Source organism: Capsicum annuum, chromosome 11 (genome assembly GCF_002878395.1).
Source record: "Capsicum annuum cultivar UCD-10X-F1 chromosome 11, UCD10Xv1.1, whole genome shotgun sequence".
Classification (NCBI taxonomy): domain Eukaryota; kingdom Viridiplantae; phylum Streptophyta; class Magnoliopsida; order Solanales; family Solanaceae; genus Capsicum; species Capsicum annuum.
In genome coordinates, this window is record NC_061121.1 from 101,962,285 (window position 1) to 102,034,373 (window position 72,089).

The following is a 72,089-nucleotide window of genomic DNA, read 5'->3' on the forward strand; positions in this document are numbered from 1 at the left end:
CCATAACTCGTAGTATTCGCCTTAAATGAATGTTTCCATCCTAGCTTTCCACCAAATGAAGTGAGAACCATCAAAGAGTAGAGGTCTAATAGTGAATTGACATTTACTGTGACCAGTAGGTGATGCGAAATTCATCATATTGATCTTTGTCTTAGTTGCTAGCCCTTTTTAAGACAACCTCACACTTATACCACTTGTTAAGAATTCGTGCCCTACTGATTATCTTATTTTCACCTAACTGTTGCATATTGATGAAACGGGTTGCCTGACGTGTTCCACGGAAGGAGTAAAACAGAAAGTAAAGAACACAGTAGATTTTTACATGGAAAACACCCAGCTCAAAAGGTGTAAAAAAACATGACCTACACCTCTACAGGATTTAACCCCAACTTCAGTAAATAACTTTGAGCCACAACAACGACTGATTACAAAACTAATAATAACCAATAAATAGGAATTATAAACTCTAATCTCTATAACTCAACAACTAGGAATTATAAACTCCAATTCCTAACAACACACACACCTCCCAAGGTATGCATTCCCAAAGTCTCTGAGTTTTCCCAACTCAAAGACTAGCTCCTAGTTCAGTTTATAACATACTAAAACTAATTTTACATCAATAGTTCAAACATAATGAACAACTCTAAAAATCAACGCTAAAACTCTTAGCTAGATTCTGTACTGAGGACCAGGTTCTTCAATGTGTTTCTTCCGTGATTGAGTAGCACTTCGTAAAGTCAATCTATCGATTGTGCTTTTCTTCTTTTTAAGTGCGTGAATTATTTTGACTATTGCATCTTTTATTTAAGCACAGCTCTCTAAAGAGTCATTCTTTATTTCAAACTCCTCCTCTAATCAAAACTCTCATTTCATAGAGTTTTACTTCAAGTGAGACTCCTTCTTCAATTCCAACTCTTGTCTCCTTGGTGTTGTAGTCAAATTCTAATTCTTTAAATCAGCACATATTAATTTATCAGAATCTTTCTCCTCCCACATATAGGACTCTTCAAGATATACTTAGAAGTGAAACCCCTTCTTTACATAGGACTCCTTTTTATACTCAACTTGCTTTCCCTTATCATCAAGTGTTTGAATCAAATTCAACTTGTTCTATTTCCCATGTGATTAGTAAGTGGAAGTTTTCAGTTGCATTGAATTAACTCATATCAACTTGTTTCATTCATATTGTCATTCATTAAAATTTCAAGGTTTCAACACATTTTATCAAACACATGGAGAGCATGCTTAGGTTATACAATAATCAAAACATATAGTTATTATGGCTACATCAATCAACTTGAAAATTGAAGGGTTTATCATGACGATCATGTAATTCAACACATATAATGATTTATTTCATAAAAGCATGTAATTTAATCATGGACCAAAACCCAATAATAACATGAACATGAATTCAATTCAAGTATAGAAGTTCATAATTCAACAATCTTGTATTTTGATAACAGATTCGTGAACTCTATGGATGAAAGGAACCCATAGATGAACACCTAACATACCTTAATTTATGAGTTTCTTAAAGTTCTTGGTGAATTCCTTTGAGATTGCTTTTGGTTTCTTGAAGTTAGCGTTTGTAGTTTTGAGCGAGAATGCTTTTAATTTGGGGATAAATTGACTGACTAATGACTTAAAACATTTTTAGGGATTAAATCCCGTATTCGGGCATGTTAAAATCATGGGGAAAGACTGTTTAAACCCTAGACAAAACATTTAATTTTCGTCAAAATTTTTTGAAATAGGCACTTGGCGCGATGCGGCGCTATCACGGCATGTCTCCAAAAATTGCCAACTGGGAAAATGCATGGTGGAGCGATGCGATGGAATCGCGTTGGTACACTGGAAATGGATGATTATGAAAAAAGGTATAGCGCGACGCGCCAGTATCATAGTACTTTCCTGGAAACTGACAATTGTCATTTTGACATACTCTGCGATGCGCTACTGGCCTGAATGATGGTGTTTAATGACTAAAACTTAAAATAGCTATAACTTCTTAGCCGGTAATCGGATTTAGGCAAAGTTTATATCATTAGAAAGCTAATTCAATTTCCTATGCAATGGTAGGCTCAAAACTAAAAAATACTGAGCGTTTCAAAAATTTTATATTGGATAACTCATAAACTAAGAGTTAAGTTAAGCTTGAGAAATAAGAGGTATTATACTATCTCCCCCTTGAGAACATTTTTCCTTAAATAGGACACCGATAAACTAAGTTTACACACTAAACATGCATATCTGATGCATGACTACATGACTGAACTACTGACAACCTGAGCTCTTACACTGAACATGCATATTTGATGCATGGAATTTATGACTAACACTACTGACAAGCTAGATTTTCATACTGAACATGCATATCTGATGCATGAGTATATGACTGAACTGATTCATGAATGCATGACTGAATATGTAACCATAATGGATACTAAGGTATAATTATAGCAGAACATGGAACTGAGTAAAGCTAAGGAAGATTGTTACCTTAAGTTAGATCTGAGGTTGCGCAAAAGAGGTGAGGATACTGGGTTCGCATATCTGCTTCTACTTCCCAAGTATCTCCCTCTATGGACTGATTTTGCCGAAGAACTTTGACTAAGGGGACTTCTTTGTTCCCCAGTCTTCAAATCTGATGATCGAGGATCTAGACTGGACCTCTTTGAAAGAGAGATCATTCTAAATAATTACATGTTATAAAGGAACTATGACTGCTAGGTCACTAAAGCATTTCTTTAGCAAGGAGACGTGGAATATTGGATGCACTGAGGCTAGAACTGAAGACAACTCAAGCTCATAAGTTACCTTATCAAAACGGCTGAGAATTTTGTAAGGATCGACATATCAGGGACTCATCTTTCCCTTTTTGCCGAACGTCTTTACCCCCTTCATGGAAGAGATTTTAAAGAACACAAAATCATCGATCTAAAACTCAAGATCCTTTCTCCACACATCTGCGTATGATTTCTGTCGGCACTAGGTAGCCCTATGTCTTTCTCTATTTAACTAAACCTTCTCTAAGGCATCGAATACTAGGTCAGGCCCTACTACTGTGGCCTCACCTACCTCGAACTAACAAGTTAGAGATCGACATCTCCTACCACAGTAAACTTCAAATGGAGCTATCTGAACACTTGAATGATAGTTGTTACTGTATGCGAACTCGATCAAAGGCAAGTGGTCATCCCAACTACCCTTAAAATCAACAACGCATGCTCTCAGTATATCTTTTAGAGTCTGAAAGGTCTTTTTTACTTGACCATCTGTCTAAGGGTGGAAGGTCGTATTGAGATAAACTTAGGTACCAAGATTCTTTTGGAATGCTTTCCAGAAATAAGAGGTAAATTGAGTACCTCTATCTGAAATAATGGATATTGGAACTCCGTGTAACCTGACCAACTCTCTGATATAGAGTTTGGCAAAGTCCTTGGCTGAATAGAAAGTATGAACTGGCAAGAAATGAGCTGATTTGGTCATCTTGTCTACGATAAACCAAATAGAATTATGTTGATGACGAGTACGAGGCAAACCCATCACAAAGATCATGTTCTCTTTTTCCCATTTCCATGTGGGAATACTCAACTCCTACATGAACCCACTAGGATTTTGGTGCTCAATATTAACTTACTGACATGTAGAGCATTTAGCTACAAATTCTGTAATATCCCTCTTTATCTCTCTCCCCCTATAGATCTCCCGTATATCGTGGTATATCTTAGTGGCCCCTGGATGAATTGAGTAACACACACCATGTGCTTCTGGAAGAATTTGTTACCTCAAGTCATCTACACCTGGCACACATAAATAACCCTGGCAACGCAACACACCATCTCTCCCTTGGGAGAAAACCTCTACTTTCTTATCTCTGATTGACTCTTTTAACTTAACAAGATTGGGATCTCTATCCTGCTTTTTTTTCATCTCAAAAACTAGAGAATATTTAGAACTATTCTGAACTCGCACACAACCTTATGCTGAATGAACTAAGTGGATACCTAGTCGGGCAAGCTGATGAACTTCCTGAACTAACTTCTTCTTACTGACCTCAACATGAGCAACACTACCTATAGACAGTCTACTAAGAGCATCAGCCACTACATTGGCTTTGCCCAGATGATAAAGAACACTCATGTCATAATCTTTTGATAATTCTAACCACCTTTCATGATGCAAATTCAAATATTTCTAAGAGAACACATACTGAAGGCTTTTGTGGTATGTGCAGTAATGCCTCAAAATCTTTAAGGAAAATACTACAGCTGCTAACTCAAGATCATAAGTTAGATAATTCTTCTCATAGGGCTTAAGTTGTCTAGAGGCGTAGGCTATGACCTTACCTCTCTGCATGAGGACACAACCCAAACTTACTCTGGATGCATCACAGTACACAACAAACCCTTCTGAACCATCTGGTAGAGTCAAAATTAGGGTTGAGGAAAGTCGAGTCTTTAACCCCTGAATAATTTTCTTGTAAGAATCAGAACATTGAAACTGGACTTTCTTCTAAGTCAATCTGGACATGGGGAATACAATAGATGAAAACCCATCAACAAACTGACGGTAATAGCCAGCTAAACCCAAGAAACTCCTGATATCTAATAGAGAGATGGGTCTAGGCTAGTTTCTTACCGCTTTGGTCTTTTGAGGATCAACTTTAATGCCATCACCGAAAATATTACGACCAAGAAATGATATTGACCTTAGACAAAATTTGCATTTATTGAATTTCGCAAACAACTGACGAGTTCTAAGTGTATTAAGTATGATTCTAAAGTGATCTACGTTATTATTCTTACTATGGGAATAAACAAGAATGTCATCGATGAAGACTATAACAAACATGTCTAAGTACTGCTTTAACATGCGGTTCATTAAGTTCATGAAAGCTGTTGGGGCATTAGTAAGACCAAAGGACATGACTAGAAACTCTAAGTCACCATACCGGGTTCTAAAAGTTGTTTTCAAAATGTCACACTCTCTGACTCTGAGCTGATGATAGCCTGATCTGAGGTATATCTTAGAAAGTAACTAGCACCCTGAAGTTGCTCAAACAAGTCATCGATTTTGGGAAGTAGATACTTATTCTTGATTATGACTTTGTTCAACTGATGATAGTCAATACACATTTTGAGAGACCCATCTTTCTTATGCATGAATAGAACTGGTGTGCCCTACGGGGAGATGCTGGGTCTGATGGATCCCTTATTAAGGAGATCTTTCAACTATTCTTTTAACTCTCTGAGTTCTACTGGAACCATTCTATATGGCGAAATAGATATGGGCTGAGTATCTGGAAGAAGGTCTATTCTAAAGTTAATTTCCCTAACGGGAGGAACTCCAGGAAGATCTTTGAGAAACATATCTAAGAATTCATTTACTACTGGAACTGACCTAAGACTGGGTGTTTCTGAGTTAGAGTCTTTGACTGGCTTAAGATGGTAAATACATCCCTTGGATATTATCTTTCTCGCTCTAAGGTATAAAATCAACTGACCCTTAAGCACTGTGGTATTACCCCTCCATTCAAGGACTGGTTCATTTGGAAACTGAAAATGAACTATTCTATTTCTACAATCAACTGAGGCATAGCATGAATGGAGAAAATTTATGCCGAGAATGACATCAAAATCTACCATCTCTAGTTCTACAAGGTCTGCTGAAGTAATTGTTTGAGATATCATTATTGGACAGTTCCTGTTTACCCATCGGGCTATGATAGATTTTCCCATTGGGGTAGAAACTGAGAAAGGCTCTGTTAGGTTTTCTGGTCTGACTACAAAGTTAACAGCTATATAAGGAGTTATGAAAGATAAAGAAGCTCTTGGATCTACCAAGGCATAAACATGTAAATGGAAGATCTATAACATATTAGTGACCACATCAGGAGAATTTTCCTGATCTTGTCTGGACTAAAGCGCATAAAGCCTATTTGGATGTTGCCTACTGGTGGCACTAGAAGTGGCACCCTTCTAATTCAGGCGACCTGACTGAGCTGAAAAATGAGTTTGCTGACCCTAAGAACCTGACTAAGGATAATCTCTAGCTTTGTAGCCTGGCTTGCCACACCCGAAACAAACATCACTGCCAGCTTTACAAGTACCCTTGTGGTTTCTGCCACATGTCTGACAAAGAGGATTTGTTCGAGCACTACTGACACTATCCTAAGATTTAGAGCCTGGAGCCCTATCGTTGTTACTATTTCTGGACTTAGGTACTAGAACACTAGCTGAGGATAGAGCTGGAATGAAAGATTTTGGAAAAAACTGGGAACGGTTACCGCCCTCTGACTTAGGCTAATTGAAATTGAAGCTACCTATTTTAGCTCTCTTGTTCTGCCGCTTTATCTCTAATATTAGCCTCTTCTATCTGCTAAGCATGGTCCATGATCCTAGATATATCCATCTCCTTAATCAACATTGTTATCCTGCACTTCTTAACCATACTATCTGACACTATCTGAGCATACCTGGCTAACTAAGTAAACTTGAGGGAATACTTTTTCATACTTATATTGCCCTGCCTGAGATTGATAAACTCTAACACCTTGGCTTCTCTCAGTTCTAAGGGGAAGAATCTCTCTAGGAAAGTAGTAGCAAACTCTTTCCACTCCATAGGCTCTGCATCAGTGCCCCTGTCTACCTTCCACTGATTAAACCACATATGAGCTATATATTATAGCTGATAAGCTGCTAACTCAGCACTCTCACTGGAAGTCACTCCCATAATATCTTTGTCTTTCTGAACCTGATCGAAGAACTCCTGTGGATCCTATTCAGGCTTACATCCTGAGATTAGGGGAGGATTTATTTAGGTGAAGTCTTGAATCCTGGATGCAGTAGTATTGGCCATTGGTTTGGCCAGAACAACAGATGGCCGTTCATACTGAGCTGTTATGGAGTTGGATAGAGTAGTGAATGTAGCTCTGAATTCTGCAAGGGAGACATGCTCGTCCAGAGGATCTTCCTGAACGGGCTGAGGTACTGACTGATTTTTGATTTTCCTTTAAAAGAAAAGAAGAAACAGATTAGACTAAGAGTTTAACCTGAGCTCATACTCACTCGCACGATATGAATACTGAAAGAAGGGAAACTATTTCCTAAACCAACTCATACCCTCCTATCCATAAGTGTGGTGCCCTACATACCCATGCACAAGACTCTACTTGTTGCATCTTCCAGACTTCCTGGGATACTGTTGAACCTTAGGCTCTAATACTAAGTTTTTAATACCTCGAGTCTGTACCCTAAACGCTACACGATACTTACGACCTCAACGGATCATAAGCTAACCCATGACTGATATCTGTTGTGAACACTGAAACATGATACTGTAGAAAATGCAAAATAATAGGCTGAAATACCATAAAGTTCAAATCATCTAAAATACAATCTGTAAAACTAAACACTGTCCGAAAGTGCAGTTGATGGGATAATCCCCCAACTAACTCTATCTATTGAAATACTGAATCTACTGAAATAATAAAATAAAATAATATCCTTTAATAATGAGGACTCACTGCTAATCTACTGTTGCTGGCTAAATCTGAGTCTATCTATGCGCGATCGGGAATCTGAGCATCCGAACCTATGATATGAGCCATCATAGAATAAAGAATGAGTATGCATCAGTATGTAGAATGTACGGGTATGCTAGATGAGGTAAGGCTGAATGCAAAGGTTCATATGTAAGAACAATAACAGACTGCATGATATAGAGTAACTGAACATAAAAGTACATGGATAACTGATCTTTCTGTAAAAACTGGGTATGCACTAATGTACATATAAATAAATATTGTGACTAAGCTTGTCTAAAGCTATGTCCTGAGTTCTGATACTGAGTAACTGAGATCTGAAGTTACTGATACTTGAATTACTGATACTGATTGACTATCTTACAGTCATGATTCTGTAGAACTAAATTGAGTTCTATTCTGAAGACTGAGATTGAGACTGAGACTGTCGGAGATAATCATCTAATCGACATGCCCCAATTAAGATAACAGAGTTGGAGTCCAACCTGTGACCCCAGTTGAAAGGGTGTCAGTACCATGCCATGGGTAAAGATACTGAAGAGTTACCCTCATTTGACAGGTACTCTAATGAGAATGGTGGAACCCTCATCTAGTAGGTTAAAACACCTTATAACCCTTAACTGGCAGGTTTAATGTCTCAACCTACACTGGCTACGTAGTTCTAGAAAGCAAGGATTGCTTCTAGAGATCACACCCTCTACTGGCAGGTGAGCCCCCATCCTTGGGTTCACTCGGTGCTAAATCCTACTCCCAATGGAAAGACACAGAATTGGGTATACTGAACTGGACTGGACTGATACTGAGCTTACTGAGTTTTCCTAAGTTCAGTAACTGATAGAGTTCTACTGAGTTCTACAACTGCCTGAGAGTACTACTGATCGTGACATGACTGAGATTCTATAACTGATGTTGGCTCTATAACACAGCTAAATTATCGAGTATTAAATACCCCCAGGACTTGATAGCATAAAAAAAATAAAGCATAATATGCTCTTGAAAATCATAACAATGTATACTTGTCCATAGTTCACTCGTAGAGGCATTTAATCAAACACTTGTAATGTATTTACTTATACATGAATGGGAAATGCATGCTATCATCTTATAATGGTACTATTTCATTCACATAGGCATTTTATCAAATACATATGGACCATGCTTAGGTTATACAATAATCAAAACATATAGTTATTATGGCTACATCAATCAACTTGAAAATTGAAGGGGTTATCATAAAAATCATATAATTCAACACATACAATGATTAATTTCATAAAAGCATGTAATTTAATTATAAACCAAAACCCAATAATAAAATAAACATGAATTCAATTCAATTCAAGCATGGAAGTTTATAATTCAACAATCTTGTATTTTGAAAATGGATTCATGGACTCTATGGGTGAAAGGAATCATAGATGAACACCTAACATACCTTAATTTGTGAGTTTCTGGAAGTTCTTGGTGAATCTCTTTGAGATTGCTCTTGGTTTATTGAAGTTAGGGTTTGTAGTATTGAGAGAGAATGCTTTTAATTTGGGGATAAATTGAGTGAATAATGACTTAAAACATTTTTAGGGATAAAATTCCGTATCTGGGCATGTTAAAATCATGGAAAAGTTTGTTTTATCCCTAGATGAAACATTTAGTTTCCGTCAAAATTTTTCGAAATAGGCACCTGGCGCGACGTTGCGCTATCACATCGTGTCTCTGGGAATTGCCAACTGGGAAAATGCATGGTGGCGCGATGTGGTAGAATCGTATTGGTATACAAAAAATGGACAATTGTGAAAATAAGTTGTGGCACGATGCGCCGGTATCGCGGTACTTCACTGGAAACTGACAATTACTATTTTGACATACTCCGTGATGCGCTACTGGCCTGAATGATGGTGTTTAATGACTAAAACTTAAAATAGCCATAAATTCTTACCCGGATATCGGAATTAGGCGAATTTTGTATCGTTGAAAAACTAATTCAATTTCCTACATAATAGAAGGCTCTAAACTAAAAAATACTGAGCGTTCAAAAAATTTATATTAGATAACTCATAAACTGAGAGTTAAGTTAAGCTTGAGAAATATGGGGTATTACAATATCTTCCCCTTGGGAACATTCATCCTCAAATGAGACTGATTAAGCTGAGACACTGATAGACTGAGCTTTCACACTGAACATGCATATCTGATGCATGACTACATAACTGAACTTCTGACAAACTAAACTCTTACACTGAACATGCATATTGATGCATGGAATTTATGACTGACGCTACTAACAAGCTGAATTTTTATACTGAACATACATATCTGATGCATGAGTACATGACTGAAAATATTCATGAATGTATGACTAGATATATAATGGTAATGGATACCAAGTTATAATTATAGCTGAACATGGAATGGAGTAAAGCTAAGGAAGACTGTTACATTAAGTGGATCTGAGGTTGCACAGAAGAGGTGAAGATATTTGGTCCGCATATCTACTTCTGTTTCCCAAGTAGCTCTCTCTATGGAATGATTCCTCCAAAGAACTTTGACTTAGAGGACTTCTTTGTTCCTCAATCTGCGAATCTGATGATCGGGGACTTGGAAAGAAATCTCTTCGAAAGAGAGATCATTCTCAATATTTATATGTTCTAAAGAAACTATGACTGCTGGGTCACCAATGTATTTCTTTAGCAAGGAGACGTGGAATACTAGATCCACTGAGGCTAGATCTGAAGGCAACTCAAGCTCGTAAGCTTCTTTTTCAAAACGACTGAGAATTCTATAAGGAACGACATATTGGGGACTGAACTTTTCCTTCTTGCCGAACCCCTTTACCCACTTCATAGGAGAGATTTTTAAGAAAATAAAATCACCGATCTCAAATTTGAGATCCTTCTCTACACATCTGCATATGGTTCTGTCTGCTGTGGGCAGCCTTAAGTCTTTCTCTGATTAACTGAACCTTCTCTAAGGCATCAAATACTAGGTCAGGCCCTACTACGGCAGCCTTACCTACCTCGAACTAACCAATTGGAGATCTATATGTTCTACCATAGAGACTTTCAAACGGAGCCATCTGAATACTGTAATGATAGTTTTTATTGTATGCAAACTTGATCAAAGGTAAGTGGTCATCCCAACTACCCTTAAAATCAAAAATGCATGCTCTGAGCATATCTTCTAGAGTCTGAATGGTCTTTTCTTCTTGACCATCTGTCTGAGGGTGGAAGGCCATACTAAGATGAATTTGCATACAAAGACCCTTCTGGAATGGTTTCAAAAAATAAGAGGTAGATTAGGTACCTCTATCTGAGATAATGGATACTGGAACTCCGTGCAACCTGACCAACTCTCTAATATAGAGTTTGGCATAGTCCTCGACTGAATAAGAAGTATGAACTGGCAAGAAATGAGCTGATTTGGTCATCCTATCTATGATAACCTAAATTAAATTATGTTGATGACGAGTACGAGGCAAACCCGTCACAAAGTCCATGTTCACTTCTTCTCATTTCCATGTGGGAATAATCAACTCCTGCATAGACCCAATAGGCTCTAGTTCTCAATCTTAACTTGCTGACATGTAGAGTATTTAACTACAAATTCTGCAATATCTCTCTTTATCCCACTTCACCAATAAATCACCCACAGATCGCACTACTTCTTTGTGGCCCCTGGATGAATAGAGTAACGCATACCATGCGCTTCTACAAGAATTATTTGCCTCAAGTCATATACACCTATCATACATAAATGACCCTGGAAATGCAACACACTCTCTCCACCTTGGGAGAAAATCTCTACTTTTTGATCTCTGATTGACTCTTTTAACTTAACCAGATTGGAATCTTTATCCCGCTTTTCCTTCACCTCAAAAACTAAAGAGGATTTGGAACTGTTCTGAACCCACACACTGCTTGCTGCTGAATCGACTAAGCGGACACCTAGTCAGGCAAGCTGATGAAATTCCTGAACTAGGTAAATAGCTAAATTATCAGGTATTCAATACCCCCAGGACTCGATAGCATAAAAAAATATAGCATAATACACTCTTTAAAATCATAACAATGTATACTTGTCCATAGTTCACTCATAGAGGCATTTAATCAAACACTTCTAATGTATTTACTTATACATGAATGGGGAATACATGCTATCATGTTATAATGACACTATTTCATTCACATAGGCATTTTAGCAAACATATGGGGAGCATGCTTAGGTTATACAATAATCAAAACATATAGTTATCATGGCTACATCAATCAACTTGAAAATTGAAGGCTTTATCATGAAGATCATGTAATTCAACACATACAATGATTTATTTCATAAAAGTATGTAATTTAATCATAGACCAAAACCTAATAATAACATGAACATGAATTTAATTCAATTCAAGAATGGAAGTTCATAATTCAACAACTTGTATTTTGAAAACGAATTTGTGAGCTCTATGGATGAAAGGAACCCATAGATGAACACCTAACAAACCTTAATTTGTGAGTTTCTTAAAGTTCTTGGTGAATCCCTTTGAGATTGCTCTTGGTTTCTTGAAGCTAGGGTTTGTAGTTTTGAGATAGAATGTTTTTAATTTGGAGATAAATTGAGTGAATAATGACTTAAAATATTTTTAGGGATTAAATCCCGTAACTGGGCATGTTAAAATCAAGGAAAAAGATTGTTTTATCCCTAAACAAAACATTTAATTTTCGTTGAAATTTTTTGAAATAGGCACCTAGCAAGATGCGGTACTATCGCGTTGTGTCTCTGAAAATTGCCAACTAGGAAAATACATGGTGGCACAATGCAGTGGAATTGCGTTGGTACACTAGAAATGGACAATTGTGAAAATAAGTTTTGGCGTGATGCGCCGGTATCGCGATGCTTCACTAGAAACTGACAATTATAATTTTGACATACTCCGCGACGTGCAACTAGCCTGAATGATGGTGTTTAACAACTGCAACATAAAATAGCCATAAATTCTTACCCGATTATCAAATTTAGGCGAATTTTATATCATTGGAAAGCTAATTCAATTTCCTACTCAATGGTAGTCTCTAAACTGAAAAATACTGAGTATTTTAAAATTTTTATATTGGATAACTCATAAACTGAGAACTAAGTTAAGCTTGAGAAATATGGGGTGTTACAGTATCTCTCCCTTGAAAACATTCATCCTCAAATGAGACTGATTGAGCTGAGACACTGATAGATTGAGTTTACTCACTAAACATGCATATCAGATGCATGACTACATGACTGAACTACTGATAAACTGAGCTCTTACACTAAATATGCATATCTGATGCATGGAATTTATGATTGATGCTACTGATAAGCTGGGTTTTCATACTGAACATGTATGTCTAATGCATGAGTACATGACTGAACTGATTCATGAATACATGACTGAATATGTAACGGAGATGGATACCAAGTTATAATTATTGCTGAACATGAAATGGAGTAAAGCTAAGAAAGACTATTACCTTAAGTTGGATCTGAGGTTGCGGAGAAGAGGTGAGGATACTTGGTTCGCATATCTGCTTCTGCTTCCAAGTAGCTCCCTCTATGGACTGATTACGCCAAAGAACTTTGACTAAGGGGACTTCTTTGTTCCTCGGTCTACGAATCTGATGATCGGGGATCTGGACTAGAACCTTTTCGAAAGAGAGATCATTCTAAATATCTACATGTTCTAAAGGAACAATGACTGCTGGGTCACCAATGTATTTCTTTAGCAAGGAGACAAGGAATACTGGATCCACTGGGGCTAGATCTGAAGGCAACTCAAGCTTATAAGCTACCTTTCCAAAACGACTGAGAATTCTGAAGGACCGACATATCAGGGACTGAGCTTTCCCTTCTTGTTGAACCTCTTTACCTCCTTCATGGGAGGGATTTTCAAGAACACAAAATCATCGATCTCAAACTCAAGATCCTTTCTCGACATATCTGCATATAATTTCTGTCGACTATAGGAAACCCTAAGTCTTTCTCTGATTAATTAAACCTTCTCTAAGGCATCGAATACTAGGTCAGGACCTACTACTACAGCCTCACCTACCTCGAACCAACCAATTGGAGATCTATATCACCTACAATAGAGAGCTTCAAATGGAGCCATCTGAATACTGGAATGATAGTTGTTATTGTATGCAAACTCGATTAAAGGCAAGTGGTCATCCCAACTACCCTTAAAATTGACAGCGCATGCTCTCAGCATATCTTCTAGAGTCTGAATGGTCTTTTCTACTTGATCATCTGTCTGAGGGTGGAAGGCCATACTAAGATGAACTTGGGTACCAAGACCCTTTTGGAATGCTTTCCAAAAATAAGAGGTAAATTGGGTACCTCTATCTGAGAAAATAGATACTGGAACTTCGTGTAACCTGACTAACTCTCTGATATAGATTTTGGCATAGTCCTCGGCTGGATAGAAAGTATGAACTGGTAAGAAAGGAGTTGATTTGGTCATCCTATCTACGATACCCAAATAGAATTATGTTGATTACGAGTATGAGGCAAACCCGTCATAAAGTACATGTTTACTTCTTCCTATTTCCATGTGGGAATACTGAACTGCTATATGGACTTACTAGGCTTTTAGTGCTCAATCTTAACTTGCTAACATGTAGAGCATTTAGCTATGATTTCTTCAATATCCCTCTTCATCCCACTCAACTAATATATCACCCACAACAATACATCTTAGTCCCTGGATGAATAGAGTAACGCACACCATGCGCTTCTATAGAAATTTATTGCCTCAAGTCATCTACACCTGGCACATATAAACGACCCTGACAACACAACACACCATATCTTCCTTGGGATAAAACCTCTACTTTCAAATCTCTGACTGACTCTTTTAACTTGACAAGACTAGGATCTTTATCCTGTTTTTCCTTCACCTCAGAAACTAGAGAGGATTCGAAACTATTCCGAACCCACACACAACCTTCTGCTGAATTAACTAAGTGAACACCTAGTCAGGCAAACTGATCAACTTCCTAAAATAACTTCTTCTTACTGACATCAACATGAGCAACACTACCCATAGACAAACTACTGAGAGCATCAGCCACTTCATTGGCTTTGCCCGGATGATAATGAACACTCATGTCATAATCTTTCAATAATTCTAACCACCTTCCATGACGCAAATTTAAATTTTTTTGAGAGAACACATACTGAAGGCTTTTTTGGTCTGTGAATACATCAACATGCACCCCATACAAGTAATGCCTCAAAATCTTTAAGGCAAACACTACAGCTGCTAACTCAAGATCATGAGTTGGATAATTATTCTCATAGGGCTTAAGTTGTCTAGAGGTGTAGGCTATGACCTTATCTCTCTGTATGAGGACACAACCCAAACCTACTCTGGATGTATCACAGTATACAAAAAACCCTTCTAAACCATCTAGTAGAGTCAAAACTGGAGTTGAGGTGAGTCGATTCTTCAACCCTTGAAAACTCTTCTCGTAAGAATTGGACCATTGAAACTGGACTATTTTCTGAGTCAATCTAGACATGGGGGATACAATAGATGAAAACCCATCAACAAACCGATGGTAATATCCAGGTAAACCTAAGACACTCTTGATATCTAATAGAAAGATGGGTCTAGGCTACTTTCTCACCACTTTTGTCTTTTGAGGATCAACTCTAATGCCATCACTAGAAATAATATGACCAAGGAATCCTACTGGACTTAGCCAAAATTCATACATATTGAATTTGGTGAACAACTAATGAGTTCTGAGTGTCTTAAGTACGATTCTCAGGTGATCTGCATGATCACTCTCGCTATGAGAATAAACAAGAATGTCATCAATGAAGACTATAATAAATATATCTAAGTACTGCTTGAACACATGGTTCATTAAGTCCATCAAAGTTGTTAGGGCATTAGTAAGACCAAAGGACATGACTAGAAACTCAAAGTGACCATACCGGGTCCTGAAAGCTATTTTCGGAATGTCACATTCTCTGACTCCGACTGATGATAGCTTGATCAGAGGTCTATCTTTGAAAAATAACTAGCACCCTAAAGTTGGTCAAACAAGTCATCAATTCTGGGAAGTGGATATTTATTCTTGATTGTGACTTTGTTCAACTGATGGTAGTCAATACACATTCTGAAAGAACTATCTTTCTAACGCATGAATAGAAGAATTGGTGTGCCCCACGAGGAGATGCTGGGTCAAATAAAACCCTTATCTAGGAGATCTTTCAACTATTCTTTTAACTCTCTGAGTTTTGTTGGAGCCATTCTGAATGGCAGAATAAACATAGATTGAGTATCTGAAAGAAGGTCTATTCCGAAGTCAATTTTCGTAATGGGAAGAAATCAAGGAAGATCTTCAAGAAACAAATCTAAGAATTCATTTACTACTGCAGCTAACTCAAGACTAGGAGTTTTTGAGTTAAGAGTCTTTGACTCGCACAAGATGGTAGATAGATCCCTTGGATATCATCTTTCTCGCTCTAAAGTATCAAATCAATTGACCCTTAAGCACTGTGGTACTACCACTCTATTCAAGGACTGGTTCATTTGGAACCTGAAAATAAACTATTTTGTTTCTACAATCAACTGAGGCATAGCATGAATGGAGCAAATCAATGCCGAGAATGACATCAAAATCTGCCATCTCTAGTTGTACAAGGTCTGGTGAAGTAACTATCTGAGATATCATAATCGGACAGTTCCTATTTATCCATCGGGCTATGATAGACTTTTCCACTGGGGTAGAAACTGAGAAAGGATCTGCTAGAATCTTTGGACTGGCTACGAAGTTAACTGATATATAAGGAGGTATAAAAGATAAAGAATCTCCTGGATCTAGAAAGGCATAAACATGTAAATAGAAGATCAGTAACATACCAGTGAACACATTAGGAGAATTTTTCTAATCTTGTCTAGGCTGAAGTGTATAAAGTTTGTTTACGCATTGCCCAGTTTTGGCACTGGAAGCGGCACCCTACTGATACGGGCAACCTGACTGAGCTGAAGAACGAGTATGCTGACCTTGACAACCTGACTGAGGATAATCTCTGACTCTATGGCCTGGCTTGCCATGCCCAAAACAAACATCACTGTCAACTCTGCAGACACCCTTATGGTTTCTGCCGCATGTCTAACAAAGAAGATTTGTTTGAGCACTGCTGACACTACCCTAAGATTTAGAGCCTAGAGCCCTATCTATGTTACCATTTTTGGACTTAGGTATTGGAGCATTGGCTGAGGATGGAGCTGGAACTGAAGATTTTAGATGAAACTGGGAATAGTTACCGCCCTTTGACTTAGGTTGATTGAAATTGAAGCAACCTATTCTAGCTCTCTTATTCTATTTCTCTCTCTGATATTAGCCTCTTATATCTACTGAGCATGGACCATGAGCCTAGATATATCCATCTTCTTAATTAACATAGCTGTCTTACACTCCTTAACCATACTATCTGACACCCCAGATGAACTTGCTTATTCTGGACCTACTATCTGCTACTACATGGAGAGCATACCTGGATAACTAAGTAAATATGAGGAAATACTCTATCACACTCATACTGCCTTGCCTGAGATTAATGAACTCTAACACCTTGGCTTCTCTCAGCTTTAAGGAAAAAAATGTCTCTAGGAAAGCAACAGCAAACTCTTCCCACTCTATGGGCTCTGCATCAGTGCCTCTGTCTACCTTTTATGGCTTAAACCACGTATGAGCTACATCTTGTAGTTGATAGGTGACTAACTCAGCACTCTCACTAAAAGTCACTCCTATAGTATCTGTGACTATCTGAACCTAATCTAGGAACTCTTGTAGATCCACTTATAGCTTAGATCCTGAGAATAGGGGAGGACTCATTCAGGTGAAGTTTTGAATCCTGGCTGCAGCAGTATTGGCCACCGGGTTGGCCGAAACAGCAGCTGGCCATTCATTTTGAGCTACTACAGAGTTGGTTAGAGTAGTGAATGCAGCTCTGCATTTTGCATGAGAGACATGCTCATCCAGGGGATCTGCCTGAACGGGCTGAGGTGCTAGCTGATTTTTTTATTCTCCTTTCATTAGTCCTTTTGAGAGGCATGTTCTAGAAAAGAAAAGGAGGAAACAGATTAGACTGAGAGTTTAACTTGAGCTTATGCTCACTCGTACGACATAAATACTAAAAGAAGGGAAACTATTTCCTAAACTATCTCATAGCCTCCTATCTATAAGTGTGGTGTGCTACACTCCCATGCACAAGACTCTGCTTGATGCGGCTTTTAGACTTTTTATTACACTATTGAACTTTAGGCTCTGATACCAAGTTTGTAACACCCCGAGTCTATACCCCAAACAATACACGGTGCTTACAATCTCGAAGGACCACAAGCTAACCCATAACTTATATCTGTTGTGAGCACTGAAACATGATACTATAATAAATGCGGAATAATAGGCTGAAATACCATAAGGTTCAAAACATCTGAACTACTGATAAATTATATCATTTGAAATAATAATCTGTAAACCAAAACAATGTCTGAAAGTAGAGTTGATGGGAGAATCCCCCAACTAACTCCATCTACTAATATATTGAGTCTACTGAAATGATGAAATAAAAGAATATCCTTAAATGATGAGGACTCAATACAAATCTACTGCTGCTGGATGAATCTGCGTCTATCTATGTGAGGTCGGGAACCTGAGTGTCCAAAGTTATGATATGAGACATCATAGGGCAAAGATAGAGCATCCATTAGTACGTGAATATACTGGTATGCTAGATGAGGTAAGTCTGAATACAACAGTTCATATGCATGAACAATAACTGACTACATGATATAGAGTAACTGAACATGAGAGTACATGGATAACAGATCCTACCGTAAAAACTGGGTATGAACTAATGTATATATAAATAAATACTGTGACTAAACTTGTCTGAAGCTAAGTCCTGAGTTCTGATACTGATTAACTGATATCTGAAGTTACTGGTAACTGAATTACTGATACTGATTGACTGTATCTGACAGTCCCGATTATGAAGAACTGAACTGAGTTCTATTCTGAACACTGAGACTGAGACTGTGGGAGGTAACCATCTAACTGAAATGCCCCAAATAAGATAACTAAGTTGGGGTCCAACCTGTGACCCCAGTTGAAAGGGTGTCAGTACCGTGCCATAGGTAAAGACACTGAAGATTTACCCTTATCTGACAGGTACTCTAATGAGAATGGTGCAACCCTCATCTGGCAGATTAAAACACCCCATCAACCCTCAACTAGCAGGTTTGATATCTCAACCTACACTAGCTACGTAGTTTTGGAACGCAAGAATTACTTCTAGAGATCATACCCTCTACTATATTGTTCACTCGGTGTTGAATCTTACTACCAACTGAAAGACACTAAACAGAGTATACTGAACTGGACTGGAATGATGCTGAGCTTACTGAGTTTTCCTGAGTTCGGTAACTGACTGAGTTAATTGTGTTCTATAACTGACTGAGAGTACTACTGATCATGACTTGACTGTGATTCTGTAACTGAGATTGGCTCTAGGCACACAGCTAAATTGTCGGGTATTAAATACACCCAGGATTTGATAGCATAAAAAAAATAAAGCATAATATACACTTGAAAATCATAATAGTGTATACTTGTCCATAGTTCACTCATAGAGGTATTTAATCAAATACTTGTAATGCATTTACTTATACATGAATAGAGAATACATGCTATCATGTTATAATGGCACTATTTCATTCACATAGGCATTTTATCAAACACATAGGGAGCATGCTTAAGTTTTACAATAATCAAAACATATAGTTATCATGGCTACATCAATCAACTTGAAAATTGAAGGCTTTATCATGAAGATCATGTAGTTCCACACATACAATAATTTATTTCATAAAAGTATGTAATTTAATCATGGACCAAATCCCAATAATAACATGAACATGAATTTAATTCAATTCAAGCATGGAAGTTCATAATTCAACAATCCTTTATTTTGAAAATGGATTCATGGACTCTATGGGTGAAAGGAACCCATAGATGAACACCTAACATACCTTAATTTGTCAGTTTCTTCAGGTTCTTGGTGAATCCCTTTGAGATTGCTCTTGGTTTCTTGAAGATAGGGCTTGTAGTTTTAAGAGAAAATGCTTTTAATTTACGAATAAATTGAGTGAGTAATAGCTTAAAACATTTTTAGGGATTAAATCTCGTATCTGGGCACGTTAAAATCATAGAAAAGGATTGTTTTAACCTGAATGAAACATTTAATTTCTGTCAAAATTTTTCAAAATAGGAACCAGGCGCGACGCGGAGCTATCGCGTCATGTCTTTGAAAATTGCCAACTGAGAAAATGCATGGTAGCGCGACGCGGTGGAATCGCGTTGGTACACTAAAAATGGACAATTGTGAAAATAAATTATGGCACGATGCGCCGGTATCATGGTACTTCACTGAAAACTGACAATTTCTATTTTGACATACTCCACGACGCGTTACTGCCTGAATAACGGTGTTTAACAAATGAAACTTAAAATAGTCATAACTTTTTACCCGGTTATCGGATTTAGGAAAATTTTATATCGTTGGAAAGCTAATTCAATTTTCTACGCTATGGCAAGATCTAAATTGAAAAATACTGAGTGTTTCAAAACTTTTATATTGGATAGCTCATGAACTGAGAGTTAAGTTAAGTTTGAGAAATACGGGATATTACATACGTACTCTTTGAATAATTAAAACCCTCATCTTCCTTGACATTAGATCCTTAATCAAGACCAGACTCTTCTAGGGTGCCTTCTAAAACAGTGGTAGATACAACTTATGGCTTTCTTATTTCTGAAGGATACCTTATTTGTTACCAAATCTATGATTTCTAGTGCTCATCAACCAACTTCTTACATCAAATATCTTCATAAATAGTGTATCTCCCACACATACACACAAGCATATACAGTCATACACATGATAAAATATTAAGAGTATCGAGTATCATCCCATAATGACCTCTGATTAACCATTAACTAAATTAAACTAATGGTAACTATCCAAAAAGGGAATAAAATTCAAAGTTAAAATTATGAACAAACTAAAAATTAAATAAAATACGAAGAGCAAATTTTTATGTTGTTAATGAGATAAATGTTCTGGGGTTGTGGTTGGTTCATCAATCCTATTAAGTTTTTGAACATTAATCTTAATTATCTATGCTTTCGTATTAACCAAATAATAATTACTTGTTGTAGTCTCTCGAATAACAATCTCCTATTAAGAATCCAGTGTAATCTATATTTTTATGGAATTAATCTATTAAGAATACATTGTATTTACGATATTTAATCAAACAAGAAAACTAGCTATACCCTTGTCGAATTTGGCTCCACTCTGGCAACTATTCCCACCCATTCCTCTAGTTGGATAGTTGATACTCCACATGTCCTCTTAAAAAAATATTGGTCTAGATTTATTTGATTAATCCAATTACATTTAGTAGGCGTTTGGCCATGAAAATTAAAAAATTTTGAAGTTGGAGTTAAAGTTAGAGTTGGAGTTGTGCTTGACCTTGTCTTTTTGAAAGATTTCTTTGGACTTTTGAAAAATCCTTTTTAAATATGATTTTATGCCCCCAACTTTTAAAAACTATCAAAATCACTCAACTACTACTTTACCTACTAACATATAACCAATTGTGTCGCAAGATCTACTCTTTTGTTCAATTTCAGCCCGTAAAACGAAACATCCAACAACAAAGTAGTCTGGACATTAGATACCATAGGCAATAGAGTTGAACCAAAATTGAACAAAGATAATGCAAAAATGTCTTAGATGCAATCTCAGCCAAAAGATGGTGATGTTTTTGTATTAATCACTGTTTAATCAATAATTATTAAAAAAAATCATCATTGATTGCATCAGTGACTAAACACTTGAAACTTTTAAATATTATGAGGGCTTTGTGTAACTATTTAAAAATTGGGGTTATATGAAATAATAATAAAAGTTGGAATTGGAGTTGAAAAATAGTGAAAACAACAAAAAACTATTTTCACTTTTTTGAAATAATTTTAAAATATTTAGGCCAAACACCATAACTTTAATAAAGTGATAAAAATTTCCTGGTAAAAAGGAATATGTTTTATGGTCAAACGAAACATTCCCTCTCAAGTGAAAATTCTACATAATGTGTATCATCTTATATATTTGAGTTGGTTGTTTTCGCTTGACCTCAACGCATATTCTCTTAACATCTCTAGTTATAAAAGTATTATTTTTTTGGCTACTCATACATTCCTATTGTGATAAAAAGTTTTAAGTGACAGCTAGAGGGAGAGTTGGCAAAATAGACACTTTCAAAACTTATTTTGGCACTAAGACACAAGTTTTGGAAAATTAGGTGTTTAGACACTAAAATGACATCATCACTTCTTTCATACAAACCTAGCACATAAGTTTTAAACTTTACACTTCAGTCCCCCACCTCATCCATTTAATATTTAATATTTTCCACTTTTTTTTATATTTCCACCATTTTTTCATATTTTCCTATTTTAATTATAAAAATTGTCTAAGAAGCCACCAGTAGGAGCTCCCTTTTTCACCAATAATTTTCAATTCTGGCGACTTTTCCGGCCACTTTTTCGATGAAAAGTTGCTCATCACAACTGAAAATCTCCATTCCTCATCATTGCCTCCATTGTTGTTCCATCCTTTTTCACCATTTTTACTTGCTTGAAAAGCTTTCCAAATCCTCCTAATATGTCGCCACTAGATATATTTCAGTAGTTTAGAAGTCTTACACATATATATGTCCATCCAAGAGCTAGGAAGACATCGATTATATGCAAAATCAGTCTATTCGCGTCTTTGTGTGGACATTTATTTACCAGTGATTGACCAGTCATCGACCTACTATAGACCGATACTTTAATCTATTATCGATTAGTATGGTCTATTATGGCAGTAGCTGAGAAAATTGTCATAGGTGGTAATTATATGGGTGTGTGGGAGGAGGGTCCCAACTATTGGAAGTGAAAATCATCTAGTAAGAAAATAGTGCCCATCCCGCTACCTCACAATGGTTCGTACGACGACATGGTTTGAAGCATAATTGAGAGCAGAGAATTGGATTGCAAGCCAAAGAACATTGTGATTAGCTATGTAATGAATGGTCGGGGTAAAATGTATCTCACATTCATAAAGAATGATTGGCATTTATCGTTATACATGTTGGATATCGTTCTCGATGGCTCTAGGCTAATATTGAGCATAAATGTCATCCCGGGGTCTCTGACAATTCTGCCACCACAGTCGACAATCGACGAACATGATTCATTTGAAGATGAGAGTTTGGATGCTCATCCAATGGATTTGAAAGATCATTTAATTGAACTGGAAGATCCATTTTTTTAAGAAGTAGAAGAAGAGTGTGTATTAGGAGCGCAAACCAACCAAACCTTATTTTCAGCTAAATCAAATATTTAGCAACAAAAAGGAACTGAAATTATTGCTAGATGTAGCAACTGTGAAAAATTCTTTTGATTATGCTAAGTTGAAGAGCTACGCCAAATTTCTCAAGGTGAAATGTGTTAGTCCTAGTTGCGCATGGATATTGTGGGTGAAGAAGTATCAATGCACAAATAGATTTGTCATTTATAAATACGTCGGTGATCACAGTTGCAGCGTTGAATACGCCACATGCAGCCATAGGAGAATCACGTCTAAATTTATTGCATCACTCTGTATGAACCTGTATCGCGAAGAAAAGGGTACGGACACTAGTGAGATTCAAAATATTATTTTCAAGAACTTGAGAAGTAGAACAACCTATTGGAAATGCTGGTTAGGGGGGTAATTGAGAAGAAAATGGTTCGAGGGACAACGGAGCATGGGTATTCCTGCCTACCGGCTTTTTCATACATGATCAACACTCTTAATGTTGGCACTACCTATTCCATCATGGTGAACAAGGTCGACTGTAGGTTTATGTACTACTTTTTAGTGTTGAGCCTTGCATTAGGGGATTCGACCACATGAGGAAGGTTATTGCGGTCGATGGCACTCATTTACATGGAAAGTACGAGGGCATGCTACTAAGCGCAGTTGCACATAATACAGAGAAACACAAAATACGAAGAACCATATTTATTCTATTGCCTTTTACGTCGTTGACAAAGAGAACGATGCATCTTGGGCATTCTTCTTTGAGAAGCTGAAGTCTATTATGGTCGATGGACCAGATTTCTGCTTTATCTCCGATAGGAACAAAAGCATCACCAACGGCATCGTGATGGCTTACAACCATGCTCGTCATAGGTACTGCATGAGGCACTTAGGAGAAAATCTCTAGGTAAATCACCACTGCGAAGAACACCTCTATTTATTCTACAACGTGGCAAAGGGATATTCTCCCAAGAAGTTTAGCAACCATTTTGAGGAATTCAAGAACTACTGTCCCGAGTCAGTTTTTTTCCTTGAGCATGAGCTTGGTTTTAAGAAATGGAGCAGGGCATATTTCTCCGACAACAGGTTTAACGTGATGACCACAAATATTGTCGAGTCGATAAATGCTGTGTTGATTACCGAAAGGGAGTACCTCGTGGCATTTATATTCAATTCGATTGCTAAGAGATTTGGTGATATATTCAGGGAGAGGCGTGTGTATGACCTCAAATATAAGAGTAACAAATTTGTACCAACCGCCGAAAAGATCTTAAGGGGCAATATAAGTGAGGGTGACTCCTTCTATGTGGAGAACGTAAGTGGGGACAAAAGGCAATTCACAGTGTTCGGCAGTGGCTATACTGCCAAAGTCGACCTACTAGAAAGGTCGTGTTCTTGTAGGATATTTGAGCTGGTCAAAATAACATGCTCTCACATGATGACCGCTTTGCGATTGAAGTATGGTGATAATTATGGTTTGAGAGTCTATGATTACTCTTCGCCTGTGTATAAAGAGGAATAGTACCTTCTTGCATATTCGGAATTAATTAATATTGTCCCTTTAGAGTCCAAATGGCGCATGCTAAAAGAATTTCTAGACGTGAACATTATTTCACCTCTCGTGGTTACCAAGATCAGAAGGAAAAAAAGAAAATATGTTAAGGGCATGGGTGAGACTTTCAAGTCGAAGAGGAAGAACAAGTGTTCAGTGTGCAAGAGACCCGAGCACATGAGAACCACTTGTAATAACAACAAATCGTAATTAGACTTGTACGAATTTGTCTTTTTGTAAGTTATGGCAGTGTATGCATTTTGACAACTCTTCAGTGGTCTGATCAATGTCAGTCTTATCGATTTTACTCTGTTTTTATTATCGACCTTTTAAGGTATTGCATATATTGTGTGTCAGGTCTATTGCTAGTATTCTTTATTTAACACGTAGTTTATTATCGATCCCATATAAAGTCTATTAAAAACCCTAAATATTCAAAGAGACAAATGAACATTTGAGCATTTATTACACATAAAAAAAGTTGTTGCACGTCCACTCATACGTTGCGTCGATTGGACGCTACCTCTTTGATTTCCACTGATTCACGCATCTACCAACCAATGGGCGGGAAGATCAAAGGGTTCTATTTTGGTTTATATAAACACCCATCTACTATATCCAAAATTCATCTTCATCAAGACATAAAATAGATTAAATCAACAAAATGTCAGGCATTCCATTGAGACCAAGAAGGAGGGTCCATCGTAACTACGACCTTCTCCGCCTCTGTAATGATCTAAATTGTCTATTCTATGGTCTTGGACAGGACATAGAGCACTGCCACTGCAAACTCTGGTGTATTGCCCATTTTTTATGGGCGATTGTGGAGCGGCTCAACATGGACCCCGATGAGATGATCAAACCCCACCATACCCTTAGATTAGGTTTTTATTTCTATTTTTTTTGTTTTAAGTTCATTTCAAGGAGAAGCTTTCATGATTAGGAATGTTAGATGAAAACTTCTTCATTTTGCTGTTTTTGCTTGGTTTTTATTGTACATATGGTTCTAAACTATCTTTGTAATGAAGTATTAATGAAATATCTTTGTTTCTTATATTTGTGTATAATTTAATTTTGCAATTTTGTTATTGTTTAAATTTTTGCAATTTTCCCTTTTAGAAGATGAATCAAATAAAACAGTTTTGAGATGTGCAAATTAATTCATATATGATGATGGAAAAGGAATCTGGTCAATCTGGAGTTATTTTGCTGTAAATATGGTGTTAAACTATTGCAATGAACTTATGAATGAAGTATTTTCATGTTTCCTGCATTTTTCTTCACTTTAATTTTATAATTTTTTTCTTTTTGAATTTTTGCAATTTGCCCAGACCCTACTTTGTGAGAATATACTGGGTTTGTTGTTATTGTTGTTGTTGTACCCTGCTAGAAAATAAACGAGAAAGTTTTCAAACGTCAAATTAAATCATATGTGCAAATGGAAAACGAATCTGGTCTATCCGCGATTATGTTGATTTATACAAAATTAAATGCAAAATCTATGAGATACGGAGCTCAATATCTATGCTCGAACATCTATTTAATCGATGCGTTCAACAATGCAAGTTCATTGATTGTGTCCAATACATTTCATAGATTGTAAGCCTTATTAATAATAAACCGTATTGGTTTATTGACCTTAGTAGGATATTTGTAAAAAAAGGAAATACTTAGTTAATCAAAAAAAAATTTGAATTTTATGTTATTAAAGGATCTTAAACAAGTCATGTGATCGTATGAGAATCCACATAAATTGTAAAAGGTGATCAAGGATGTGTGAGGATGGACTGCGGATGAACAAATGAATTCCTCACAACATACTTGTGCTTTGGTAAACATTACCCTAAGGATATTGGTTGTTCAACCACAACTCATCACCTCACACTTCTTTGATCAACATTTTTAATTTACGTGGACTCTTATACGATCACATGACTTGTTTAGGCTTATTCGATTGCATAAAATTCAGTTACTTATTATTTTATTAATTGAATATTTTTTTTTAAAATATGTGCTAGTCATGGTCCATAAATATGTGTCCTAGTCTAGTACATTTATTAATGAAGTTGTACAAAATGTATGCTAGACTATGCTTAGTTTTGTACTCGACCTGATATAGTCTAGCATAGACTGTAAACTACTTCCACAAATAAATAACTAGACTATGATATTTAATCATATACCATGACTAGCACATATTTTGAGAAGGATTATTTAATTAATGAAATAATAAGCAATTGGATATTATGCAATTAAATTATTTTAAACAAGTCATGTGATCGTATGAAAGTCCACATAAATTGAAAGTGGTGATCAAAGATGCGAAGTGATGAGTTGTCGTTGAACAAATAAATTTTCCACCACACACTTGTGCTTTGGGCATACATTACTCTAAACATCACCTTATCCAATTTACGTGGACTCTCATACGATCACATGACTTGTTTAGGATCATTTAATTGCATATTATTTAATTATTTATTATTTCATTAATTAAATTGGATAAGGTGATGTTTGAGGTAATGTATACCCAAAGCACAAGTATGTTGTGGAGACTTCATTTGTTCAACCACAACTCATCACCTCACGTCTTTGATCACCACTTTCAATTTATGTGGACTATCATACGATCATATGACTTGTTTAGGATCATTTAATTGCATAATATCCAATTGCTTATTATTTTATTAATTAAATAATTCTTCTCAAAATATGTGCTAGTTATGGTCTATGAATATGTAGTATCGTCTAGTGCAATTATGACGAAATTAGCTCTTAGTTTATGCTAGACGGTTTATCTATGCGATGCATCATCTATCAAAGGCATGAAAAGGCATCGATTAAATAAGGTCTATGAAACTAGTCAGTAATAACAAAAATCTAAATATCATATTTTTACAACGGCAACAAAGTACATGTTAAATCACACCCAATGGTAATATCTCACTTTTTTCTTCTATAAAAGGAAGGCTATTTTGTGTTAACACATTCATTATTTTTTCTTTAATTTTTGTTAACAACTACAATATTCCAAGCATCCCAAAATTCAAATGCAAAAGTATCTTACATATGTCATTGTGGCAATTCAGCTATTTTTAAGACGTCATGAACAGATTGAAATCCAGGTCTAAAATTCTTTAACTGTGTAGTTGGAAAGGATAATGGCGGATGCTCTTTTTTTAAGTGGCTTGACGAAGATTCATCGACGAGTAGCCCATCGACATCAAATTTTCAAGGAGCTTCCAAGTTTCATATACTCCAAAGGCTTCAAAAATTCAAAGAAAATAGAGATCTAGTCACGAAATTGTGAAAAGAAGCCGAAGATAAAAGGGATTACTTGAAAGGATCACTAAAAGAAGTCGAAATGGAGAGGGATCAAGTAAAGAAAAGATTGATTTTGGCCAAGAAAAAAAAGAAAGGCCTAAAAATATTATTGTATGATTTGTTATTTTTGTTGGCTATCTGGAAAGGTGTAATAGGGATGTAGGAAACTGAATAAACAGATGTATGGATTCTTAAATCAATCGTGGGTGTAATCTATAATTAATAGGGAATTATGTCTATGTCTTTTATTGTCGACCTCTATAAACCATGATAATTACTGTAAATATATGATTTACTCAATCGATAGTCTGTTAAGTATATAAATTATAGAGAACAGCTGCTACAAAGTTTTCAATCAACCACTATAAATTAGGACAATAGCGGAACTAGTAAAGCAATGCAGTCAACTGTTTAATCTAACGAGACAATGAAATAACTAAACATAATTTCATCAGTAATTGTTATCATTGGCATGACAAATATATACATAAAAAATAAATCACTAAAAATAACAAATCATTAAGAAAATCATTTGTTAAAATCCGTCAAACTACTTGTTTTCTTGATTGAGTTCCGCAACAATGCCCATCACATCCACTTCTTTTTCTTCATATTTTTCTCCTCTTCTTCAACTTCTTTCTTCTCATTTTCCTTCTCTTCTTCAATGTTTCCAACCTCCTGTTCAACCACTGCTTCTTCGTCAACTTTCTTCTTATTTTTATCTTCTTCTTCTTCTGATTTTTTCTCACCATCTTTTTTTGTTTTCTCCTCATTTTTTTCTTCTGCTTCATTTTTCATCTCCTCATTTTTTCTTCTTCTTTCGCATCTTCTTCTTCTGTTTCATTATCCTCTTTCGTTTCTTCTTCTTTCTTCTCTTCTTTAACTTTTTCATCTGCTACAGCAATGTCCATTAATGCAACTGCAAGTTCTTTGAGGTTTACTTAATGCCAGCTACGACAGGGACTGTCTTGGTTATCTGTATTATTTTAAAGGGATTACAAAACATATGCAAGAAAATTAAATTGAAAGAGAAAAAAATAAATTAATTTACCTGCTTCTTGTTGCTTCTTTTTATTCTTCTCGATTCTCCTCAACCTCTCATCTCTAACAAAAGAAGCAATATCCAGTAGATTTTTCTCGAGCAAAGAAACGCGCTTACACAGGTCATCGTCATTAGAAGTGTCTGGTGCAGTTTTGAGTCCACTTGAACCAGCATGATCAAAAGCGCGTGGTGGACTTGGAACATAATGATGGCCACCCAAATCTTCGTCTTCATCCGCGACCTCCGTTGATGAAGTCAGAACAGTCATGCCTTTTAGTTGTGCCTCCAACGCATCAATGGACGTATTCTTAACTTTGTTCGTGTATGGCTTAAATATTTTCATATATCTCTGCTCCATCTCACGGATAGTAGGGGTAAGATACGGATGCACAATCTACATTAAAATAAAAAAATTACAATAATGTTATTATCATATCATAATAAGAATAATTTTATCTTTGTGTTGTTTTCTTTGTACTTAAACGGATCGCCTTTCATTATGATGTCACACTTCGACGTGTGCCATCAAAAAAGACGGGAAATGAGCAGAGAAAAATCCAACGACTTGCCGGCGTACCTTCCAGATGAGAAAAGACCTCATATATCCAAACCTACAATCAATAGAAGCATAAGTAAGTCTACAGTGTCTATGTATTATTGCATAAATATGTAGGAGTCTATAATAAATTAATAAGATGGTAGATTCTAAGTACCAAAAAAGCCTAAAGAAAGCCAAATAACGTGTACGATGCATTAATCCTCTTGACAAAAGCTTCTTTCTGCTTGGTCAAATCAGTCTTCTTTTTTCAGATAGCTCAAGGTCAGCTCAAAGGACTCTTTTTCCCGTGGATACCCCCGAAGAATTCTAAATCATCCGCCATCTTGATGTGGTTCGAATTCACCTTTTTTGATGGGTCCTTTGCCAGCAGCATCGCGTGTGCAAATCAAATCAAAGCACACTTTAATTTTTGTTGATTATTCAGCCCATTACCTTTAACTAGGCTAATCAACTTTGCAGCAATAATGCTTTTGTTCTTTGTCACCTTAAAATAAAAATTTTCTCAATTTTGGAAGACTTTGTTCATTTTTGATTCACGATAATTTGCTGAACAATTCAACCCCGTAATCAAAGAAGATTTCTTTAAGTTGAAACAAGTTGGCTTACCGTTCACACAGAATTAAATTTCATTCAGTTTTTATGATTTTTTATACATCGTAGCAATATATAATGAACCATCTGTCCATTAAACTTAAAATGTCCCGGCATATGCTTCAAGTTTCTGAAACATGTCTTCTTAAAATCAGAATACAATTTTTTTTCAATAAGAACCCACCTAAACTCTCGATACACCGCCATTCTTGCTCTCACAGAAATCCTTGTAGGAAAAGAGCCTAGATCATCCATCCAGTTTGTTAGGCCATAAAACTCAACGGAGATATCTCTCGTACAAATTGGCAAGGATAGGGTATCTTCCTCCCCGTCTCCGCTATCTCTCCTATCCTTACCTTCCCCGCTATCACTTTCACTTTCTTCTTTGCTTTTTCTCTCGCTTCTACCTTCATTATCGTTAGCATCCTCACTCTCGTGTGCACTACTTTCGTCATATTCGAAAATATCAGCAAGAATTTTTTATTCAATTTTCGACTCCAATTCATCGACTACGGGTTTTTTTCTCTTGGAAGTTTTCAAAACTTCTTCAGTTTATTGCTTCCTACTGCTAGAAGCAGTGCAAGCAGGCCTTTTAACTGCTCTATAAATTCTTCTCACCATTTATGATCTACAACAAAAAATGAATATGTAGTGGTCGATTTATCGACCACTGGTCTATTAATAAAAAGGAATAAATGCAGCAAAAATAAATCTGTAGTGGTTGATCTATCGACCACTGGTCTATTAAGAAAAATGGAAAACCGCCTCATATCAAACATGCAAATCAAGTTCCAACTTCACCAGATATTGGCAGTGCAATTCACAACAACAAAAACACCATTAAAATGGGTCCAATTCAGTACAAAAAATTCAAAATCAATACGCAATATAAGAATAAAATTAAAAAAAAATTCTACTCATTATCCAAAGCAAAACACGATTAAACATGCGGAATCGACAATGTTAACTAAAAATACTCAAATTTTGACCTATTCAACGAAGAATAGTGCAATTTTTGTCAAAATTGAAGAACCCCAACACAAAGCGTCATCAAAAAAAAATTACTAAAATGGATCTAAAACTGATCGGGGAAGAAAATTAGACTTACCTGAGCAAGAGAAACTAAAAAATTTCGCCTGAGGAAGCACAAATCGAGCAAATTTTTTTTCATAAAAATAGGAACTGAAATCGGAAGACGGAAGGTTTTGAGGAGAGAGAAATGTAGTTGAAAATAATAAATGATTTTAATAAATGTTTTGAAAATGAATAAATATAAAAAAGAACCATGTTATATTTTTTAAAAAGTTGTATTTTCTTCCCAAATTTTAAAAATGTTAAAGAAACTCATGACCCTACAACCTTGATTCACTTTTCACCTTTTTCAAAACCTAATCCTAAAAAATAAATCAAAAAAAAAATTGGTGTTTAACTCTCAAAATAAGTTTTGAAAGTAGGTATCAATTCAAAATATTCTCTAGAATCTACCACTTCATTTTATAAGGTTTTCATGTAAATTCAATAAAGTTCTTTCTTAAAATTTCCGATTGCTTCAGCATATTGTTCAACTAATGTAATTCAATTATCAATTTAACATGTGGTGCTCCTTTTTTTTTCAATACCCCAGCATTCTTTCCTTAATGGAGTCTTTTTATCAAGCTTAAGTTTACGAGGAGAGCTCGCAACAATCCTTTAATGTACTTCATTCTAAAATTCATGTCACATTTAAGGTTCAGCATCTTTTGTATGTAACTCAATTAATAAACTTGCTATAACTTTTCTCTTAATATGCCACATCTCTTAATACGCCACAAATCTTTAATATTGTTCTTAACCTTTTCCTCTCTTTCACAATCAACAGACTTGTTATTGACTTGCTAAGGGAAAGAAATAAATAAGAAATATTAATTGCAAGAAGAAACCAAACACTATATATGACCTAGTCCTTAAAAAAAATTTTAGACTTGGATCTCCTTCAAGGAAGCTTGGAATGTTATAGAATGTTTGAGGTCGTCATCGACGTGGATTTTGTGTTCTCCCATGAAAATTCTTCGAATTCCGTATTCATCAGCTACGCTAAGGTGTTTGCAGACATTCATTTTGATCTTGACTCTCTGATTAGCCCCAGCCACGACATGAACTTTATCAAACGCGACTAGTTGTTTCGTTCCCAAAGGTGAGGTTGAGAAGATGAGGATTGTGTGTGTTCCGTCCATGTCCCCTATGTTCTTTACATCAATGTGCATGTTTAAGTCAAGTGACTCACAATTGGTATGTATTGTTCTAACTGTTTTCTGTTTCATTAATGTTGTTGTGTTGTTCCCTTCAAGATCAGAATGAAGAGTTGGCACTGAAATAGTTGTTGGAGCGGAGACTAAGCGCTGACTGAATCTAGTGTAGCTAAAGCCTGCCCCAAATGGAAAAACTGTAGGGCCTTTGTAGAATCTGTAGGTTCTACCAGGATATCCTTTTATTGGATCAGCTCTCATGTCCATATTTGTCATGGACACTTTTGCTACATAATCTTGTGGATACCATGTCATTGGCAGCTTCCCCCCTGAAGTATGCATGTTCAAAGTTTTATTGTATCATACGAAGAAAGGAGAGAGTAAAATAAACACTAGCAACCAACATGGGCTGTGGTGCAGCGGATGGGGCTGCTCCACCCTTAACCAGAGGTCAAGAGTTTGACGGCATGGAGAAAACTCTGCTGGGAGCGCTTCTCCCCGAATGGGGCCCTACGCGGCGCGAATCCGGATTAGTCCGACTCCAATGAGGGTATCGGACACTGGATGGGAAACCAAAAAATAAAAATAAACACTAGTAGTACAATAATAATATTTTTTTGCAATACACATCTTTTTTTTAATTGATTCTATGTGTTGAAAGAGTCTTCACCTTAAAAACACTGCATTCTCTCTCCATTTTTCATAATGAGTTCTGAATTTTCATTAATGAGCTAGAGAGAAGAAGAATAAGAACTAGTGGCTTCTACAAAGTTTGATGCTATTGATTGGACAGTTTTTCCAGCGACAAGTACCCAATTGAAAAACAAAGTCAACTTTTGCTTTTGAAGATTGAAAAACCATCTTTAATTGAAACCATAAAACATGTTCATGTTATAATTTGAAATGCAAAAGGAATATTAGACTTTTCTCATGTTTTGATAGTTTTTAATTCTTATTTTCAAAAGATAACAGGATTTACAGTGTCTAATTTTACCCTTGGACAAGTACCCACTAAAAGGAAAAGTAGGTTAGTATTAATGATATAAGAATAGATATACCTGGGTTGGCTGTTCCAAAGAGAACATCCGCAATGGCAGCTCCACCAGCCTGGCCAGGGTAGCCAGCCCAGAGAATAGCCGAAACACGAGGATCATTTTTAGCAAATGTCACATCGATGGGGCCGCCAGACATCAAAACCAATACTACGGGGCCTCTAGAAGCCATAGCAACCCTAGAAATAAGCTCCTGTTGGTATCTTGGTAGAAGAAGGCTAACTCTGTCCCTAGCTTCTGCTTCGATGGATTGGTCAAGCCCCATCACCAACACCGTGGCATCCGCGTGCCGTGCTGCCACTTCCGCTAATCCGAATTGTTGGTTCCCTGGACAAGTTACTCCCATGCATCCGTACTGGTGAACTGTCCTTGCGTATCTTGCAATTCCTTGTAACGGAGAAATATAACCACATGGAACACCTATATATAACTCAAAAGCGGAATAGAAAGAAACGTCACTTTATTTTAATGGAATCAGGTTTCAGAATGTATCTATGTGCTGAATTATATGTAAGAATTGGAAAAATAGTGATAGTATTGAATCAATTTCTCTGTAATACAAGGACATATACAAAAACTTCTAACCAACTGAATATATACCTACCATATTTACCCTATAGAAAAATATACACATAATATATACCTACCATATTTATCCTATTCCTAATAGTAATTATGGAAAGAAATAAACTTGTTGACTTGTATACAAATTAGGGGAATAAAATCGTTGCTTCCATAAATTACCCATGTAAGAATTTATTTTTCACTTCATTACTTTTGTCGATAAAACTCTTGGTTCCAGCATCCCCTCAAGTTGGAGGGGGAGGAAGACACACCCAACTTGCCTAAAATACGATGGTGTTGCGGACCAGAGAGAGACTTAGTAAATATGTCCGCAATTTGGCAAGTCGATGGAACAAATGAGAGAGAAATGAGACCGGCAAGGAATTGTTGTCGGACGAAGTGACAATTCAAATCAACGTGTTTCGTCCGTTCATGAAAGAACGAATTTTTAGCTATGTGAATTGCATCTTTGCTATCAGAATGAAGAGAAATGGGAAGAGAAGGGTTGACAGATAGATCAGAAAGAAGACAAACGAGCCAAGTAAGTTCCGCAACTACTCGTCTCATTGATCTGTATTCAGCTTCAGCAGAAGAAAGGGAAATCGATGGCTTCTTTTTGGACTTCCAAGAGATGGGAGATCCCCAAGGCTAATGTAAATACCACTCACTGATCTGCGTGAATCGGGACATGCTCCCCAATCAAAGTCACAAACAGCAAGCAATTGAAGGGAAGAATCTGAGGACATGAAAATTCCAAGCCCGGGGATCGAAAGAAGTTACTTTAAACAATGTAAAGAAGCATTAAAATGGGGACGACAGGGCTGTTGCATAAATTGGCTTAGATGTTGCACAACGAATGACAAATCAGGTCGGTTATGGGTCAAGTAATTAAGTTTGCCAATGAGTCTCCGATAAATGGTAGGGTCTGAAAGAAGATCACCTAAATCTGCACAATTCTTGCAAGTGGGATCCAGTGGAGAGTTAATAGGTTGGAGATCAACACAACCAAACTCAGAAATCAATTCTAATTTGAATTTTCGTTGACTCAAAATTAAACCATGTTGTTCCCGAATGATTTCCATGCCAAGAAAATAACTTTCCAAGCTAAGATCTTTGATTTGAAATTCTGAATTAAGAAATACTTTCAGACTTTGAATTTCAGCAGGGTCGTTGCCAGTAACCAAAATATCATCAACATAAATAGCTAATATAGTGATCCCAGAGTCAGATTTCTTATAAAATAGGGAGTAGTCATTTAAAGAGTGAGAATATCCTTTGAAATTAAGGGCTTTAGTGAGTCGAGAATACCATTGCCGAGAAGCTTGCTTCAGCCTATACAAAGATTTACGCAACTTGCACACATGATTAGGACTAGGAGCATATAATCCTGGAGGAAACTTTATATAGACCTCTTCTTGTAGGTCTCCATGAAGAAATGCATTATTCATGTCTAATTGATTCAAATCACATCCCTTTTTAACGGCAATAGCCAAAAGACACCGAACAGTAGTCATCTTAAATACGGGGGAGAAAGTTTCGATGAAATTTATGCCTTCTCGTTGAGTATCTCCCCTAATCACCAGTCGTGCTTTATATCTTTCACTATTCCCACTAGAGCAATATTTAACCTTATAAACCCACTTACAAGGTAATGTTTTGTGCCCTTTAGGTAATTCAACAACATCCCATGTTCTATTAGATTCCAAAGCCTGAAACTCTTTAGCCATTGTTTCCTGCCAACATGGGTGTAAAACAGCTTGGGAAAAATGATTAGGTTCAACAATGATGGAAAGAGAATGAATGAGGGACTGATTAGAGAAAGTTAGAGTAGAAATAGGCAAAACCAAAGGGTTAAGGAAATCGTCAAAACTAGAAGATGTGAGATTAGTTAAGTACACATGATTGCACACATAATCCTTCAAATAAGAAAGTTTAGTGTGCAATCTAGTGGATTTCCTTGAAGCTAGTTGTGTAGAAGGCATAATAGGAGTAGTACTTGGTATAGAATTTGTAGGAACTTGTTCAATCGGATTGACAGGAACATGAATAAATGGATTAACAGGAATGGGAGATGAAACAGAAGATTGTTCCCTAATATGAGTAGATTGGACAATGTGCTCAGGCAAGAAAAAATCAATAGGAGGTTCGATGAATGGAGTGGTAGAGTAGTTAGGGAAAATTGAAGTGGAAATAGACTAATCTGAAAAGGGAAAATTGTTTCATAAAATATTACATCCCTAGAAATAATAATTTTCCTAGTCATTAAATCTAAAAGCTTATATCCTTTCTTCCTAAATGGATAGCCCAAGAGAACACATTTCGTGGATCTAGGATCAAACTTTGACCTATGCAGAGATGAAGTAGATGCATAACAAAGACATCCAAAAGGCTTGAGTAGAGCATAAGAAGGTGATTTCCCAAAAAGTACTTCACAGGGAGATTTAAGATTTAAAACCTTAGAAGGAAATCTGTTTATTAAGAAAGTTACGGTTAATATACAGTCTCCCCAATATGCTATAGGAAGATTGGATTGGAAAAGTAAAGCTCTAGATGTCTCAAGAAGGTGTTTGTGCTTCCTTTCCACAACACTATTTTGTTGTAGAGTGTGGACGCAAGTAGTTTGGTGTAGGATCCCCATAGAAGAAAGATATGCCGACGTAAGTAAACTTGTACCCAATTTTAGAGCATTATAAGATCTAATGGTTTTAACTCTAGTTTGAAATTGTGTTTGTACCATGGCCAAGAATGATTTTAAAATAGAGAAAGCATTGATCTTGGTTTTAAGTAAATAAGTCCAAGTAGCTTTACTAAAATCATCTACTATAGTGAGGAAGTATCTAAAATCGTCATAAGTAGTAGATTTATATGGCCTCCATGAGTCAATGTGAGTGAGCTCAAAAATAGAAGTAGTAGAAATATGACTTGATTGAAAAGGTAATTTGTATTGTCTAGCTTTAAAATAAATATCACAAGGAGTAGAAGAATTAGATGAAGACAAAAACTGCAAACTTGAAATATTTTTCATATTCGAGAGGGGCATATGCCCTAATCTCATGTGCCAAAGGCTTACATATGAACTTAACTTAGAAACTAAATGAAAAGCTTGAGTATCACTTTGACTAATGCAACTAGAAGAAAGCTAAGAAACTTGCTGAATAATTGGCTTAGAAACTGGACGCTGCTTGATCGGGAATGACTTGAGCAAATATAAACCATCTTGCACTCTACCAAGTACCATGGGCCTCTTCATTGAAGGGGCCTGAAAAGAGTGCAGCAAAAGAACAAAAGAGTAAGTGACAATCAAGAGTTTTGGTTAGCCGATAAACAGATAAAAGATTGAATCTAAAACCTGGAACAAACAAAACATTTTTTAGTGTTAAATTTAGAAGAATTCTGGCCATTCCTATTTGATTTACTCTAACCTTTTGAGAATTTGGCAAATTAACAAAGACAAGTTTAAGTAAAGGTCTAATATCAGAGAGAATAGAATTGTCGTATGTCATGTGTTCTGTAGCTCCTGAATCCAGGATCCAGGAACTAGAATCAATACGTGAAAAGCACAAAAGAGGATTAAAGTGAGGCTGGATTATACCAGCCCAATTGGCAGTAGCATTAGCATCAGAGGTATGTTTTCCCTGTTGGCCAGACTTCACATGTTGAAGCAGTTGAAAAAGTTGAGAAAACTGCTCTTGTGTGATATTTTTCCCTGAAAAATCTGTGTCATACATTTGTTCTTTTCCTGTTTCCTCTAAAGCCATTGCTTAGTTACTGGACGGCCCTCCTTGAAATCTCCTAGGCTTAGTGAACTTGAAATTAGGAGGAAATCTTTTTAACCTGTAGCAATGGTCGATTGTGTGACCAAGTTTCTTGCAGTAGTTACAAAACATGTTGTTCTTCTTTTCCTCAGAATATCCTTTAAACTTGTTTTCTGGACTATTATTTTTCTGATTTCCTCCTTGTTGATTTGCTTCTAGGAAAGCTGATTCAATGGGATATTTACTCACATATATCTCACGTTATTTTTTTATCTTGGATGAGAAGTGTGTAAGCCTGATTAATGCTAGGAAGTGGCGAAATCATTAGAATATTGCTTCGAACAGAGGAATAAGTGTCGTTAAGACCCATCAAGAACTGGATTAAACGACCATCCAGAAGTGATTTAAGGGTTTTGGATTTCCCCCCACAGGTGCAATCACAACTGCAGTGCACACAAGTATTGAGAGCATCAAGCTCATCCCAGATCCTTTTTACCTTAGTGTAGTATCCGGGAATGTTAGAATTACCTTGAACCAGCTCGCTCAGTTCCTTTTGAAAATGATAGAGTTGAGCACCGTTTGATTGTCCAAATCTGTCTTCTAACTCGTTCCAAATTTCATATGTTGTTTTGAAGTACAACACACTCTCTGTGATATCTTTTGACAAAGAATTTAAGATCCACGAGATTACCATGTCGTTACAGCGGCTCCATGGTTGAAAAAAAGGAGAAGAGGACTCTGGTTGAGCAAAACTCCCATCAATGAACCCTAGCTTATTGTTAGCATATAGTACGATGCGTATAGCTCTTCGCCATCCTCCGTAACCCTTTCCATCAAAAACAGCATTCACCAGTATCATTCTCGGTGAGTCAGAAGGGTGAAGGTAGCCAAGGTAGAGTTGGTTGCATCCTTGGTGCTACCAGTAGCTACTGCTGCTATTTCATGGGCTTTTGGATTCACCATTGTCAAAAAGATGAGAGAAAAAGGGAGGAAACAAATAACATGGATTGAAAACGATATGAAAGGAAGGATCAACCCTAAGGCTTTGATACCATGTAAGAATTGGAAAAATATTAATCGTATTGAATCATTTTCTCTGTAATACAAGGACGTATATATACAAAAATTTCTGACCGACTGAATATATACTTACCATATTTACCCTATAGAAAAATATATACTTAATATATACCTACCATATTTATCCTATTCCTAACAATAAATATGGAAAGAAATAAACTTGCTGACTTGTATACAAATTAATTAGGGAAATAAAATCATTGCTTCCATAAATTACCCATGTAAAAATTTATTTTTCACTTCATTGCTTTTGTCGATAAAACTCTCGGTTCCAACATTGTATGGAAAGAAATAAACTTGGTGACTTGTATACAAATTAATTAGGGAAATAAAATCGTTGCTTCCATAAATTACCCATGTAAAAATTTATTTTTCACTTCATTGCTTTTGTCGATAAAACTTTTGGTTCCAACATTATATACTCAAGTACAATTCGTGAAAGCATATAAAAAATTAATTACGTTATAAAAGTAGATAAATTGAGAACGGAGCGAGTAAAACTTGGGCCACTAACATTCAAAAATGTCAAAGAACGGAAAACATATTCAAGTCTCTAGTTATATAGCATTTTGAAAGAAGATCTTTGATATTCCTAAAATCTAGGTATTATTTTATGAAAGATCAGTTCCCCGGTTTAATTTATTTATAAAGATAAAGAAGAGAGGCTAACTCTTAAAATATTCAAATAATAGACAGAATTAAATTTAATACTTCTACCATTTCAAAAAAAATGACATACTTTGATTTGACACAAAGTTTAAGAAAATAAATAAGACTTTTAAATCTTATAACCTTAAATTAAAGTTGTGTCAAATATACCAAAATATCCTTTAATTTTATCGTCCTAAACATATCATGTGAAAAGTTAAAATTAAAATATTATCAAAAAAAGAAATATCATTCTTTTTTAAACGGACTAAAAAAGTAAACATGTCATTGTTTTGGTCGTTCTTTTTTAAACGAGGAGTATATTTTACCAGCATAATTGCCAATCATGGCAACTGTAGCATCTGAATTGGGCCCAATAACAGCAACGGTCCGGTGGCGCTGAGGGGACAGTGGCAGAGCCCGTCCAATATTTTTTAGAAGAACCAAGCCTTCACGAGCTGCTTGCAGGGCCAACTGTTGATGGGCTGGAGTGCACACATCTCTTGGACCCAAATTTGCATAAGGTCCACTTGGACCATCGAACATACCCAGACGCATCTGGACCGTAATTGTATTGGCTAAAGCATATTTGATTTCCAGTTCTGAAACTTTGCCTGTACGGACGGCCTGCTCTGTGTGGATGGCTAGGAAAGGTCCACAGTCCAAGTCCAAACCTATATTTACAACCATGAACTTGTCAAATCTTTTCCTTATAATATACTATCTTTATTCCTAGATTAAGGGAAACAATAAAAACAAATATAAAGCAAACCAGCTTTGATAGTGGCTGCTGCAGCATCTTCGGGGAAACGGGTGTAATGTTGTTGATAGAATAAAACTCCAACAGAATCACAATCTGATACGATGTATCTGTTTTACAAGGCAACAAATTATTCTTACAACACAACACTAGAGACTATAGTAGTAGCAATCAACCACAATATGTATAACTTTTCAACCATAGTAATTGGCCATGACAACCCTGATTAATATAAAGGATAAAACTATTCCCTAAATGTGTTTTTGAGTTTGCAGAGCAAGTAGTTCAAATAAAAAGAGAAATAATTACAATATTTGAATAAGTTTATGGTACATTCATAAAAAATTGGTATTAATTACTTTTGATAGAGAACTTAATGTTATCCTGACAGTGCTATATAGTCATTACAACTGATGTACTTTACATGCTTCAGTGTATGTGTACTTTTTTTGTAGCGGTTTGAAACATACTTACTTAGATTGTGCATGATGGTCCATTGTTAGGGTATTCCTAATACATATAGTTGGCTGGGCTAATTAATTAATTGCTTTCTATTTTGTAAGTCAATGGAAATTATTAAAGGCTAGGAAAAGAGAAACACCCGTTAAGATGCCATTGGGCACGAATTGTGTCACGGAGAAGTGTAGGGTCAGCACACGATGGCTTTCCATTGATCTGGTTGTAAGAGCACATCACACTCGCTACATTTCCTTCAACCACACATGCCTTGAATGGCACATTGTACGTGTCCTCTAAGTCCTGCTTGCTTACCTAAACCATTTCAAATGAAAAAGAAACTCTTCCAGATTACTTCCCTCTTATATAATCATGTAGATTCACACGACTTCAAACAAGAGAAAAGAAAAAAATGATATTATTAATAATATGAGATCGTTGGTTCCTATAATTACTATCTCAACTAAGTTAATTTATAATAATAACTTATTTTACAGTCAACTTTGGAAATACTTAGTGAATATATATATATATGCAAAGGTTACTTCTTAGCATGTCTTTTCAAGCTGATGTTCCGTGCAAGCAAAAAAAGGGTCTCAAATTTCAATCCCATCAAAGGATAAGGAAACCCTAGCTAATTAAACTACGTACTAGTATTAATTAATAATAAGATATGGTTACCTTAGCATTGAAGTGGTAACGATCAAACCCATTCCAATCATCAAGATCATAAGCAGTGTAATGTTTGCAGCAAGCGGCCACCTTCAAGCGGCCGGTATTGCCGCTGTCGCTGCCGCCTTGGAGTCCCTTTACGTAGCTGACGGCATATTGTGCAACCAAATGAGGGTCCTCCCCGGGTGTTTCTTGGCACCTTCCCCACCTTGGGTCTCTTAATATATTCACATTTGGACTCCAAAATGTTAGTCCTGCTGCTCCTCCATTATACATGGCTCTTCCTTCGTCAGAAACTACCTGATCATATATAAAAACAAATACGACTATATTAATTATATCATTATTATTATTATTATGTTGTTGTTGTTGTTGTTGATCTTATACATGTCATGTATATAGTACTACTAAATATAAAAACTATTTTTCTTTTTAAAACTTACTAAAAATGGTAAGTAGGACACGTAAATTGAAATAGAGTGAAGCAATATAATACTATATACATACATGTGTGTGTGAGAGTGTATATAATATATACAGTACTGAAATTATTGCAAAAGAAAGAAAAAGTAATTAAGAAAGTGATCTAATTTAATTAGTTAAAAAAAAAGGATGCGTCTGAATCCGAAAGAGAACGATAAGACTTCTTAAGGAAGAATAAGCAAGTGAAATAAGACTTCTTTAAGGAAAAGTTGTCAATTAGAAAAACTTATGGGGACCCAATTTCACCTCTTAAGACAATGTTTACACGCAAACAAGTTGTGACTAGACCAAAACAACAAACAAGACGGTAGGTTAAGCGAGAAGCTCTACTTTAGACCAGCTATTAATATTATGCTAACGAGATTTTTGTTCTAATACTCATCAGACTTTTCTAACAATCAGCCTTTACTATTTTTGCAATTTACTTAATTTACAGAAATAAGGTTGCCTTATTGATGAACGTAGTTATAAGTGGTGGACCCAGAATTTTGTTCAAGTGAGTTTATATTATAATAAATCATGACAATAACTGATAATAATAATTATCATTTTTCTATTCCCATAATATCCCTAGAAAAAGGTGATATTTTATTCAAAAATATATGAAGAAGAGTGTGCGTGTGTGTTATAATAATAATAATAATAATAATAATAATAATAATAATAATAATAATAATAATAATAATAATTTATGTTTCCCTAATACTTTGAAAATATTGTTTTAAGGTAGTGTTCAATTTAAAACGAAAAAAGTAAATAAACAAAATAATATAATTTCCTAACAAATAATATACCAAGATTAACTACTAATTATAAAGTTGAAAATTTTCACATATCTTCAATATAAAATGCTAAGTATTAATATTACAAATATTATTAGAAATATAGGAATTTTTAAAAATCATAAATAAAACAAGAAAATAACAAAGAGACACTAACCTAATCGGGTTTACCGAGGAGGAAGGAAAAAAATACACAACGTTGTATATTTTAAAATAATTTAAACTAGGCATAATAACAGGCAAGCTATTATATTAACCTAAATTATTATTACCAATTTGAACCAATTTCAAATAATACTTATATTAAAGGAAATTGAATTAATACTTTATTACTACATCACTGACTTGAAAACTATAATAAATGTCTGAAGGACCCACTAGAGTCTACAAAAGTAGAGGGTAAAAAAAATTGCCCCCAACAAATTTCGATCCCACAACCTTTTATCAAAAAGAATCCACTTTAACCATTGAGCAGTGGATTCATTTTATTTACATATATATTTGTTCACAGAATTAATACATGTAAAATGAAAAGAAAACCAACGTGAATCCGCCCCCGGTAGTTATTATATATGGTTACATCAACTTGAAGAAAAAGGACATTCAATTAGGATTTTACAGTTTTGGAACTCTACATCTAGAGCAATATTCTTTCGGTAATTAGAAGTAAGTCAACATAATCTTTATTTTCATTTAAAGTTCATTCACCTCGAAAGATAACAACAACAACATATCCAACGTATTCTCATAAAGTGGGTATGGGGAAGGTAAAGTATACGCAGATCATACCATTACCTCATATGAAGTAGAGAGGTCGTTTCCGATATACCCCCGGCTTAACGATAGCAGTATAACAAATACAAAATAAATGCATATAAACTAGTACAATCAGCAAAATAAAGTAACACCACTAATCATAAAATAATCCTACATCCACAAGCTAACACTAAAAAACTATCTATCCAAAACCATACACAACACTCAACATCACGATCAAGAAACTTCAGCCACAAAAAAGAACGCTCCCTTATTGTTACCTGCGCACTCTCACCCCCTAACCCTCTACCCTAATCCACGTCCTCCACCCCCTCCAATCAAGAGTCATGTTCTCCGTAAGCTATAACTGCTCCATATCATGTCTAACCACCTCCCTCCAATATTTCTTCGGCCTACCTCTACCCCACCTAAAACCATCCATAGCCAGTGTCTCACACCTCCACACTGGAGCATCAGAGCCCCTCCTCATCACATGCCCGAACCAACGTAACCTTACTTCTCGCATCTTGTCCTCCACCGAGTACACTCCCACCTTCTCCCGAATAATCTCATTCCTTACCCTATCTTTCCAGGTATAGCCACACATCCATCGCAACATCCTCATCTCCGTCACCTTCAATTTTGGGATGTGAGAGTTCTTAACTGGTCAACACTCCGCTCCATACAACATAGCTAGTCGGATCGCCACTCTGTAGAACTTCCCTTTAAGCTTAAGGGGCACCTTCTTATCACATAAAACTCCTGAAGCGAACCTCCATTTCAACCACCCTGCCCCAATACGATGCGTGACATCCTCTTCAATCAAACCTCTAAAGATAAATGGATATAAATTACTATAATCTAGCTGTTGCTTTACATGCACCTTTATCTTTTATAATCATATTTCGTAGGATAGATAATAATTGGTAAATTCTTTAAATTTGGTTATCCAAAAACATGAAAGGTGCATGTGGGATGTGGTCCATCATATTTACATGAACCTCTCATAGTAGTATAGAGACAAGGAAAATGATAGCAACCCGTCAACTTGCATGAACGACAATTTTGACGCTTTCTAGTTTGTATTGCATGAACGAGAATTACCAAGACTTTTCTCCTTATGAAAACCAATTAAACGGAACTTGGAACAACTTGAATTCTTTGATTGTCCTTATCTATCTAATATTATGTATTTACGTAGAAATGGCAGTTTTGCTAACTAATTTTTTTAAAGATGTGTTTTGATTTTTTATTTTTTATTTCGATTTTTATGTGTTTTTGTACTTGAGATTCTTTTTTATTCTACATATGGCTTCTAATTTTTGTAACAATAAACTAGGGGAATAAAGTTGAGCTTGTCCACTACAAGCACAAAAATAAATAAAAGTCGAAATCAAAAATATCAAACTCACCTAAAAAAAATCATACATATAGATAACCTGCAGCTTGAAATATATATATATCGATATCATGACAGCAGAGCCACCCCATTTTCCACCCAGTGCCAGTGCAAGTAATTGCTTTTGGGCCTATATCTTTTTCTTTTTTAAAATGTTTTGACCAAACAAAAAAACATTTAGGCATGTGCAGGTATGGGCAAAAGCTTATCCTTTCTTTCTTTATCAGTAATTAAACCTATTTTTTTTTTAATATTTTTCTTTTGGCCCCATTATTTTTCCCTCTCCTAAACAATTTTAGAAAACTAGAGTACTTTAAAAAAATGGATAAAGGGTTCTATTTTATAAACGGACCTTTTAGAAATTTGAGGTTTAGCACAGGGTAATAGTGGATCCTTCTCCTCTTTAATACACCTTCGTTTCTTTAATTGAATGTTTGGATGATGATACTTATTCTATTTAAAATTTAAATATGATAAGTTTCAATCACCCAATCCAATGTATAATTGAAGAAATGGAATAAAGAGACGCAACGGAAAAAAACGTAATATGATGAAATCCAGGCTATTAATATATAAAAAGGAAAAAAGTGTATCGACCATTGATCATATTATGCTAAATGCTAATGCATAAGCGGCTCATATATCACATGACAATTGACAGTTATGAGTATATAATAAGTCCTACGTTCGGTACTGGACACTTTCCGTGTCACTGCGTACCCAACCTACTGAAAAGTCTGCTATTCATGACACAAACAAAAGAAAACACCTAGCTCTATTGGTGGTCTGTTACTATGGTCCTTGCAGCCAATGAATATTAAAACACACCTAAAATAGACCTAGAATACAATATTGTGAAGAAAGGAATAATGAATTTAATATATTGGTTCATCTTTTTTGACATGATGGAGTTCAATTTTCAAATTTGTTTCAACATATATGTTGAGAAAGGACATCGGTTTGATTATCTAAACTTCAAGTCTACTTCAATGCAATCACTATATTGAGTTTATATATCTTATCATATTCATACGTAGAGTTTATTCATGATAATGATGTACCAGCTCAATTTATCAAAGTCATTTTCACGTAAAAGATTCTTTTTCTCTGTAGTGATAGCAACAGAAAATCAGATTCTTGTTTGTATTATCTAAAGTTGAATAATTAAGAATATGTAGATAAGATAAGGAGTAACACAAAAGTTGATTCTAGTATGGATATATCCAAATTAAAACACGCATGCATTCACACTAAATTAAAAGCAGTATTAAAATTTAATTACCCGGCCAATTTCTTGCCACAAGGAAGTGTTAAAGGAAGCAGCAGTAGTAATGACTTGAGGGAAGCTGGTGGCGCCAGGGAAGGCGTCACCAAACTTAACGCCAGGGCCGGTGTTAGAGATGCCGTGAAGTGCCTCAGACCACCACTCATAGCCATTGACACCCAGCCTTTCCACCGATGCAGCATTGTTCACAAGCAACCTAATCTTCTCCTGCAATGTTAATCGTCCTATTAAGTCCTGAACACGTACGTGTATTGGTAGCGACGCCTTGCAGAACTGCAGGTTTCGTGTCCCCGGGTTCGCTGGGTCGCATGCAAATGGCCGCCTTGACTCGCCGGAATAAGCAAACGCATGGAGAACAATGACTAAAATGAGAATAAAATAAGTACTACTGGAATATTTTTTACTCATAGTTATTATTTATTATTTATGTATGTATGTCAATGAAAATAATAATTATAAGAATGTATTATTAGCTTAACATTTTCTCTTGGCTTGGAGTGAGAGATTGAAGAGAATTCCAAGGGTATATATAGAGGAGGTTGCGTTTAAGATGGTGAAAATGGCGTATGACTATGAAAACTAAAGATGATACAGTGGGGCTAGGGATGGTTAATCTTTGAGCTGTCTTATCCATGGATGTGTAAAGTTAGTGATAACTCGAGTAAATAACTTGGATGAGAAATATGTCATGAGTTATAATTAGTTGTTAAGATTGAATTTATTGAAGTAGTTCTTATCATGAATATAAAAACAAATATTTACTTCCCAATATTTTAGAAATCTCACCATTATACCTAGGGAAAAGGATAAAAAATGTCCCTCTACTTTCATATATTGACTAAATTTATCCCTAATTAAATTATTGGGTCAAATATGCCCCCGCCATTACTAAAGTGTATATACTCCTCTATTTGACGAATGTCCACACGAGCTAACATTTAGCTAAGATGTAATCCACGTGACATACCATGTCAGCACCACATTTTTATTCTTTTTTCCTTTCTTCTTTTTCTTTTTTTGTTCACAATTTTTTTTGTTTCCTCTTCTTCATTGACATCCATCAATTTCTAATGTCATTGGCATCACCAGTAGATCAATGTCAAAGTCTAAGAAATCTAGCTTTTGAGTCAAATTCATTGTTTATGCAATTTTCATGGCATGCACGATCAATTTACTTATATAAAACTCATCTATTCACTCGGTATGTTAACCCAATTTTGCAATTTTCATGAAATTCTACGACGAATATAAGTAAATTAATCGTACTTATCCTTGGTGATCTTCTAGAAAAAAAAACATCAGCATCTCTTATTAGCTTTATTGTGCTTCATCTCTTTATTGTTTTAATTCAACATTTCCTACTAGAAATTAGCCCTATTACAACGATTCAAAAATCATTGTGATAGATAAAAAAACTATTGCCATAGATCTACTACAACAGTTAGGCAGACGTTGCATATGTGAGCATTGAGATAAGTCTATCGCAACGATTATTGCGACGATTACAACAACCGTTGCAATAGATAGACCTATTGCAATGGTTTTTCCAACCTATTACAATGCTTTGTATAGTTTATAGCAACGGTTAAAAATCATTGCAATAGACTATATTGCAACGACAAAAAAACGTTGCAATAACCCTATTGCAACAATCAGATATCTACTGCAACACTTACTGATCTTTTGCAACGATTTTTAACTATCTATTGCAACTCTTTTTGACACCTATTGCAACAGTTTTGGGTCTTTTGCAATATTTTTTTGCTACCTATTGCAACTATTATAATTAGCTATTGCAACGATTTTTGCCACTTATTCCAACAACTTCAAATACCATAAATAGTTCAAATACCAATTGAAATATATATATATATATATATATACACACACACACATCAAAACAAAATCTTTCATTAATAATAATCCAAATTAAAATATGCAACAAACTAGTAATCCAAACCCAAAAGCAAAATGTTAAAGTCAAATGTTCATTAGTTTTCCCACATGGTATAAAATTCGAGTGGCGATAAGTTTCACGAAATTCATTATAAAAAAGATTGATATCAAAGCATCTATCAAAAATTCAAAAATCTTCTCAAGTAAGGTCAATTTCTTCATCACTTCTTTCTCCATCTCCTTTATTTAGGTCACCTATAAAAAAGAATAAATAATCTTAATTAGCACTTAAATGACAACATATTTAAAGAAGGTATAAGTTGGGCGATTATGTATAATACCATAACGAGCAAGGAAGCAAAAGAATAAAAGAGAAAATAAACATAGCTCTTCACACCACAAAAAACTTAAAAAGAGCATAACTCATTAACATACAATACCATACCGATCGTGTATTAAAGTATAGCACTCTCTAATTACTATACAAATATACAATACCCAAGTATTTCAGAATGTGTTAAAAGTCATGACATATATTTAGGTAGGTAGAAGTATTCAATAAAACTGTACTACCTCAATCACTTGATAATTAGTAGCTTGTTAGAGTTACTAACAGCTAACTTGTTCAAAAGCCAAATGTATCTTGGAGGGGTGAATCAGACAACAAAACAACTTATCTTGCAACTGTTAGGCTATGAACTGTGAATTGCCACTTAAATACCTTAGAGTGCCCTTGTTCCTCCAAAAGACTCATAGTTGGTTAGCAAGATAACACCAAGAATTGTTACTTGGGTGGCTAAATGTTTGTCATAATTTGGAGAGAACAACTCATTGGAGCAGTATTGTTTGGTGTCTAAGCCTACTGGGCACACTTACCAAATTGATGGAAGATTATCTGTGGAGATGAGTTGCTACTGTCTCAAAGAAAGCATTAATGGCTTGGGATAAAGTATGTTTACTAAAAAGTGCAAGAGTCCTTAATACACTGAATCGCAAAATCTGGAATTAAACAACCATATACGTAAACTACCTTGGGCACTCAGTCAACAAATCTAATAATACCATATACAAGATACACCAAGTAGTATAACAAAAGATACAATCATCCTAAACTCCTACATAATGACCAAAAAAGAATGAATAATTTATGGCATAAAAGAAATTACAGAAATGGTGGTGGTAGAAGTAAAGTAAATGGGAAATACAAAAGCTGACAAACAAATAGGCATGTTGATGTCTTTCATCCTTCTTACACCAAAACTGTTACATGTGCTAATTTTTTGTATATGGAGTGAGACCAGAGGAAATATAGATATGCACGGTACTAAATAAGGAAGAATAACAATAATGAGAAGAGAGTCAGCGACAGGATGAAAGATCATTATTTGCTCTATTATCTTTCGGTCACTCTTAACAATAACATGTTTCATATGATATTCATTTGTATTTTACTTGGTTCAAGATCTATCTTTCCACGTGTGGTTCCAAACATCATCTATTTTAAGGGAAGTGAGAGGTTCATTAACATGCCAAATACATCAAATAAAATGATACGATCGTAATAAACAATAATAAAAGAAGACTGTGCTGGCCAAAAGTAAAATAACACTATAATAGCTGAGAGTTTGTAAATGGATTCAATAGCACCAACAAATGTTCAAATGAAGTCATATCTATCTAGAAATAATGTTTATAACTGAGATAATATGGGAAATTGGGTGAATCTTACATAACATCTACTATAGTGACCTTTGTAGTTACTTGGACTGAAGCGACATCACTATCAAAATACGGAAATGACTCGGAGATTCTTACCCTATGACCCCGTCATAACAACCTTCACCAGTTTAACTATGTTAAGATGATGGCAGTGCATAATGGAACCATTAAGGCAAACAAAAACAAAAACAAAGATCTAACAGATGCCATCATGTCAACGCTAAGACCAACTTTGAATTACTTAGTCCAGCTAAGATCAATCACTCCCTTTTGAGAAACTTTAAACAATATCTCTCTATGTTTGAGAGTAATGAACTCAATTACAGAAATTCAAACTTACATATACCATGTTCTCCAACAGTAATTTAGTGAGTTGGTTCTATAAGACAGTCAAACAGAAGTTACAGATAAAACTTTAATGCAATGCATGTAATGTATCATTCTCAGAGACTTCAAATAGGTTCACATTAAAGGTTTAATTGTTAACACAAGTGCTACCACATACTCTGGAATAAGATGGATGAAAGCGCTAACCAAATATGTTTTGAGGGAGGGAGGAAGCTTTCGGTACCTTTGTCTTCAAGATAATCTAGCACGCCCCAGTCTCCTCTTTCTCAAATCTCGTAAGTCTGCAGAAAGCTGAACAAAAAAGGAATTAAAAGAGAAATGTTAATAGCAACAGAAAGCATGCATATTTTTCAAAGGTTACTGTATGACCCAGTGATGGGTACTTGACATGTTTGTCCTTTCATACGTTTTACTGCATAATTCATTCCTAAAAGCAAGGTCTAAACCACCTCTAAGAGCACCTAAAAGTACCCAACTGAGCAAAAGAAGGAAAAACATAAGAGGAGATGAAACACTAAGTACATAAGTAACATAATTACTGCCTACTTATTGATTGAAATAATAATGTGTAAAGATATGATTGTGGTGCCTGTATGTATGTATGTATGTATACTCCTCTAATGGGTCTTTTATCTCGTACAATTTTGAATAGAAGGGTAGTCCAATGTACTACGCGTTGGTATACTTGAGGTCCAGGGAAAGGCTGAACCACAAAGGTCTATTGTGCACAACCTTACCTTGCATTTCTGCAAAATATTGTCACCACGGCTTGAACCCATGATCTCTAGCCACATGACAGTAACTTAATCAGTAACGCCAAGAGGCCTTTTTATCTTGAACAATTCTGAATATACGTGTAAAACAAAAAATATTGATGACCAAAACTGGCTCAAATTTTTCGCTTCCCAGTGCTCTTTCAAAATCTCTTTTACAATTACAACAATATGAAAGCATACACTCCAACCCCCAGCAGTCCAGCACAAAAACAATAACAATAACAAGAAATCAAAAGGCATGGACAACTGGAAAAGAATCATGTATTGATAGAATGAAAAGGAAAATAATCGCAGCCCTCTTCTTTCCTCATCATTTCTAGATTAATCTCCTGAGGCACACCTTCCCCATCCCACTATCTGAAGCAAAAATAAAAATATTGTATAAAACCTGCAGAGAGTTTTGTTAAAATGTGATGTAGTTGAAAAATAAATATACCAATGCATAAATTAGAACAACATAGATTTATACCTCTTATAAGTTCAAATAGCACATTGCTTGTGCTTGAAGATAATATGAATCCTTGTAATTTCTACCACTACCAATGTGAATCCCATTTCTAATCCAGTCCTCTTGATGAATCTAGGCTTTCCTACTAATATCGAGAATTCCAAGGTTCTGAAGAACATACAAACTTAAATGTGAAGCATGATACAAGGTTTGGTTGAACATGTATCACCTTACGCATGATTAAAAGAAAATTGTCCCAACAAGATAAGTACATTTTTAGCTTCCTCAATATAAGCAATCTCAAATTGGACCGGTTGTTATTTGAAAAGAAGAATCCTTTTGTTCTTTGCTAACTGTGGTATCCGGGCTAGCTTGCACGCACCTCCACCAATTCCACGGGATATCTACCACCTCCCAAGGTACCAAACTTCGTCCACCACGGCTAGAGCAGATGGAAAGAAATCACATAGTGTACCGCTAAGTCTTCAAACATAATACAATAAAATGCTTGTCCCTCTTAGGCTCCTGATCTTGGAACTGAAGGATATTATTCATAAATTATGCACCAAAATAGGTTCAATGACATAATAATCTGTAATAACAATGGTTCTTTAAACCATGTAGATGGATTAATACGGTCAGTTTATGTGATTAGCAGGCCCATTATGCTGTTCAGACTCTTCAGTACCCTTTATTTCCTTCGTGACAAAAATACACTTTAGGCAATGCTACAATAGATAGTTATTAATCATCAACTCCTTTTATTCTTTTCTTATAACTATGTTGTGAGAGAAAGCTTGCCTGTTTATTATTTATATCAAAGCAATATTACCAGAATATAGAATCTAGCTGTTAAAAAATAGTGTGATAAGCAATCTGAAAGCATATCCAACCCCCAGCAAGCGCAAGCTTGACCAAGACACCAGAAGTTTCACTGAAATGAGCTTTCTAATCCACACAACTTACTGAGTAACCAAATAAATTCTATGCACTGATATATTATATCAATTATTCAAGCAATATCATGTTATAACAGGAAAATACAAACTTAAGAGAATATATGAGTAAAAAAGTGCATGTTCTAAAAGTGCATACTATAGTTTTTAGCTTAATTATCCGACACTAGATGTTCCTCCTAGTCATCGCCTTTATTTTATAACCATGGTATTTGGGCCAGCTTTGGCACACACCTTGACTAAATCACGCGATGCCTTCCAGCTCAAACCAGTAACAAGCAATATTTACCAGGAAACGAATTCTATCCACTAAAGCTAGAACAGATGAGACGTTTCTCCTAGTTAGAGAAACATGACAACCTTAAGAATCTACGAACATAATTCCTGCAGCCATGTGCACATTAGCCTACAACAATAATTCACCCCAATTCAAAGAAATTGTGCTTGTCAGTTAACTCCCTTAGTGTTCTTCTAGCATAAGAATCTCTAAACAAACAAACTAATGCAACAGAAATGAGTATAAAAAATGGATAATGTATAGAACATATGAGATGTTGCTCCTAGTTTAACCGTTACTCTACATTTGTGCCCATTTCATTCAGTAGCTTAATTCTCCAACACTACACGTTTCTCCTAGTTTTTTTTTGTCCGAGCCAGCTTTTCCACACCTCAACTAAATCCATGAGATAACTGCCAGCTCCCACCCGCGACAAGCAACATATACCAGGAAACTTTGTCTACTAAAGTTAGAACAGATGAGATGTTTTCTCCTAGTTTTCTGCTAGCATAAAAGCAATTTGAGCAGCCATGTGCACATTAACCAAAACCAACAACCAATGAACCTCAATTCAAACAAATTGAGCTTGTCAGTTAACTCTCCTAGTATCCTTCTAGTATTAAACTCCCTAAACAAACAAGATATAATGAAAAAAATGAGTATAAAAACTGTATAAAGTATAGAACCTTCGAGGCAGAGGAGGAGGAGGAGAAGAAAGGTGACGGTGAGGGGTAGAACTGCGTGATCTAGCACTTCGAGAAGCAGAAAAAGATGAAGGAACTAATGTTAGAACACTAGCAATCAAAGTGAAGAAGAAAAATAATCCAAAATAGAAACTCAAAAAATTAGGTCAAAATTATCCTTAAAATCACCAAATTAAAGAAGAAAACCCCAAATTTGCTCGGAAATTGAAGTGCAATTGAAGTGTAAATTTGAGAGCTGAAATTGAAGGTACCCTAGAAATGAAAATTACCTATATTGTACAAGACAACAGCAATAATTTAGAGCTGAACCAATCAACACAGGCCTGTTTCCATAGACGCCTAGAAGCTGAACTAATCAACACAACAAAAGCTTATTTATGCTTTGGTAGTGACTTCTATAAATCAGGCTATTGTAAATTAGAGCGGTAGTCGGAGTGGTAGTCGAAGCGAAAATTGGAGCGGTAGTCGGCAGTCGGCAGTGGGTTGATTCACAGTACTGGTTGTCGACTGAGAGTGAGTTGAGAGTGAAACATGTTTGTTAAGTATGTTTTTTTTAATTTTTGTTATATATTTTATTAATTTTTGGCGGATTGTGAAAAATTAGAGAGGGAAAAAATGAAAACCGATGCACTAGATTTTTTTTTTTTTCCAATAAAGTGTTGTCATAGGTAACTTTATGGCAACAGTTCAAGTAACCGTTGCTATAAGACACCCTATTGCAACAGTTATCCATCAATAGCAATGATTATAGAATTACTAGAACCATTTTTTTTTACAGCGGTTGCAACCGTTACAATAGATCGTCTATAGCAACACTTTTGAAATCGTTGTCAAAAGGTTCATTGCAATAGAGGTAATTTCTGATAGTCTTAATTTCTATGTTTGAACAGGGGGAAAAGGCTGAACAGATGATACCTAAATGGACAACAGGTTATCCCATCGTCGTTGACAACCATAAAAAGATTTATCCAGGGATAGATAGAAACCTTGATAAATAAGCAATCAAAGTCACTTGTTGTGCCTGGAGGGAAATGCCTTGGTATGCTTGGCCCTAATGTTGCTGGAAAAATATCTTTTATTAGTATGGTTAGTTCAACAATATCCTATCATCATTTTAATCCTTTGTTCTTCAACTAGTTATGCGTGCTATCCAACATTTGTTTTTACTTGTTGTACATTTACTTAGTAACTAAGTTCTGCCAACAGATGGTTGTTCTTACAAAGACAAGCTTCAGTGTTTCATTTCTTGATAGTCTGAATATAATCACATAGATAGACAAAGTGCACACCGCTGGGTGTACTTAACCTTGGTGATAATTATTTTAATCGAATATCATTTTCTGAAGTGATGATTCTGAATCTTAATAAATTGGTTGTACTTAAGGAATTGTTGGCTTGAAGAGAAAAGTTTGGAAGAAACTGAAATCTAAAGAAGCAAATTGATTTGGAGATGTCGATGAATCACTGTAATGGTGAAATTCCTTCGAGAATCATACAATTGAAGAAATTAATGGAGCTTGAGTTAAATAAAAAGAATTAAAAATTATAGTTTGAATTTGGGAAAATTAAGAAAGAGAAAGGAAAAAAGAAAAAGAAGAAAAATGAGGTGTTAGGTGGCATGCCATGTGGAGTCCACTTTGATTAGTCAAATATTTGTCCATTTGGACATTCATAAAATAGAAGGGTATATTTGCATACTTTAGTAACAGCAGAGACATATTTGACCTTATAGTTTAACTAGGGACAAATTTAGCCAATTTATAAAAGTAGAGGGCATTTTTGACCCTTTTCCCTTATAGCTACATATATGTTATCCTTAAATATAGTTAACAAAATTTTCTATTTATACTCCTTTTTTTCCTAAGAAGTTTGCCATGGAAATTTAGGTATGAAAGTAAGATTCTAATTACTATAGGGTGATGGCCGAAGAGTGTAGATATACAATTATTGAAAATTTTTTCTCAAATACAAACCTCAAATAGAGCGAACTCGATCTAAATTTGCAGAAAAAATTGCTTTATGTGGGTACGACTAAGATAGGAGTTAATGATTTCTGAAAAATTTTATTAGTTGTTTGATACGCTCAAATTATACCTCTTTTATGAGAGAGTAAGCGGCCGTCGTCAAATATATAACCCAACTAGGTTGGGGTAGAATCCCACAGGGAATATGGTGTTAATTAAGACTATTTGTGATTCAATCGACTAATAGCTAGCAACTTCCTGTAAAAGGGGGTTTTTAGAATTCAAACACTTGTTATAATTTACTTCATTTGTGACCCAAAATCAATGCTTCAGTATTTCAGATTATTGATGTGGTAAAAATCAGAGTTGTGTTCACTATAAGTATTGACACTTACTAAACATTAGTTGTAACAAAGATTCTCATAACATTTAGGAAACAATAGATTATCACTATTGATGATTTATCTAAATATCTTTCGACCTATTTAGATACTAGATTACCTAATTCTTTCAAACTCAGGAAATCCTTTTATTCAACCTAATTTCATCTCGAGTTGATTACCCTTGTTATTGCGTTAATCATTAAATGGAAATTTAACGTCTCCAAATACCCGTTGATAATTCACTTCCTCTTAATTGATTTCTCAATTCAAGCAAAACCAACGTGAGGTTCAATCTATTGTTTGCAACCAATAGATAATACTTATTATAAAAGAATTATCAAGAAGTTTTTAAAGTACTTCGAATCTTAACCAACTAATGAATTCGTATGGCCAAACTCACAGATCCCACAACTCCGGTTATGGGAATTAGTTACTCATGAGATAGACAAAAACAATATATATCAGATTCATAATCCAGAAATAGTTAACTTACAAATGATGAGAATATAAGATTGTTCTTCTTTCCAAATCACAAGAGAATCCCAAAACCAAAACCATAATCTCCAAAAACTGATATCTAAAATTAAGAGAAAAAGTATAAAAAACTGCTCCTTAGAATAAGTTCACGATGCCTGAAAACCTAAGATTTTTTTTTATAAATACTCAAGATCTTTTCTGAATTTGAATTTCAAATTCCAGCTTTTCCGTCCCATAACTGACGACCAAAGTTGATGGCTTATCAGATGGTTGACGACTTATCAGACAATTCATCAACAACTTAGTCCCAATCCTTGATTACTGCGTACAACTGACGACTATGTTTGACGACCTATCATACAGTTTACGATTTATCAGACCAAGTCATCAACTATTCTTTCCATTTATTGTAAACTGTCTACAGGTGACGACCTGAGATGACGACTTATCACCGTGAACTTCACTTATTTAGTAGCTACATTCTGTTTATGGGTGAAGGCCTCCGTGACGACCCGTCAGATGGTTGACGACTTATTAGACAAGTCGTCAACTAAACTCTTTCTATCTACTTCATCAAAATTCATCCTTCTTGACATAGTTATCATAGGTTTCCATGTATCTCGACTTCCCTGTAATATCACATGAAATATAATAAAAAACAGCAATAGTTACTTAAGAACTTACAATTATTCCGAGTTTAAAGTTTTAAATATGCTAACACAAAGCTAGCACATCAAAACTCTCAACTTAAAATACTTGCTTGTCCTCAAGCAACTAATATTGTACTATGCACACAACAAATAACATCAATATGAAAAATAGCAATTGTTCCCTTCATTTTGTGCCCATTTAGAAAGCATGCGATCTTTTGCCAAGCAACACCAAGATTTTATACCAACTTCAAAATTTAAACAACAAACCACTACTTAAACTTAGAGTATCTAATCAAATGGTTAGCAAGTTCCCCAACAATTCGCATGCCCTTACACAGAAGAAAAGAAGTTCTCGACTCTATATATTTCTTTACACTTATAGGAACCATGCATTAATACTCTCACTTTCAGAAAAAAGGTTCAAATTGTGAATCTACAATACCATAAGCTTGCCTTTACCATTTCGCTTAGTTCATCTAATAGTCAGACTGAAATCACTACAGGGCTTTCTCAGCTTGAAACGTAGTTTGAGTGTTGGGAAATTCGATATAGGATTAGTGACTAAGCCTCTCTTGGATCACTTACGTACTTAGCTACAATCACTTATATCTTCACATTCAACCCCCACAAACTTTTCATATAATTCTCAGCAATCCTACTTAGCAACAATTATTCAATATATATATACATACATACATATACATATCTATATAAACACTTTTTTAACATTTTCATAACTTTCATCTCAATTTTCACAACATCTTTTGCACCTCATCAGCCCTTCTAGTATAGCCACCCTCAACTTAGGCGATCCTGAGTATGTGTAATATGTACAAACAGAGAACTGGCTAAAACAAGGCTTAAAGCTTGTCAAGTTGTTGAAATAAAGAAAGTATTTTATTGGCTAAAAAGAGGATCAAACTAGAATATATTCCTATAAGTTGATTATTTTGGCCAGATGGTTCACTATTCAACAATGGCCTGTGATCACTTCTTTGTTGACTATCTGATACCCTAACAAAATACTTTAGGTAAGTTCTAGATACATACACATAATAAGAACATATTCATGGCAAAATCTCACTCTCTCATGGCATGGAATTGTGTGAAAATTACAAAATACTCAATCAACACTCAAGCTCAAGCAGGGAATTTCATATTTGCATACTTTTATAGACAGAGACGGTTTCGTATGCATTTAGCAATCAATCTCACAATTAAAATTTTGGTGGGCACACCAATTTCACTTTTTTTTAAAACAACACTCGAATACTTGCTACTCAGTAAGATGTTATTCATCATGCATACATAACACATAATTACAAAATCACAAACAAACGAACAAAACTAAACATGACATAATTACAAAAAAGAACACATAAAAACAACCACAACCAAAACTAGCACATACAAACAACCACAATCAAAACTAGCAAGTGCCCTCACCCCCACAAATAAAAACATGCAGTGCCCTCAATGCACATCTATAAAACTATTATACCAAGGGCAAAGAAATACCTGTTGCACTTTAAGAGCTTATATCAGTGGGAGTAATCTCATCAGTGGCATCAGTTTGTGTTGATGCATCTACCATAATGGTTGGCAGAGTGGAAAACTCCCCAACAATCCAAGGAAGTCCACTAGCTGATGCTCCCACAGCTCGGGCTCTTAATAACTCTTGAAGTGGCTCACGCCTCACTTTCAACTGCTTTAAAGCTTCCTTTATTTTTTTCTCGTCTTCTTTCTTCTTTGCTCTCTTATCAATCTTCTTTGGTCATCGCTCTCACTTCTTTTCATTTTGCCTTTATCCTTGTTATTTTTATCCACTGGTTTCCTAGTGATGTCAAAAGGTGGCTCTTCTTCTTCTTTAGACTCTTCAATAGTAGGTTCATAGAATATGACTAGATGGTGGCTTTACGAGGCCGTGATGTCAGCTCTATCTTTTTTCAAGGTTGCCTCAAATGCTGCAAGATTAGGCACTAGCATCTCTTTCAACCTCTCATTCACTTGATGCTCCATTTCATTAATTCGTTTATGGATAGTTAAGAAAGGTTCAATGGCTTTATTGATTTTCTTGTCAACAACTGACTCAAACTGATTAGAGAACAACCTCAATTGATCATCGAACCTTTTACCTTGCTTCACCAGTTTCTTAAAATTGTGAGGGGTCAAACCATACTCGGACACCGGTGCTGCAACAACTGTAGTTTCTTCTTTTTTTGGAATAGGTGAATCACCTACAAAGGAGGTAGCCTGAGTTGGCTCTAGTGCTGGGATCTACACATTTTGAGTGGAACCTATAGTAGTGGCAGGTAGCTGCACTCTCTCTAATTTGATTGTGTCACTCTCCATATCTGCATTTTTTCTAGAACCAGCATCGACTCACTCTCGTCAAACCTGATGGGATTATGAGTTTTCTTGGCAGGGACCTCCTTGTCTAATCCTGTGATGATTGGCATAAAGACTGCTTCATATTATTAGATAGGGAAATGGGTATGCTGTATCGGGTCGTGTTTCCCTAATCTTTATCTCATCCGTAATGATTTCCCCAAAGTTCAAGGGGTGGTTGGACAACAGACTGGCTATCAAAACTACTCTGTCTTCACCTATGATATTATCTCTTACTTTCGGCATCATTTTGCACCATACCATACCTCACAAAAATCTTGTCCTTTGAGTTATTGATGCCTTAAGGATCCGTGCACTTGGGTTATTCAACCATTCAGGATCTCCCTCATCTATAACCTGTGCCAACCAAGGCCGTAAGTTTGCTCGGTCTGTTATCTTATGATAGAACTCTTGTGAGGTGACTGGAGTGATGAAGTTTGGACTATGAAGAAATCGATTGATAGTGCTATCAGATAATTTCACCATTGCACTCTTCACCGAAATTTGATTTATATTCGGCTTGTTTACAACTTTTTCTCCCTTTTTACACATGTTCTCCAGTGTAGCTGTGTAGTTGAAAAAAACTCCTTGACTAGCGTTGGGAAGAATGTATCACTTCCTTTTGTTATCCATTTTAAGTCATAATCTCTTAACACTTTCTTTATCTGCGGGTAGTTATTCAGTGCAGAGGTGATGATTTTCATCTCTTCATATATGGGCATCTTAAGACTCCTTCTTCATGTTATTGTTAGCCCATCATGGTATGTTCTCTTTGCTCCTACAGCTTTCCATCTCACACTATCTCAGATGATTAGATTCTTTCTTTTTATTACATCCCCCTTATTTGAGAGTCTTCCTCCATTGGTTTCTCGGAAAAAGGTTATTCTGAAGAAGGTTGCACAATAATAGGTTGCTTTGAAGAGGGTTGTTCAGATGAAGAGGAGTCTTCTTCTTTAGATCTTACTTCTTCAATCACATTTTTTTAGGTTGGGGGGGGGGGGGAGAGGATCAGCTATCCTGAGACTTTGCTTTATACTATGTCTTTGAAATTATGGCTCTTCTTGCTTACTTTCAGACTCATTGAAGAGTCTCCGAGTCAAGTTCTCTTTGGTTACCTTATTGATTATTTTCTTTGACTTCCTTTTAGGTGGCATGATTATATCTTTATCAAGGGAAAAGAGTCATTTAATACACAAGAATGAATAAGCACAAAAGAGTTAATTATTTTCAGTGTCACCCTTGAAAAGGTTTTATCAAAATGACTAAGCACATGTGTGATGACTTGGACTGATAAGTCATCACTTAAGTGAAGGCTTATCAGCCAAGGTCATCAACCATAGATAGAATGAACTCATTTCAGATTAATAAGTGACGACTTGGTCTGATAAGTCGTCACTTAAGTGACGACTTATCAGCCAAATCGTTAGCCCAAAATAGAATGCAACACATTTTAGCTCAGATGATGACTTGGTCTAATAAGCCGTCAGTTAAGTGATGGCTTATCAGCCAGGTCATCAACTATAACAGAATTCACAACTCTTTTTCACTTTGATTGACAACTTATCAACCTCTTTGCCATCACAATTTATTTTCACAAACTCATTCTTTTCAATTCTTAGGCTGAAATTTTAAACTTGCTACCCAATTTTTAACTTGTTAACCCTTACTCTTGGTTTTCAGCAAGACAATACACCCATTTTAACGTAATCAATCTTGAAAACATGGGTCATGTTTCTTTTTCATTCAATTGAGGCTTCAATCTTTCACCAAAAAGCATGAATTTCAAAACTTAGTGAGAAGTGTGTTCTTTAAACACTTTGAATCAATACAAAATTTTGTTGATTTAGGTAACCTAATCAACATTGTATTGCATCAAATTTGTTCATGAACACTTGTACCTTTGTATGCTCTAAGTTACACTTGATTTCCAATATGTTTGACTAGCAATAAGAAAATCAATTAGAACATACCTTTTAGATGGCTTAACATCACTCTTCAAACTTTTAGGTTTTCAATTTGCCCAAAGACACATAGGCTTTACTACACTTCAAATGGTTTTCACAAAGGAGTAGGAAAATTCTAGAACTTATTTATTTTCTTTTAAGAAGATGAAGAGAGTAAAATGGTTGTTTGAGTTTGAAAAGGAAAATGATGGGAAATATGAACGGTTGCACTAATGTAGCCTATTTTTTCTTTTCTAAGATTATCCAAAAATTAATAAAAACCAATTAAAGCTAATAAAGACTAATAATGAGAAAAGAATTATACCAAAAATAGAAATGGAAAAAATTATTATCAGGAATTTGAAATGTCAAGGGTTATTGGGTTTGGATCGGGTCTTGACTTTGGATTGGGTGGAATTTACTTACCTGGGCTCAAAATCAAGTAAAGGATTATCAATTGTTTGATAGCCTATCACACATCTCATCACCCTAAGGTAGAGTGTTGCTGAATTTTAGTTCAGCAGACTACAAGGCTTGATGGATCGTCCCTTGGGTAATGACTTATAAGCCTTGTCTTCATACTTATCCGGTGTGTTGCTCTATTGTGCTTCAACTAACGACAAGGATTGATGGCTCGTCGCTTGAGTGATGGCTTATCAACCTTGTCATCTTTTTTATCTAAAAAGTACTTAGTTTTTGTTTGAACTGACGACTTCAAGTGATAGGCTGTCAGCTTGCTAATAAACCATCAAACTTGGTCGTCAACTCCATCCAGTGTATGCATCCCCCTTTGCTTGAATTTACAAAATTTATTTTACCCTTGTTCCTGCACATCTAAACAACTCATAACATAAAACAATGCTTTAAAACAAACAAAGTACTTAAAACATAGCAAGTTGGGTTGCCTCCCAATAATGCCTAATTTACTATTGCGGCATGACTTGGTTAGCTCGACTACTCAGACTTCACTGATATACACCGTAGATAGCTACATCCCATCATCCATTTGACTAATATAACTCTTTATCATTTGATCATTAACCTTGAATAGACCTCCTTCTTTACTTTTGAGTTTCACCACTTTGAAAGGCCCTGACCATCTTGATTTTAATTTGTTCGAAAAGATCTTAAGTCTAGAGTTGAATAATAGCACCCAATCACCAGTATAAAAGTCTTACTTTTCAATTCTTCGGTCATGGTAATTCTCCATCCTCTCTTAATACAAGTCATCTCTTTCGTAGTCTCCAAGACAGAATTCATCCATCTCATTCAATTGTCCTAATCTTAACCTAACTGCTTTTTTCCAGTCTATGTACAGTCATTTAAGATCCTACAAAGCCTTGTGCTCTAGTTCAATCGGAAGGTGACATGCCTTGCCATAAACTAACTTATATGGTAACATCCTAATAGTTGTCTTAAAAGTAGTCTGATATGCCCACAAAGAATCATTGAGCTTTCCAGACCAGTTCTTTCTACTCATATTCACCGTCTTAGCCAAGATTGCTTTTATCTCCTGGATTGATATATCCACTTTCCCACTAGTTTATGGGTGGTATGGAGTGACTAAATTATGCTTCTTCACACCATATTTCAACAAGACATCCCAAAATATTTTGTTGCAGAAGTGGGATCCCCCATTACTGATGATAGTTCTTGGTACCCCAAAATGAGAGAAGATGTTTTTCTTCAGAAAGGCAACCACTCTCTTGCCTTTATTGTTAGCCAAAGCAGCCTCCTCAACCCATTTGGACACATAGTCCACAGTCACCAAGATATATTTCAAGCCATAGGAACTCACAAACGGCCCCATGAAATCAATACCTCAGACGTCAAGTAGTTCAACTTCCAACATCTTCACCATGGGCATCTAATGATGCTTCAAGATCGAAACTTGTCTTTGGCACTAATCATAACTCTTTACAAACTCATATGAATCTTTAAACAGGGTTGGCCAAAAATAACTACTTTATAACACCTTTCTTGCCGTACGATCACCTACATGATATACCCCAATTGGGGGTGCATGGTAGGCCTCCAAAATCCTTGTCATATCAACTTTTGGGATGCACCTTTTGATAATATTGTCAGCACACTGCCTGAATATATATGGCTCATCCCAGAAGTATCTCTTAGCATCATTAAGAAATTTATTTTTCTGATAAAAAGAAAGATTCTTTGGGATAATATACTTACCACGAATTTGGCGAAGTCCGTATACCAAGGCACCATTTTAAGTGCAGCAGCTAGAATCTGTTCATCTAGAAAAGCGTTACCAATGTCAAGCTTTTATGTAATGAGCTGATTTTCGTCTAGCCTAGATAGGTGGTCTACGACTTGGTTTTCACACCCTTTTCTATCTTTGACCTTAAAGTTAAACTCCTGAAGAAGCAACACCTATTTAATCAACCTTGGTTTGGCGTCCTTCTTCACCATTGAGTATCTCAAAGCAGCATGGTCTGTATGAACCACCACTTTGGTTCCTAAAAAATATGACCGAAACTTCTCAAAAGCATAAATAATTGCTAGAAGCTCTTGCTTATCTTTACAGTATACATCAACAATTTAGAACACTCTCATCTCCCTTTGTTGCTTCATCGATTAGCAAACATCAAAACTTATAACTTGATCATTGAGCCTAAATTTTAGCTCATTTGTCTACAAATTGATCAATACTCCAGGTGGATAAAAATGGTCTACCCAAGATAATGGGTACCTTGAAGTCCACCTCGCAATCTAAGATTACAAAGTCCTCTGGGAATATAAAATTAGCCACTTTCATCAGCATATCATAAAGAATCTCAACTGGCCTCTTCATAGATCTATCCACCATCAAAAGCCGCATGTTGGTGGGTGTAGGATCCCCCAACCCAAGCTTTTTGAATACCGCCAATAGCATTAAATTAATACTTGCCCCCAGATCACAAGGGCCTTTGTAAAGTTAAGCGATCCAATAGTACATGGGACAGTGAATGCTCCTAGATCAGCTTTCTTTTGCATTAAAGATCTTGTAAAAATAGCACTACAATGGTGAATATTGTCCACTAGCTCATAGCTCACAGTCCACTTCTTAGTCACAAGATCCTTTATGAACATGGCATAGCCTGGCATTTGTTCTAGCACCTCAACCAAAGGCTCATATACAGTCAATTACTTTAGAATTGCCATGAACTTTCTAAATCTCATGTCATCTGCCTTCTTCTACAATTTGTGAGGGAATGGAGGAGGTATTTTTGGTATTCTGCTCACTACTGTCTCTCCTTTCTTCCCCTTACCCTTCTCTACTTCATCAACCTGTTTCTAAGTAATAGCTAACAACTTCCTATAAAAAGAGAGTTTTCAGAATTCAAACAATTGTTACAATTTACTTCATTTTAGTGACCTAAAATTGATGCTTCAGTATTTTAAATTATTGATGTGATAAAAACCAGAGTTGTGTTCACTATGAGTATTGACACTTACTGAACATTAGTTGTAACAAAGATTCTCATACCATTTAGGAAACAACAAATTATCACTATCGATGATTTATCTAAATGTCTTTCTACCTATTTAGATACTATATTACCTAATTCTTTCACACTCAGGAAATCTTTTTATTCAACCTGATTTCATCTCGAGTTGATTACCCTTATTATGGAGTTAATCATTAGATAAAAATTTAATGTCTCCAAATACCCGTTGATAATTCACTTCCTCTTAGTTGATTTCTTAATTCAAGCATACCAACGTGAGGTTCAATCTATTGTTTGCAACCATCAAATAATAATTATTACAAAAGAATTATCAAGAAGCTCCTAAAGTACTTCGAATCTTAACCAACTAATGAATTCATAAGGCCAAACTCATAGATCCCACAACATACAAATGATGGGAATATATATTAGATTCATAATTCAGAAATAGATAACATACAAACGATGGGAATATAAGTTGTTCTTCTTTCCAAATCACAAGAGAATCCCAAAACAAAAACAATAATCTCCAACAACTGGTATCAAAAATTAAGAGAAAAAGTATCAAAAGCTGCTCCTTAGAACAAGTTAAAGATGCCTGAAAATCTAAGATATTTATTCTATAAATACTCAAGATCTTTTCTGAATTTGAATTTCAAATTCCAGCTTTTCCTCCCCATAACTGACGACCAAAGCTGACTACTTATCAGATGGTTGACGACTTATCAGACAAGTCGTCAACAACTTAGTCCCAATCCTTGCTCACTTCCTACAACTGACGGCCAAGTCTGACGACCTATCACACAATTGATGACTTATCATACCAAGTCGTTTACTGTTCTTTCCATTTCTTGTAAACTGTCTACAGGTGACGACCTCAGCTGACGACTTATTACCAAGTTGATGACTTATAAGATAAGTCGTCAACTTCACTTATTCAGCATCTTCATTCTGTCTATTAGCCTCTAGTGACAACCCGTTAGGTGGTTGACGACTTATCAGACAAGTCGTCAACGAAACTCTTCCTATCTACCTCATCAAAATTCATCCTTCTTGACGTAGTTATCATAGGTTTCCATGCATCTCGACTTTCCTGTAATATCACATGAAATATAATAAAAACGATAATAGTTACTTAGGAACTTATAATTATTCCAAGTTAAAAGCCTTAAATGTGCTAACACAAAGCTAGCACAACATTGTTCTAATGAGGAAGATTTCAATAATGGGTGGTTTAGTTCTATAAAATAGAAGGTCAAGTCATGTTGCTTGAAATATGAATTACCCAGACTTTAAACTAGATGAGGATTTTCTTTTGTCCCTATGTGGATCTTTATACCATCTTTACCATTTGAAGTTTTGACCAAAATACGTCATAATTTAAATTAATTCACTAAAGTAATTAATTTTTTTAAAACTTTATAAAATTAGTATAAATATTGTTGGTAGTAACGTATTAAGTTTTAAAAGAATTAACTGATCAAAAAATAGCAGACAACGTTAAATATAAGTCGTTACTGACATTAACATTTTGGGCTTAAAACGTTACCAACAGTAATGAGACTCTGCAACTCTGCCACATCAGACCCTGTAGAGTTGATTTGGCAGAGTTGCAGAGTCTCATTACTTTTGGTAACATTTAATGCCAAAAATATTATTGTCAGTAACGATTCCTACTTTAATGTCATTTGCTGTTCTTTTTGGTCCGTTAATATTTTTATAACCTAATATGTTACTATCAATAATGTTTATATTAATTTTGTAAAGTTTTCAAAAAAATATATTACTTTGATAAATTAATTTAAAAAATGACTTATTTTGATCAAATATTGTTAATACTTGAAACTATGTACGTAAAACAAATAGCAGGGCCTTAAAGTATACCTCCTTCTATGAATTTGGACATAGATGAAAATTTGAGATAGACCTTACTGAACGAAAATTAATCTTTTTTTTTGGGTTGGTCTTGAAAAGACAATACCCTTTGAAGGATTTACTCATAAGTTAGAGTATGATAAAGTGCCCACGTTTTAACGACATTATAAGCTACTAAGTGATACGTCAAGATACATCCTCAGATGATGTAATGCAAACTTTTCACGATCCAATCACAAAAGATTATGATGGCACCTACCCAAATACAGTCATTGTAGGTAAGTTAAACTCAATAAAAATAGTTAATTCAAATTAAAAGAAAGTAGTAGGCTATGGTTTAAACAATCAATAATAATAATTCAAAATCCACCTCACCTATAAATGGGAGAAATAAGATTCGAAATCTCAAGACTTAATTGTAATAAGTACAAGAGCGACTCTAATGTATACAAAATATCAAACTAAACTATAAAGGTTTTCAAGAAACTAAGGACATCTCTAATCACCCTCTAAATTCTAAATTTGGAGGGAGAAAATAGAGGGTGAAACTCCAATCACCCTCCAAATTTTCCTTTAAACTTTATATATGGAGGGGGTAAATAGTAACTCTGTAAATATAGAGAGTTAATATTCACCCTCTCTATTTTAATTTTTGATTATAACATTAATATTTATGTTATATAACATTTGTAATTTAACATATTATAATTATATTTAATAATTAATTAAGTCCCTAGTCTTTATAAATATTTTATAATATAATATTTTATTATATTAATTTTAAATTTAATTTATTTAATTTTTGTATAATTTTTTAATATATAATTTAGTTCTATTATAATTTATAGTTTTACAATAAATATGACCATCACAAATTAGAAGTGTACGTGTAAGACAAGTGATTAAATTAGTATACAAAACACTTCATAGAAGATGAAAATGTTAAAAATACAATACATAACATAATGTCTACATGTATTATACTGCACAACATGATAATCGAGGATGAGCATGATCTTTATGCACCAATTTAACGTACTTTAAAAGCTCCAACTCCAATGGTGGAAATGGTGGTAGATGAAAATTATCAATTTGAACAACTTTTAGATAAACATAACTTAATGAAGGACAAAACGTGCTCATTTTGAACCTCGTAATGCATTAGTAGAGCATTTATGGGAAAAACATTTTAATCGTAAAAGTTAAATATTTATGTATAAATTTAAATAAATTTTACCATGATGTAATATTTATTTAATTGTAATTCATCAATGATTTCACTTTTATAAAATTTTCATTAGTATGGATAGTATATAATATTTGCTTGCAATTTATGTTATTTAAAAATTTGGTATAATTTTTTTTTTATTATAGAAAGATCATGAAAAGAACACACACACACACAGAGAGAAACACACACATATATATATATATCGGATGGGTTTGGGCAGTTGGACTTGGTTGAGCCAGTCTCGGTTATAGACCTATCCCAGAGTCTTGATATAGACAATTACGCTATCATGTTATATGTTCAAAATTCAACCAACTCAGGAAAGATGACTTGAGGTTGGGTTGGGTAATGAGGGTGGTCTCCGGTCCCGATTAGACTTGGGATGCCCATTACGACAAGGCCCCAGGTCGTGTCGTATCAATAAATCACTTAGTTAACAGTTGTATCTTACTGCATACACAAGTGTATGCAGTCATATAAATTGTATAAAATTGTAAGTCTAGATATCATACCCATAAAGACTTGTCAATTAATTCTTTATTAAACTAAACTAATGTTATTATTTACTCAAGCAGTGAAACCTAATAATATATTTATAATTAACTAAACTAAGGATATAGACACACTAATTATTAAATGATTAACCAGACAAAGATCATATTCTCACGTAATCAATCTAGGACTTTGAATTTCTATTAATCATGTTGAGTAATCACTTGAATTGATTCTGATTGTTTATCGAGTTACTAGTTGCAGATTAATATTTGTGATGTTGAGCATCTTTTGAAAGAAACTCTACTCCAACTTGACTATTCCTAATGTCTATTTTATTATGATCGTCAATCGATAGTGAAGTGTTTGCTATTTCTCTTTCGTATCAATTGGGAAAGACTAACAAGTATATTTCAAACTGTGTAATTGAATCCTTCTCCTTTCTCTATAGAGTTCATCACTAATCCTTACTTTGACTTATTACGCTCGTGATTTCTCTATTTCTAGTTCAATTTATGAGCTATAAATAATATTTGAATGAAAGTCATGAAAACAAATGACTAAACTAAAAAGAAAGTAATTAGTCACACGAGTCATGGCAGACGCTAAACATCTTATCAAATCAAATCAAGTTCACATGCCATTGATTATAAAACTACCATAACCCTTGATGAAAAGCTTAATTCCATATAGACATGGAGGAATTACTACAAATTATCTCATAAAAAACGTAAAGATAATGAACTAATGGAAAATAAAAAACAAAATCATTGTTCTCCAGCCTCAGTGACGACTCCAAGATCCCCCTAGGTCAAGAGTTATGAAAATAATAGGTTTAGAATATATTTATACAGTTCCAAAAATTTTTGGATAAGTTTTTCCTTTCAAAATGAGATTGGGCAATTTTTTTTTTCAAAAATTGCACTGCATAGGGGCTCGGGCATGGCCATAGCTCAATTTTCTAGCAACTTTGTAAAACTTTTCGGTGGCCTCTTTTGTACTATGGAAACGCGCCCTAGGCAATGACCGAGGCATTTCCTTAGTATAATTTTGATGTTTTCTTCTTATTTTGGTCCCGGTAAGTCCCTGTATTAATCTACTATTGTGACCTAACTTTGTAATTTCTTTTATTTGTATGTATTTGACCATTTTTTCCTTCTCCTTTGTTTATACCTGTTGATTTTAAGGTTTGGAGATGATTGGCACGAGACTCGATGTGATCAGTAACGAGTTATACGAGTTCGTGGTTTTTAAATACTTGAGAAGCCATATAATTAAATTCTATTAATATTTATTATTTTGAGTATTAGATGGCAAAATAGACTACACCAGCAAATTTGAAAGGTCGAGTTTGAATTAGTATGGGTGTTAGTTTGAATTTAGGGCTTTGATATCTCATTTTGACACTTAGTTCGAAAAATAGTGAAGGGGGGTCTCAGGGGTTAATTTTGTGATTTTTTTTCAAAATTCTAACATCGTCATTGAGTCCAGAACTTTGAAATAAGCCTAATAGCATATATGATTTACTTCTGTTTGGTCCCAAACAAATGCTGAGGGTCCATTTGGGGAATTCAAAACCATACAAAATTAGCTGGTGTAAAGCTGATATATGGTGCATAGATCCTTCTTCACGAGCACACGTCGCTGTCGCTTAAATTACATCTCTAAAATATCTTAAAATGATAATTGAATCTAACATAGAACCCAACAAGGTTGGGGTCAATCTCATGAGAAATAGGCTAAATGTCTGGCAAGAGTCTGGATGTAATTGGGGATTATGTAAATAAAAATGGGGGGTTTTATAAAAGTTATATATAATAGTAATAGTTTCTGGATAATTGGATTGTGATTAATATGAGACGAGCACTAGGATTGTGTTCCCCATGACTTCATGACTCCACTGGCTGTTCGTACTTAGTAGACTAGCTCAATGTTTTGCATGCAAAATATAAGAAGATACGTATCACCTAACCTTCTCTCGACCTTGGTTTAGATAAATTTTACTCATCTCCACATGGACTCTAAGCGTTGCATTACTATAATGACCCTTCAGGTTATTTTCCATATTTTTCCTTATTTTTTTGCCATTATAGCTTTTCCAAAGCTTCCCCAAATTATTTATGACTTGTTGGAATTGATAGCTCAGTTACCAGGTGATTCGTTTGGCTTATAGAGTCAATTCCCTATTTAGAAGTCTTCGTTAGTTCCAAATGGCAATCGAGCAAAAACATTAGTAAAATAATGTCAGATGAAAATTCCAACCATGCTAGAAGCTTTGGAATTTTGATTTTAGGCTAGGTAGACCTTTGGTTCAGGTCCCAATGCGCTCAAACGCATTTTGATCTATTGGTCGAAAAAAAGAAAAATTAGAAATTTAGATATGGGACCCATATTAGATTTAAATAACCTCTGATCGAGAATCCAACTTTGCCAATGCGTCTCAAGCATCAGATTTAGTACGGTTACATAGATCATTTAACTATATTGGATTCCTAATAAATCCCGAAGCATTGGTCGAAACATAAAATTTCTTCCAAGTTTTAGTTGTTACCTGGTGCAAGGGGAGAATGTCGTGATTTTACAAGTATGAATGACGATCACCAAGCTCCAATCATTGTTCGTGGATGGCGATCGCGATACCTCTTTGCCTGGGAAGGGTATTTAAAAGCCTTTTAGGCCACATTTTGGGAACTTTTCTTTCATCTTGGAGAGAAAGGAACCCTAAAATGGTGTGCTAAACTCAAATTTAGTCTTGGAAGGGTCGTCTTGTGAGCTTAGTTAACATATATTTTCATGATTAACAATGGACTTGAGGTATGAATCCTTCCATTTCATGCTTAAATATCTAAAAATTTTGACCAAAACCCCAAATAGTTTGGAGGCTTCACCTGATTCTTGAGGGTTATGACTTCTAGATGGTTCATGAACATTGGGTTGACCTCGAAAATATATTTTTTGTAAGTGGAACCCACTTGGGTTTTTGGTGTCGTTTTTTGACCTAAAGTACAATGGTGCAATATGGGTATAAATGTTCTTATTATAATGTGTAGATTGTGTTTTTTTATAGCTTGACAACTTGAAGAAACTTCTTAAAAAGGAAAGGTGAAGGCTTAGTGATTCATGAGCTTTTCTTAGATTTGAGGTAGGTTAGGCTTATTCCTTGTTAGATTGAGCTATGTTATAGTATAATTAATATCTTATTAGATTTGGGAGGTGTTGTAGGGTTTTGATTGATATATGATAAGACTTGGGTTTAGTTGTATTATTTAGATCACTTAAACATACAAATGGAAATTTTTGACTTACAGGCATGAACCTTTGGGAATCGAACTTCATGTCTCATGGCTAACATGAGGATGCCTTAGTTACTCTAGTTAGAAGTGACTGACCTAGTCACTCGTGTTATGAGTAAGTTGACCCAGTGCTTATATTAATGGAAGGGCCTTAGATTATATGGTTGAATTATGTGTAATGCTTGGGGAAGACCCTTACCTTTAGATTATTGGTGGTTTGATATGACCCTAAGAATTAATTTAGAAGCCTTAGTCTAGTACTGGGTAAAAGTTGGTCTTAGAATGTATTTGGGAAATTAGAAGGGGTTTCTATACCCATCTTAAGCTTGTATTGATGTAGTTCTCTTAAAGACCTTAGACGACTACTAAATGCCTAGGAAATTCTCCCTTACAAATATATCGTCTAATCTGAGTAATTATATTATAGTAATGACATTGGAAGTGATTTATATCATTTGTTGACTAAATTACCATAAATGATATAAGTAACTATGGTTTATATTATCAATTAAGCCCATGTCTATGTTATCAGGTGTGCCATTAATTAAGTTATTGTTTTCAACTTTGGGCTATGCTATTACTCATGTTGTATTCTTGTTTAGTAACCAAACTAGTAACCATCCTAGAAAGCCCTCAGTTGGCTAATATTATGAGTCATGTTACTAATGATTCTAGAAGGCGTGCTTATTGACTACATAGGAAGTTATGTGGCTAATTCTTGAAACCCGATGATAATTATAATACTCATGTCACATATACATATCCATTGATAAATTGCCATGGAAGACGAATGGTGAGTATTGGAGGTATGCTCTTCTTTACTTTTT

The 72,089-nt window shown here is 35.2% G+C and overlaps 1 protein-coding gene, 1 long non-coding RNA gene and 1 other non-coding gene across 13 annotated transcripts; all 3 read right to left on the minus strand.

Annotated features, from left to right (window-relative positions):
• Nucleotides 1-21,389: 21,389 nt before the first annotated feature.
• Nucleotides 21,390-21,474, minus strand: LOC124889167. Its single transcript, XR_007047779.1, has one exon. It is a non-coding gene; the product is annotated as a small nucleolar RNA Z196/R39/R59 family (small nucleolar RNA).
• Nucleotides 21,475-28,407: 6,933 nt separating this feature from the next.
• LOC107847936 (beta-D-xylosidase 1) lies at nt 28,408-46,736 on the minus strand. Of its 9 annotated transcripts, XR_007046731.1 has the most exons (9): nt 45,985-46,736; nt 41,292-41,582; nt 40,756-40,925; nt 40,167-40,264; nt 39,724-40,068; nt 33,354-33,767; nt 29,498-29,531; nt 28,930-29,314; nt 28,408-28,854 (listed from the first exon to the last, which is right to left on the minus strand). XR_007046731.1 is itself a non-coding variant. In XM_047398868.1 (7 exons), the coding sequence occupies exons 1-7, from the start codon at nt 46,393-46,395 to the stop codon at nt 29,518-29,520; spliced, it is 1,743 nt and encodes a 580-aa protein (XP_047254824.1). In that variant the 5' UTR covers nt 46,396-46,736; the 3' UTR covers nt 29,327-29,517. The 9 variants fall into 9 exon arrangements, 8 of the variants coding, with proteins under 8 accessions (XP_047254824.1, XP_047254818.1, XP_047254817.1 ...); XM_047398868.1 differs by lacking the exons at nt 28,408-28,854; nt 28,930-29,314 and having other exon boundaries at nt 29,327-29,531; XM_047398862.1 differs by lacking the exons at nt 28,408-28,854; nt 28,930-29,314; nt 29,498-29,531 and adding an exon at nt 31,844-32,624 and having other exon boundaries at nt 33,354-33,734.
• A 1,146-nt stretch (nt 46,737-47,882) lies between these two features.
• Nucleotides 47,883-53,727, minus strand: LOC107848162. Of its 3 annotated transcripts, XR_001667848.2 has the most exons (6): nt 53,381-53,727; nt 53,094-53,159; nt 51,447-51,711; nt 51,196-51,342; nt 50,174-50,241; nt 47,883-48,138 (listed from the first exon to the last, which is right to left on the minus strand). It is a non-coding gene; the product is annotated as an uncharacterized LOC107848162 (long non-coding RNA). The 3 variants fall into 3 exon arrangements; XR_001667845.2 differs by having other exon boundaries at nt 51,196-51,711; XR_001667846.2 differs by lacking the exons at nt 51,196-51,342; nt 51,447-51,711 and having other exon boundaries at nt 53,381-53,697.
• Nucleotides 53,728-72,089: the final 18,362 nt, after the last annotated feature.

Coding starts and splice junctions, on each gene's coding strand:
- LOC107847936 (XM_047398861.1), bottom strand. CDS start 46,395: ATGAGTAAAAAATATTCCAGTAGTACTTATTTTATTCTCATTTTAGTC. Junction 41,583..45,984: donor TGTGGCAAGAAATTGGCCGG/GTAATTAAATTT, acceptor ATATATGATCAG/GTAGTTTCTGACGAAGGAAG. Junction 32,625..33,353: donor CTTTGGAACAGCCAACCCAG/GTATATCTATTC, acceptor TGCATACTTCAG/GGGGGAAGCTGCCAATGACA.